Source organism: Nicotiana tomentosiformis, chromosome 2, assembly GCF_000390325.3.
Source record: "Nicotiana tomentosiformis chromosome 2, ASM39032v3, whole genome shotgun sequence".
Taxonomy (NCBI): Eukaryota; Viridiplantae; Streptophyta; class Magnoliopsida; order Solanales; family Solanaceae; genus Nicotiana; species Nicotiana tomentosiformis.
The window spans coordinates 183,404,341-183,476,429 of NC_090813.1; the positions used below are offsets into that span (position 1 = coordinate 183,404,341).

The following is a 72,089-nucleotide window of genomic DNA, read 5'->3' on the forward strand; positions in this document are numbered from 1 at the left end:
TGGATATTTATATCCCTTATGTCGTCTCTTTCTTCATTTTTCCATAGACCACGACCAAATAAGACCCATAAACTTACCCTTAAGATCTCTACAAGGGTTTCAAAGAAGATTAACATCCCGGGTACGAAATCAAGAAGCGATAACATTATAACGATCTCTACGACGTAAGTATCGCTATATCGCCTCTCTTTTTTTTTTTATAGTTTGAGTTTTATAAGGTATTTAATAGTTAAGAAAATTCCTACTTTCTGTATTTTAGATTTTAAATATCAATGAAGGTTGATAAATTCATTTCCTAATAGTTAGAACTCACGGGACGGTGATCGGAAGCCGCGAGTTCTAGTTATTCGACTTGTAGTGCACTGTTTTGTGGGCTGTTTCGTGTTATTTTTGGGCTGTCTATTTTACTAATGTTTAATAGAGTTTTGGAGGAGAATAGGTGTGGAAAAACACCACTTAATGGCGAAATGGTGGATTAGTCGTTCATTGTAATATTTTCAGGGTGTTTGACACTACTATAGTTGTCGTTTTGGGTATGAAGTGATTGGGGTATGTTGGGCTGTTGTAAGCTAAATATAACGTGGATTTAGGCTTGAATCCATTGTAGGAAGTTATTATATTGTGTTCTTGCATGTGATTAATGTTGTCTTGATGTTTATTAAGTTAAATGGATGAGCTAGACATGAACTAGTGAATAAAGTTGCTAATTGAGGATAGTTGGAGTAGTGGATTATTTTCTTTGTTATAAATATATGGTATAAGCCTGGAATAATTGATGAATGACTTCATTATCATGATAATGATACTGCTAAGTTAAATTAAGAAGTCTATAAGGGGTGATATGGGGTATACAGGTTTCAATCGGAGCTTGCCGTTTGCCGCTCGTCGTGAAGTAGTTGTGACTTGTTGTTGTTATATGGTGTCTTGTTATTGATAATTATGTATTGATGGATTACTCAAGTCATTGTTGTTGGTATATGGTATTGGAGGAGGCTCTTGTTACAGGGGATATGCTGCCCAAATTTAGATAAGCAAGCTACTAGTTTAAGTTGCGGACTTAGCCTTTATTCAATACTGATTTTGAATCTCTTTATGCTATGGTAGATTGAGTTGAGTTGTTTGAACAGGTGATTTGAAGGTATTAAGGACTCAATGGAGTTAAGGTATGCTAAGTTTATCCCTTCTTTCCTTTTGGCATGATCCATATGATTATATGATGCAACGAAACGAGCAAGCACGCAACTTTCACAAATGATTCTATTCCTAAAAATACTAGGGTTGCCTATATTCTTGATTCCCCATATGTCCTATTATCATTTCATTTGTTCATGGGTCTTATGACATTCCGAGAGATCTTATTAACTTACTTCCTTATGCATTGCATTCATTTATACATGTACATTGACCCATGACCAGATGGTGTTATATACGCGTATATTATATGTATATGGGGTATGGGAAAAGGTTATGGCGTTATATACATACCACCACCTGATCAGCTGGTCTATGATGATGATTTCGCCCACAGAGGCCGATATGATATGATGGGATGCCCTTAGAGGCTTAATGATGTTATGTACGCACATACCTATGCATAATGTGATATTTATACGCATATGCATGACATTATAAATGTTTCATGATTCACAGAGCTATTCAGACTTACATGTTGAGTTTTTTACTCCATGTTTCTTTCATGTCTTTTATATACTGCTTTCATGCCTTACATACTCGGTACTTTATTTGTACTGACGTCTCTTTTGCCTGAAGACGTTGTGTTTCATGCCCGCAGGTCCTGATGGACAGGTTGAGAGTCCTCCTAGTAGGCTATCAGCTCAGCGGAAGGTGTTGGTGCACTCCACTTGCTCCAGAGTTGCCTATTTGGTCAGTATGATTTAGATATGTATTGATTGGTATGGCGGGGCCTTATCCCGACGTTTATGCACTCTTAGAGGTTTGTAGACATATCTCATATATATGAATACTTGTATGGCCTTGTCGGCCTATGTTTTGAGTGTAAAAATAATTATGTCAGCCTGATAGGCCCTTATGTCACATGTATAAATTTGTATTCCATGTTGGGTCATCCTATGTCGAGTATTCCCTTATGTTTTATTCTGGTTATATCATGGCAGCCCTTCTGGCCCATTTACCCATGATAGTATGATAAGAAAGATGTGTTATGTTGGTGCTCGGTTATATAAGGCATCGGGTGCCCGTCGCAGCCCATCAGTTTGGGTCGTGACAGTTATATTCCTTTCAAGTGATACAGGGTGCCAACCCCTAGTTACATTTCCTTTCAGTTATAAAAGGTACCAATCCCTGGTTACATTCATTCTTAGTAGTACAGGGCGCCAACCCCTGGTTACCTTTCTTTTTAGTGATGCAGGGCGCCAACCCCTGGTTACGTTTCCTTTTCAGTAATATAGGGTGCCAACCCTTGGTTACATTCCCTTTTTAGTAATATAGGGGGCCACCCCTATTTATATTCCCTCCTTGTGATACAGGGTGCCATCCCCTGGTTACGTTTTCTTTTAGTAATATAGAGTACCATCCTCTAATTCCATTTTCTGTTGGTAACCCATGGTACTATCCCCTGATTGCTTATCCTCACATAGCTAGTTTATACTGTTTTCTTTGTTTTCCTTTCAATTAATTAGATAATTTATAGCTTTCTCTAATAACTCACAAAAAATTTCTAGTGCCAAACTGGGGCATAAAAGTTTTGTTCATTTTGTTCGTCTTTGATGGTTTTGCAGAAACCCATCGTAAATCATAGATTATGACAATTAAAGCTTGCAGTTTTAGTTCTCGACAGAAAAAAGAGGTCTTTCGATCATAAGATAGTCGAAGTCATCTTGATAATGTGTCAGCAATCCGACTTTCCAAGAATCAAGTTCCAAACTCTAATCGAAAAAGGAAGGTTGTTCGAGCGCAAAGACGATTGGGGTCGAGTTTTGACGTGATGCACACATCGACCAGCATCTCAAAATCCATCTTCTCTGCTTCTAATTAAGAAGTTAGCATTCAATAGTCAATCCAAGTCTCAATTCAAGCTCGAGCTTCAAGAATCAATCTTCAATCTCAAGGCACATATGTGGGTTTACAAGATTTCAAGTGAAGATGCAAGACTCAAGACAAGAAGAGTAGATATAATCTTGTATTTTCTTTTTATTAAGATGTAATAAACACAGCCGCGGACCGGAGCCTTGACGGAACCTCACTCGACTCTCCAACTCATCATTCCATTACCCTCCTCGAACTACACGCGACCTGATTCCCTTATAACCCGTATATGTAGGTTGTTCAAAATCAGAACTCGGTTGCACTCTTTTCATATTTTATTCCTTCCCTTTTGAATAATGGTATGGTTAAAAATTAGTCACATGGCTCATCTTTTCTTTGCTTGAAAACTCTTCATGTTTCCAAACAAAGAGGGGCATGCTGTGAGCACCTAATTGTTTACTATATTTGAATTTTTATCACTTCTTTGTATTTGATAATTTTTAGGTTTAATCTAGATATTTTAACTTTTATGTTATTTTTATTAGTAGGCTTTATTAGAGAATATGTAATATTTTTAACAAAGTCTATTACATAGAGGAAGGAAGAATTTATTTTAACCACGGACCAAATCTAATAAAATTAATTCTTGCCTTCCATATACTATTTCCTTGTCTCATCACCCACCTAATACACTATTCACGTGTCACATCTCACTTCCTTTTCACTATTCTCTTGTAGCATCGTTCATTTTCAACACTCCTCCTCTCGTCTTTTCTTATTATATGTACACACACAAAAAAGATTAAAAAAAATAGATCTGAAAGGGAGCAAAAACTCAACAACAACAAAAAGAGGCTGCACAACAGCCTTTTCTTCCCCAAAAAATGCAGCAACTTTCACCATTTTATAGCCTTTGGAAAACTCCATGTTCTTCACCCAAAATTGGTGATAAAGAACAATTAAAGCCTCTCAAGATATCACCATTTTTCTCCATTAAAACCAGCAGCTTTCATCCATGAAAATCACACAAAAACAGCTTTAAAACTCAATAAAAACCAGCTAAAAATTCCATGGAAAAGTAGCTCAAAATCCAGCTATAACTCAGCCCAAAAATACTCTCAAACTACCCCAAAATTCCAGCCAAAACCTCCATCAAAATAGCCACAAAAATCAGCCAAAACGCAGCTGAAACCACACCGAAAATACAGTTGCGTCGCACCTAGAAACAGTTCGAGTTTTAGCCAAGAAGTGCGGCCAAAAACGTTGATGTTCCACCTCCATAAAACCAGATATGTTACCACCTTAGCTTCTCCAAAAACCACCATAAATCATCTCCAAAATCTTCAGCAAAATAGTCTCCGATCAACATCATAAATCGCTCATTTTTTGGTTTCTTTACTATCAAGTTTCGAGGTTCCGGCGTTGTCTCCTGTCGCGGGTCTTGTTCGGGTTCTTTATCCGGGTGTAGCTTCGGGGTTTCATATATTTTTTATGATGTTGGAACTTCATGTTTGGATCTATTGAAGAGGCTTATTTGCTGAATGTAAATGTTCATTCTAACCATTTTTATTGAAGTTCTTTAGTCGTTCTATTAATTTGTTTATCGTTCATGAATCCTTGTCCATGTGTTTTGCTTGTCTTTTGTTGATACCATGACTATAGGATCTCATTGAATGTTCTCATTGTGAATTAATTCTGTTTAGAACATTGGGGAAGGCAGTAGTTGCGTGGATATTGGGCTATATGATTTTGGGGTGTATCAAATAATAAATAATGGGCCATGTGTTTGCTTGGAAGAAATTAATAGATTGTGGGTTTAAGCTAGTTGTAACATTAATGGGCCATAGGAATTTTAAATTATTTTTATCCTTAGTTTGTTCTATTCCATATTATTAACTAGTATTTAATATTATGCATATAATTGATTATTTGCTTGTCTTTTAGACTATCCCTCATGTTAGTGCTAAAACGGGCTGCGAGAAACATGCTTGGCCAAATGAATTTATTTTGATGGCCAATTTTCCATAATAAATCAATATAAAATGTAGTAAATTTTCTGAGAGTAATAACGTGCTAATAATCCTTTGTCATGATTGCGGATTCGCTTGCGTAGCGCTGTTGTGATAAAATTAATAAATTTTGTCTCGATCAATTAGCTTGCGTAGTGTGGTTAAGACATCTTATTTTATTCAAAACTTCTTTTAAGAATTCTAATAATCAGGCAATAAAAGTGGATATAGACAAAATATGGAAATCAAATAGAAACATAGTTTGTCCAAAATTAATTCAAGCCAAACTGTAGTCAACAAAGCAACCGTGCTAAAACTACGAGATTCGGGGAGTGTCTCACACCTTTTTACCGGTCAACAGAGTTCCTTACCCAGTCTCATATTTTCGCAAACCAGTAATAAAGAGAGTCAAATTTTTTTTGACTAGGGATTCAAATAAAATGTGACTTAGAACACCCAAAATAATTCCAAATGGCGACTCTGACAGTAAAATAATCTCTATTTCAAATTGTCACTTTAATTGAAAAAACTCTTTTAGCCCTTTATTCATAACATACATATCTTTTTGGGGTAAAAAGGGGGTGTGACACTTGTATGATTTACCTAAAAACTTCACTAACTTCAAAGATCAGTATTAGGTTACAAGTCAATAACTATGGGAACTAACTATAGCACCCTAACCCCTGTAATTAACCTTATTATAGTTACACATTCCCAAATTAACTCTAGTCTAGGAAGCTAACAAAAACTCAAAGTTTCTGCACTAACCGAGGATTACACTTTAGAACAATTGACTCAACCTAGACAACTAAAGAACTTAAGCAGCTTCATTTTCAGAAACAAGTTCTTTAGTTGAACAATTTGGGTCTCCAAGAATACCTTTCTGTCGAGATTTACAGTTTTTCGAATAAGTTGCTTGATTTGTGTAAATAGTGTTAACCTTGAATATCAGTAAAAGGTCTCTTTATATAGGTGTGAGTTTGGTCGAAAATATTTTCCAATTAAAGCTCCAAAACCTAGAATATTTCGGTTAAAAAAAACCTTTTAGATTTTGATTTGGTTTCCTTATTTGTTTTCAATGCCTCGACCTTTTCTTTCCATACAAGTTTTTCTTATTTAGAGAATCCACTTTGAACATAAATTCCTCCAACTAATGTTTTCTTTGTAGCGCATGAACAGATCTTCTTGAGGAATCCAACTTGCCCACGTATTCTAATTTTTCACGTCAGATTAGCATTCTGCATTTGTCTGCTACAAAATTGGTTCTTGCATTATCGGCATAATATATCTTTCCACTAGTCTAGTAGCATAGAAACTTTTTCATCAAACCTAGTTCTTTCAACATAATCAACCCTAATTTATTAATCATCAAAATATAATACTTGCTCAACTCAAAAAAATTCTCCCTTTTTGATGATGACAAACCATGTGCAAACTGCTCAATAGCTTGCCCAAATTTTTGTCAATTTCAGCATAGGAACCAGTTTCAATGGCAATATTCTTCTTCAATTTGTCCATATTTGCACTAGTGTAAGGGACTCGCCTTCGATTTATCGCAATACTAAAGATGTCTAGGCATAAGTCAATATTAGAAACTGCAAATAGACAAGCTCATTGATACACCAATTTCATTAGTCCAAGCGCTTAGGAACCATGTTTACTGATCAGCATATATGTGCACATTATTAACCTTTCCCTTTTGGCATCATCGAAAAAGTAAAAAGATTGTAGAGTCAAAAGGCAGAATTTAGCAATGTAAAATTCATGGCCATTAGAGCTACACTAACATGTACATAAAAGAGAAGATAGAAATTGAGAATAGACCCAATAAAGAAGTAATTGTCAACCAATTGAAATAATTAATTACCCAATAAATTATAATACTTAATAGACCAAACTATTAGAATTTGATCATTAGGTGATTCCCAAATGAAATATGAAGTTTGAAGGCATTTCGACGCGATTTGGATCAATTTAGAAATTCAAAATCAAGCCAAATAGTGAAGAAAATTTTCAGAAAAATTACAGATCTGAATCCCTGCGTAGGCTCCGTTTGTACGCTACGCAGCCTTGCGTAAGCAATTATTGATGGTACCAGATTGAGGTCATTTTGTACGTAGGCTACGCAGCCTGCTTAGGCTCCGTGCTTAGGCTATGCAACCTTGCGTAGTCTAGGCTACGCAACACTAAAAAAAGGTTTTACACAATATGATCCAATCCTTTTTCTCTTTTATTTCTTCTAATCTTTTGATTACTCTGATTAGATTATATAAATATTAGTCAATATTAATTGTCTAATTTTTGGGTACTATTTCTCTTTCGTGCTACCTCCTTTTGTCTTTTTCTCTTATATTACGTTGTTTAATTGCTTGTTTCTTATCCGTTAGCTTGAACCGTTCTTTCGTGTCGCATAAACTCCACTCTAACCCCAAAATGGAAGGTTCTTGTTAAAAATATTCTTGATTGGAGTTGAAGATCAACTTGTGGGAAAGCAAGAGTGGTAAAAGGCAAGAGTGAGTGAGAACATTTGAGTGAGATCAAAAGCCAAGGATCTTGAATGAAACACGAGAGAATTGAGTGATATTGAGCAAGAGTAAAACACTAATGGAGTGAGCATAAGGTCCTTATTTTCATTAACTTGTTTGCTCATTTTGTAGGTATGACGGGGACTAGTGAAGAGTCTTCCAACTAAATGGAGTCCTTCATGGAGCAAGTGATGAAACAAATAGGAGAGTTGACCCATGAACTCAAAGAAATTAAGCTTTCAGTGAAGCTCTATGAACAAAAGATTGTTATAATTTGGGAGAAACGTCCTTTGCAAATTGGAGAGGGGGCAAGTAACACTACAAACACTTCCCCTACTCCACCACCTCATTCTATTAGACGTCAATACCAAATCGTCACTTTGCATCATCAAGCCCAACATGGGGTTCCACAAGAAGATAATGAATATCCCCACGATGAAGAAGGCGGACTATGGAGGGTTTGGTTATAGCAACCAAAGGTGTGAAACAAGAGATAATAGAATGTTCCAACATATACGCATGAACTATGGCCAACCAAGGATTCAATAGAGTTGGCAAAATCGAGGCAACAATGGGGGATACTTTGGGGGAGCAAAGTAGATTCGGATAGAGGGGTGAACGCTATCAAAATTAATCTTCCTCTATTCAAAGGAAATAATGATCCGGAGGAATACTTGAGTTGGGTAATTGAAAGTAAGAGAATCTTTCGGACGAACCAAGTTTCTAGTATCCAAAGAGTTAGGTATGGTATCACTCAATTTGAAGACTTTGCATCTACTTGGTGGGATTCGGAAGAAAGGAATAGGATAAGATATTGTGTGCCATTGATTGAGGAATGAGAAGAGTTGATTAGTGTTATGGAAACAAGATTCATGCACGAATATTACAAACAAGGGCTTCTCCAGAGAGTTTACACTTTAAAGAAAGACAATAAGACTGTTGGGGAATACCACAATGAATTTGAACTTGTTCACATAAGGGCCAACTTTGAGGAAGAGGATAATGCTATGGTGATTCGATTTATTGTCGGACTTAATATGAAAATCTCTTCAGCTATGAGGCTTCATAAGTATGAGGTTTGAATGACGTCTTCCAAGTGGTATGTCAAGTTGAAAAAGACTTAGAGCAAGATAAGACCAGGGCCTTCAACCATTGTCTTTCAATGCTTCCAAGATATCCCACTGCTTGGTAAAGAGGTGAAAATCCCTTAGTTCCTTAGCTTGAGGTCTTGTGAATGACCTAGATGATATTGGTGTTCTTTAGGGCATATCATAATGTCAAGAGCACAAACATTTAATCCAATAAAATTACTCAGTTTTAATTTCAACATATATAGCCCAAAATGAGAAAAATTGATTGATTAAAAGTTTTACCACATTAATCCCAAAAGGGTCCAAACCAAAAGACAATTGGACATAAATTGTCAGAATACCGACAGAAAAAGCGGTAAAAAAATCTAGAATCTGGTCATAGACGGGATAGGGCTAGGGACATACTAGAACTAACTAGGACACGTAAGAGGATTGAGGACCAAGTTGCTGGAAGAGATTTCTCCAGGAGTAAGCTCTAGAAGCTTGTCTAAGCGAGCAACGCAACAGCCTGCTTTTCCTTCATCTCTTCTTTCAGCCTTCGATTCTCCTCTTTCAAAAAAGGCATTTTCTTCTTCCATCTTCTTTACCATAGGCAGCAGTTAACTCCTCCAACAAGTTTATGACCATACTTTTACTCTTTATACCCGGTGGTCTAGATGTACAGTCACACTCCCTCAAGGTCTCCTAATAAAATATGTCCTTTTTTGTCCCCTTTTAGGTCCTCTTAAAGGAACCTTGAAATATTCAAATGCCTTAGGCAGAAGAAACCCATATGGCCATGCATGCAAACCCTTTTCTTGAGCAGTTGCCCTTGTCATGTGCTTTAGCATAAGTGATGGCAAGTTGATCAGTTTATTCTGATCTAGTAGCTCCATCACAACTAGTCTTAGGATATGCGCGTGTACTCCGTCTTAAAAAATACATATCTTTAAAAAATTACATAAATACTACATTCCAGTCGCTCTAACGTCTCTCTCTCTCTCTAACGTCTTTCTCCGATCGTTCCATCATCCCTATCACCGGACCTCCGGTGACCACTGGACCAGGTAAGACCCCCACCCCATGTATTCTTTTCCTCTCTTTCTCTCTCCTGCTTTCTTCTTCTTCCTCGTTACTTCCTTTTCTTTCTTATCTTCCTCTCCCTCCCCCTCCCTCCCCCCCCCCCCCCCCTTTTTGCTTTCCAAATCTGCCCCTCCTTTTATATTTCCCTTTTTTCTTATCCCTTCTTTCTCTCCATTATACCTCGTCTCTTCCATCCCCGTCCCCCTATTTTCTGGCGTACTGACCTAGCCTAGCGGTGGCGGCTGAGACAATTTCCAAGCGAGCCTCGGGCGAAGCGGGCGGGAACTTCCAAAACATAGCTGTGTGGACAACACCTTTCTCGGCACTCGTTGTCACTTCAGGTTCTATTGTTCTTATTTAGAAATTGCTATTTGTTAATATTGGACTCGCGTGAGTTGGTACCTCCCGTTTTTCAGTTTACATTTGTTGTGTTAGTTAAATTGTTGTCATCTTAGTTCGTATTAGTTTATTCATCGTATTAGTGTGCATGTAGTTGCAACTTGTCTTCTTCTGGTTTGGTCCGTTGCCTTGTGTGTGATAGTGATTCCCCTTACTATGTCGTAGGTATAGTGGCTATGGTCTGGGATGGTCGAGTGAGGTCATGTCCTCGGGGGGAACGGGGGGTGGGGCGGGATATAAGGCATAGGTTAGGGGGTGGGGCGGAAGGCAAGGGAGGTAAAGGGAACAAGGGTGTATGTAGGTTGAGAATTGGGTCATCGAACGTAGATACATTGACGGGTAAGTCTATAGAGTTGGCGAAGATCCTCCAGAAGAGGAGGGTCAATATAGCATGTGTCCAGGAGACTAGGTGGGTAGGGTCGAGGGCGAAAGACATAGACGGGTATAAACTTTGGTACTTAGGAGTCCAGAAAGGTAAGAATGGAGTGAGCATCTTGGTGGATAGGGAACTTAAAGAGTTTATGGTCGAGGTTAGACGAGTGAATGATATATTGATGATTATTAAGTTGGTGGTTGGAGAGTGCACCCTCCTATGCGCCGCATGTGGGCCTAGATGAGGAAGCTAAACGGCGCTTCTGGGAGGGGTTAGATGGAATTGTGTGCCAGGTTCCGCCTACTGAGAAGCTATTCATATGAGGGGATTTCAATAAGCATATTGGGTCGACTGCAGGTGGTTATGGTGAGGTGCATGAAGGCTTCGGTTTTGGGGAGAGGAACGGAGGAGGTACATCGCTGTTGGACTTCGCTAAGGCTTTTGGGTTGGTGATTGCGAACTCTAGCTTTCCGAAGAGGGAGGGGCATTTGGTTACTTTTCAAAATGCGGTGGCGAAGACTCAGATTGACTATCTCCTCCTCAGGAGGGGTGACAAAGGACTGTGCAAGGATTGCAAGGTGATTCTGGGTGAGATACTCGTGACGCAGCATAGGGTCTTGGTGATGGACGTTGGTATTATGTTAAAGAGGAGGAAAAGGTCTACTCGAGGAAGACCGAGAATCAGGTAGGGAGACTTAACTAAGGATAAAGCCCAAGAGTTGGAGGGGCGGTTGTCGGCTATGGGAGCTTGGAGGAGCAGTGGTGATGCGAGCACTATGTGATCAGCGACAACAAATTGTATTAGGGAGGCTGCGAGAGAGGTGTTAGGAGTCTCGATGGGCATCTCTGGTGGGCACAAAGGAGACTGGTGGTGGAATGAAGTGGTCCAAGGTAAAGTAGAAGCGAAGAAGGCGGCGTACCTGAAGTTAGTGGGGAGCATAGATAAGGAGGAGAGGCGAGAGTACATGGAGAGGTATAAGACAACTAGAAAGGAGGCTAAGTTGGCGGTCACGGAGGCTAAGACTGCGGCTTATGGTCGTATGTACGAGGAACTGGGTAAAAAAGGCGGGGAGAAGAAGTTATTCCGGCTAGCCAAGTTGAGAGAGAGGAAGGCTCGAGATTTGGACCAAGTGAGATGCATCAAGGACGAAGATGGTAGAGTATTGATAGAAGATGCCCAGATTAAGAGGAGATGACAGACTTACTTTCATAAACTTCTGAATGAAGAAGGGGATCGGGATATTGTGCTAGGCGAATTGGAGCATTCCGAGAGTCACCGTGACTTTGGGTACTGCAGGCGTATCGAGGTTGAGGAGGTCATGGGAGCTATGCGTAAGATGAGTAGGGGCAGAGCGACCGGTCCAGACGAGATTCCGGTGGAATTTTGGAAGTGTGTAGGGAGAGCAGGTTTGGAGTGGTTGACTAGGTTATTTAATGTTGATTTTAAGGCGAAGAGGATGCCAGATGAGTGGAGGTGGAGTATGGTGGTCCCATTGTATAAGAACAAAGGTGATATCCAGAGTTGTAACAATTATAGGGGTATCAAATTACTGAGTCATACCATGAAAGTGTGGAAGAGGGTGGTTGAAGTGAGGGTGAGGATGACACTGTCTGTATCCGACAACCAGTTCGGGTTCATGCCGGGTCGTTCGACTACAAAAGCTATACACCTTGTTAGGAGGTTGGTGGAACTGTACAGAGAGAGGAAGAAGGATCTGCACATGGTCTTTATTGACCTAGAGAAAGCGTATAACAAGGTTCCTAGAGAAGTTCTCTGGAGATGCCTGGAGGCAAAAGGTGTGTCGGTTCCCTATATTATGGCGATTAAAGACATGTATGATGGGGATAAGACTCGGGTTAGGACAGTAGGAGGCGACTCTGAGCATTTTTCGGTTGTAATGGGGTTACACCAAGGTTCTGCGCTCAGTCCGTTCTTGTTCACCCTGGTGATCGACGCGTTAACACATCATATTCAAGGGGAGGTGCCATGGTGCATGCTATTCACCGATGACATAGTTCTGATTGATGAGTCGCGAGCCGGTGTTAACGAGAGACTGGAGGTTTGGAGACAGGCTCTTGAGTCTAAGGGTTTCAAGCTGTGGAGGTCGAGTATTAGAGTTGTAAGTTAGGATGTAGTTGAGTCTTGCCTTACTTCGTACCATTGTGGGACTAGCCAGGTAGGGTTTTTGTCTAAGATAGCTAGTGACAATGTTGTATTTTACTACTTCGCATTTCAGTGCATGTCCTATTTACTAGCTATCGCTTTTGGTTTGCATCTTTCTTCTGCATTTCATGGTGTTCCTATTTTTCCTATGATTGTTGTGGTGATACTAATATTGTCTCCTTTTGTCCTTTTGTCTTTTTGTTTTCTTGAGCCGATGGTCTTTCGGAAACAGCCTCTCTGCTCCTTCGGGTTAGGGGTAAGGTCTGCGTACACACTACCCTCTCCAGACCCTATTAGTGAGATTTTACTGGGTTGTTGTTATTTATAAATACTACATTAACAAATTACGTTTGAGTTATAAAATAAAAGTTAAAGAAAAAAGTGTGAGTTCCTAAAAATAATGATTGTTGATCATATTTAGCCAACTCAACAAATAAAAAAATAGTGATAATAAAAGTCGTCAATCATCTTAGTTAATATTTTCAACTTAAGATTAATTCCAAGTCCATAATGGCACTACTACAATTTCACAAGTTGTCGTGCTTCCTTTTTACTTTCACTAAGAACACATAAACTCTTGAAAATTTAAGAGTTTTTCTGAAATATTTATGAATAATATATTGTTAAGTTCATTCTAGAAAATACAAATAGGTGAGCTAACTAACAAAATATATTTTTTCTCGCAAGTAAAATATAAATTATCTATTGCGTTAATCAATAAGAAATATTATAAAAATTGTAAAATAACTCAAGAAAAAGAAATAAATATTGAGAACTTGGCCAAATAATAGGCTCTTACGCCGGAGAGATAAGGGGTCTTGAATATTTTCAAGGAGATTTGTCTTGTATTCAGTTGGAAAAATCATTGTATATCATTAAGGTGCATATCTAGACGACATGTTTTAGATCCATAACAATTATACAAAATTTATGTTTCAAGATTATAAATTTTTAGTGATATCCATATTCCTAGCATCTTGGATAATGAGTCCAATTTCATCTTCTGTGTAGTTTTTAGCTACGCACACTATCAATTGTACCTTCTTATATCTTTCTATGTGATTGCTTTTTCGTAAATATTTAAGCCTTCTGTAATTTTTTCTTCGTTATAATATTTTTTCAAACAACATGTTCACAGGAAATAAATATACTAAACACTTCTCTTGTAATATACAGAATAATATTTATAATATAAATATAATACTTATAAAAAATTACAAGAGCATCATTTAACTTGGCTTGTAATTACAAAGTTGAATTGATGGTTGCAAGAAAATCACAAGAAGTTTTATCACTACAAAAATCTTGAAGTTACAAAACTACAAGAGCAATCTAAGAGTTAAAAAAGTTTACCTCAATTTTTTTTCTTTTTTAACTAGAGACCTCTTTAATAGGATATTAATTAATAATATTAAATAATCATTTCCTACTTATTATCTTATTCTTTTTTTTAACCTACAAATTTTGCGACTTTACACTATTTGTTAGATTATTGGGATACTAATTAAAAGGAGTTTTCTACTTCTTCTCTTGTTAATTATTCTTTTTTATCCTAAAGCTTTATTTTTCTTAAAAGAGTAATTCATTAGTCAAACCTCTCTATAACAACACTTATATAAAACAATCATTCACTATAAAAGTCAATTTTTTCTCAGAATCATTTTTGTAACGACCCAGCTGATCGTTTTGAGAATTACAGCCCCGTCCCCCCATTTACTATTCAATTTATGTCTTACAGTTGATTTATGACTTATCGGGTTAGTTAGTTCGGGTCCGAAAGGATTTCGGAGTGAAATGAGACACTTAGTCTTATAATTAAAATCTTAAGTTGAAAAAGTTGCCTGGATATTCACTTATGCGTAAACGACCTCGAAATTGAATTTTGATGATTCAAATAGCTCCGTATGGTAATTTTGGACTTAGGAGCGTGTTCGAAAAATTATTTGGAGGTCTGTAGTGGAATTAGGCTTGAAATGACGAAGAGCAATTTTGGGGCTGGAAAATTTTGTACTTCGCGATAGCGAAGAGTAAAAGCCTGGGCAGTGAGTTTAAGTTCTGAAAATGGGACTTCGTCCCATTTTTTATTTTTGACGGATTGGAGCTCGGGAAGAGGCGATTCTCGGGAGTTTTTTAAGGAAAACAACCGGGTAAGTGTTCTTAACTCAATGTTGGTTAAATTACCCGAATCCATGGTTATTTTTAATATTTAATTGGTAAATTAAGTTGGAAAATTGTGAAAACCCTCTTGGTTTAATTTGAAGATTTGAGGGTCGAGTTGATGTCAGATTTGAGTAAAATTTATATGGTTGGACTCGTGGTTGAATGAGCGTTCATATTTTGTAACTTTTGTCAGGTTCCGAGACGTGGTCCACACGGACGATTTTCGGAGTGTAATTTCGGATTTTGTGGGAAAATATTAGTATTTTGTTATGAAATTAATTTCTATAATTGTGTGGACTGGATCAAATTAACTGTGACTAAATTCGATATGTTCAGGAGTTGATACGCACATAATAAAATTTCTGGAGCATTTTGATCTTGCTCGGAATTAAATTCGTCTTGTTCGAGGTAAGTAACTCTTCTAATCTTGGAGCTGAGGGTATGAACTCTGAATATATATATATATATATATATATATATATATATATATATATATATATATATATGTGAATTGTTGGGAGGTGACGCACATGCTAGGTGACGGGTGTGTGGACGTGCACCATGAAAATTGTGACATAATTGTTTCCGTAGAATTGAGCTAAGAATCATATTAAAAATCATGTTGAGGCTATGTGCCAGTATTATTGGGACCCACAGAGGTCATATTGCTGTGAATTATTTATTTTAAATTGAAAATTCACACTCAGTCATATTCATGTCATTACATATCATATCTCAGTCTCTGTTGTTATTTATTGATACATCATATCATCATTTTCGGGCTATTTTCATGACATTGTGAGCCCATGAGAGATAGACTTGAGAGATTGATGACTGAGTGAGGCCGAAGGCCTGATTGTGAGGATAATTATGGGATCGGGATGCACGCCGCAGCAGGCCATATTGGCTTTATATACTTTATTATTATGGGATCGGGCTGCACTCCACAGCAGGCCAGATTGGCTTATTATAGCACGTGAGTTGTCTGTACATCACGTGAGTTGTCTGTACAATACGTGAGTTGTCTATGTAGATTATAGCGCTTGGGCTGAAGGAGCCCCTTCGGAGTTTGTACACACCCCTAGTGAGCGCATGTACCTACTGAGTGCGAGTGCCGAGCGATTGGGAGGATTGGGTGATTGTGATGACTGAGTGATGGGGAGGACTGAGTGAATTAATACTCCGAGAGTATGCATATGAGTTCATCTCTGAGATACATTATATTGGCATGCACATATGACATGCAGGCATAGAGATGTATTTTTCCTCATGCTGTACGATATTACATCATTCCTGATTTCTCACACATGTTGGCAGATGGGCATAGTGATGCATTTGTTTTACACTGGTTATCTAGAAAGAAAAATGAAATATCTTATTTATTTTTGAAAGGATTTTGAAAAAATTATTGTTTTCAAACTTATTCTTATTTTTGGCAGCTCCGGTAAACGATTTGGCTTTTCATTGATGTACTTGAAAGGCAGAACTATTTTCATAAATCATATTTTTTGCTGAGCATTTGATTGTTGAGTTACTTATGGTATTACTTGTTTAAGTTGTTATGAACTATTGTTGGTTATTGAAGTTGGGACCCGACTTCGGTACAAGCTCGTCACTACTTTCAACCTAAGGTTAGGTTTGTTACTTATTGAGTACATGGAGTCGATTGTACTCATACTATACTTCTGCACCTTGCGTGCAGTTGTTGGCTGCTGATGTTGCTGTATTCGTTGGGAGTTGGATGTGAAGATGTACCTGCGTTCTGGTTGTAGCTGCCTCTTGTTCATGGTAGCCTTAGATTCATAAAACTCTGTTTATGTAATTTTCAAACATATGAGGTATTTACTTTATACCAGCTTTGTAAAATCTATTCTTAGAAGACCATGCTTTGTACTACCAGTCCTTGAGGAATGTATAAGATTTAGATATTTTTTTTTACTTAATTGTCTTGTTAAATTACATTGGAATTGGATAGTGGATAATTGGCTTACCTAACGGGTTGGGTTAGGTGCCATCACAACTAGTTGAATTTTGGGTCGTGACAGTTTTTTATATTATGTTATAATATATGTCCTTTATAACATCACTTCACTATAGCAACCAAAAAATATCGGAACAAACGAAGCTGTTATAGAGAGGTTTGACTGTAATTACTATTTTATCCATTATAGGATGCATTAACGGAAGGTAAAAACGGCAAATAATATTTTGTGAGACTAGCATGCGTGTCTGCTCGCGAGACTCTTTTCGAGCCAAAAGCCACCTAGGAAATGTATTTGAGTGTAATTGGGCATAATTACATAGTTTGACATGTTTGTCTGGCCAGGTAATTATTTGGTCAGCATGTAATTGGGTGTAATTGGAGATGTGTAATTACACTCTCCAATTCTCAAGGGGGGAGTGGGAATTTGTGGTAATTACAAGGTTGCTTTTTAGCTTCTTTCTTTTTTGTTTTTATTTTAATTATTTTCTTTATAACTTTTTATTTCCATTATTTTAACTTTTTATTTTTTTTAGTTTTAAATTTCTTTTTTAATTTTTAAAAAATATATTTTTTGTACATTATTTATCTTTTATTTCTCTACCTTTACTTTTTGTGATTTCATATAAGTGCTCATATATTTTATTTCTTATTTATTTTATTTTTTTATTTAGCGTAACTACGTTATTATTCTAATTTTTGAAACTACACCTCCTAATATTAGAAATAATGAGTCATTAACAAATTTGACATATAATGAGTGATGTCATTAAAGTAGAATTTCGTTGCTCAATGAGGTTATAAGCTTATTATGTTTTTTAATCTTAAGTTGTATTGGCATTTATTTTTATTATGTTGGAATTTGGCATATGTTTAAGTTTTTTTTTTTGGATTTTGAAATTGTGTTATATTTATGGTTCCACTTTACTTGTTTTAATAGTAATGTATTGGCTTGTTATTTCACATTGCATGTTGTTCATTTTCAAGTTAGAATTGATTGATTAATTTTGTCAAACATTTTCATAATGTTATGACATTATATTTATAAACATTAATTTATTTTATCAAACATAAATTCCATATTATTCTTATAGAACATATGTTTTTAGTTTTTATAATTAATTAAACTAAATATTATTAATTTGAAATATATATATAAATTATTTTTACAATATTAGTTATAAATTTATGATTACTAATTAGTGTATATTCAAGAAAAAATATGCATCTTAAATACCAAATCTAATATCATTTATACTTATATAAAATTATCTATAGGCATATATTTATTATTTTTAACTTTTAAGTTTTGATAATTCATTTAAAATTTAATCTAACTATGTAATTACACTTGTGCAACCAAACACTACGCTTGTAATTACACTATAATTACATTGTGATAAACAAACATGTCGTCGTAATTACTAGACTGTGTAATTACTAGGTTGCATAATTACTACCCTAATAATTACACTAATTTTAATTATCGGGTGACTTTCCAAACAGACCCTCATAAAATTCAAATAATTTATTTTGCTCCAAAGCCCATAGGAATAGAGTGGATGCTCCAAGATTTATAGCTACTAGGGATTGAGGATAGTATTGGAAGCTTTCTTTGATGAAATAAATGTGGCGACAAGAGTGCAATGTGGGAGCCGTGCTCCAAAAATCATATTCACTCTATAATAAGTTTTAGCTAGTTCTGATCTTTTAATAATCCTAAATTTTTCTCCTCCTTTTTTCTAATAAGCTTGAGTCGATATTCGTCTACGAGAGGCATATATATTTTTTTTATATTTTGAGGTTTCTCAATATTTCTACTGTTAATAAGAGGCAGTTGAGGAGTTTGGGGTCGTACTGTAAACTTGAAGGAATATTGTCTGCCCATGGATTAGCTCATTATTACTACAATTGCTATCATACATAATAAGTAAATAAAGGGTATGGTTGAGCTATTTTGCAAAGACCAAATAATCAGCTCTACTTTGACTGCATGTACGGCTGCTTAGTCATTTATTCTCCACTAAAGCCACAATTAAGATGGTACAATTTATAAGTATTTTCACTTTTTTGTATAAAGCGATAAGGTTAAAATTTTTATTACATCCCATCATATACTGTGAGCAAGGTAAATTATAGCTCATTTTCTATTGTATATATTGTTTAATATCTGCTCAATAATTTTAATCGTTTGTGAAAAAAAAATTAATATGCTTGAAATGTAGTCTAGAGCATTTTAAGTCTTTTAAAACTCAGTTGAGAGCTTTGGAGTTTCTCCATTTTTTTAAATATTCTAAAACTATCGTTTGTATTGGAAAAATTTAATTTGAACAACAGGTGGTAAAATTTGATTTTTCAGGAAGACTTTAATGTTGAACCCATTTTAATAATTAACATAAATTCAAAGCAAAAAAGCAAGAACATAAAAACATTATCAAAATAATAGTGACTTTTACATGGTTATCTAGACAGAGTACCCATCTCTATTTATAAAACTTATCCTTTAAAATATTACATAAAATAATTTTGTGCGTCATATACTGCATAATTCACTTACTACTAAAGTATACAACAATATAAATAATCGAATCAGTTGTTAAAATAACATAGCAAAAGCATAAAAGGAGACGTACCAGTAAAACTCTTATGACGACTATTTTGGTAATTCAAATATTTAGGATTTAAATCTTACTTGATACTATCTAAAATTACGTTAAAGCACGAAAAGATATTAGCTTTTTATTAAGATATACATAATAAGAAAAGCCAAACACTTGCCAGGATTATTCTAGATGTTAAGATGTATTACAAAAACCTACGGCCATTATAATTTTTACAAACAAAAATTGATGTCACTGACGCATAGGTGACAACAAGAAAATGATAAAATCTAATTATCAAAAATCACACAATTACAATAAGCATGATCGAGTTTCCACATTCAAGAAGTATGCACCTTCATTGTAAACTTAGTTTGATTACAACTTTTATCATAATACTTATTTTTAATGACACCTAATTTTTTGGGCATTGGAGGTGATTTCCAATGCACTTATGATAGTCTTGAAAAATAAAATATCGTATTTGGGATTTTAGATTGGATAAGAAGAGAATTATATGTGTTGGTAAAAAAAATTACTATTAGATTAATTGGATGTTACAGGGACATGCGACAAAAATATATAGGTGCAATTGTCTTACTTCAAAAATATTGACATCAAGTATATACTTTTCCCATCCAAATATAAAATAAATCATGCATAAAAATTTTAAAAATAAAAATTAATTTATCAAAACGAAGAGTTGTCGAGATGTCATAAGTTTAAGGTACATTTTAGAATTTCAAATATTAGACCGATACATGTTCATCTTACAATTGCTAAAAGAGATAACACTTACTCAACAAGTATATGATAATGTCATTTTCTCTAAAAGTATTGGTTTGATGTATATGAAGATTTGCATCACTATTATATGTCTACTACTTTAGTTGTCCTTTAATTTGCTAGTTGCATTTCTTAGTCCATTGTCTATATGTGTTTTTTTCCCAAAATAATATTATTAGTAACACTACTAGATAGCTGTTGGGCCTGGGCATAGCCCGGGCACACCCTCACTAGTAATTGAAAGATATTCAAGTATACGTACATACAGATCACAATATTTAAATGAAACAACATAAATATATCATTATTTAGTTATAAATTGAGGAAAAAATGGATATGAATTAACCATAGTTATAATAAAAGTATGTATAAAATATACATATCATGTATTCAAGTGATTGATGTAAACAAAGTTTTTTTTCTTTTAATAACTGGTCACTTAAAACGTCTTTTTATGGGAATAGTCAATTGATTTGAGGCCCAAATTATTAACCCAATAAAAATCCAGCCCAACCTTGCTCCAGCCCAGTAGATAGAGGGCTTGCAAAGTTAAGTACTTAAACAAAATAACTAGGGTTTAATTAGCTCTCTCGTCTTCTTCACTGAAGCAGGAAAAACACAGAAAATCCTTACACCAACAAAATGGTTCGTTTTTCCGTCCTCCATTTCTTCACTTAATAAGATTTTAGTATATATTGTATTGTAAATGCATCTATTTGTTCATCTTTTAGGCTTGCTGAGTTTTTGTTACACTTTTTTTTCTTGTGTTACAGAATAGTTACATGGGATGGTATATATAGGCCTAAAACGTCTCTATTACAGTTTTTTAATTAATGGGTTTTAGAGATCTGAATTTAGCAACAAAAAAAAATTCAGGCGTTTTTTCCCTGTATTTATTTAATTTTGTGTTAGTACATTTTTTTCATGTTTTATAGGATAGAGTTACACGGGAATTTTCTCTTCGACCTAAATGTGTGTATTACAGTTTTTTAATTAATGGGTTTGCAGAAAAAAATGGAACTTTTTGTGAAGGGCTTATTTGGTTTGTTTTGATTTTGCTCTGGTTATCCATGTTATCAAGAAATAAATTATGTGAATTGTTTTTTGATTTAAGGATCTGTACAAGGTTTCATTTGTGTTATTTCTCTATAGGCCTAATCTTCATTTTTTTTTTCATGTATGGGTTTTAGGCAAAAAAAATTCTTGTTTAATATTTTGTAGAAGACAATGTAGAGAACTGATGGTTCTAGAAAAAAAATAATTTTTATAGTATTGGACGGAGATGGGTTTAAACTTTAAATGGAGCAACATGGATAATGAGGATTCATATAGCCAACTAATTGAGGCGTTGTAGTAGTAGTTGTAATATTTTGCTTGTGAAACTTTATGTGATATTAAAATGTACCTTCATGTAGTCTCCTTGCTGCACAGAGACTAAAAGTAACCCCAACTGACTACACATCAGTTGGTTTTTGTCCAAAGTGAAAAGATCATCTTTAAGAAGTGGTTTGTTTTGGAACAAGTCAACAATTCAACGGTGCAGGTCATCGTGAACGGAATCAGTATTTCTACGTGTAATTGTGGACAGTGTACTGGTTGTATGTAACTAACGCAATTCCTAGTTCCATCATTTTCTCGGGTCTATTCTATTGTCTTTGTATTGTACTCGTTCCATTTCCCCTTTCCTGAGATTTTTCGGGAAGATCAAAGAGACGAGTGTTTATATGGGATTGAGCTCTGTACATGATTTACATAACTTAATTTATAGTTTTAAAATGGGTTCAGCCATTCAATGGTTCTGACACTATAACTCTGTCCCTTCGGTATGGCTCGTGAATCCTGCAAACCTTGTGCATATGAAAAAGTGTATTCTTTCTTGAGATAATTTTGCTGTTGTTCGTTTCTAGTTATCTTCTTAGACCATAAAATGGTTGCCTGGCTCTGTTATATGCATCACACTATAGCATACCTGCGATGCTTTACGTTGTTGAAACGTATTGGTTGATTTATTTACTAAACTTGGGTTTACATTTATGTATAGGCTAGAGGGTTGAAGAAACATCTGAAGAGGCTCAATGCCCCGAAACATTGGATGCTTGATAAGCTTGGTGGAGCATTTGTAAGTTAACCCTCTTGGTCATAGTCTTTTCTATGTAGTATTAGATGATTTGGGGCTGTATTAGCTGAACATTTTTCTGTTTTTCTTCTATAGGCTCCCAAGCCATCCTCTGGTCCACACAAATCAAGGGAATGCTTGCCGTTGATCATTATCTTGCGAAACAGGCTGAAGTATGCTCTCACATACAGAGAGGTGATCTCAATTTTGATGCAACGTCAAGTTATGGTCGACTCCAAAGTTAGGACCGATAAGACTTATCCAGCTGGTTTCATGGGTAAATACACTTATCTACATCTTTTGTTGGTTTGGTATCTTTTCTTATACACCTTTCATTCCATCTTATACGAAAGTCTTACTTTTTACAGTGTTTGAACATCTGATTTATGTATTATATTGAGACACTGAAAAAAATATTGATACAATGGTTGAAAAGTTAGTTTTATAGTGAAAACATCACATTTCTGTATATATCTAAATGAATTTAAATTCTTAAAGTTGTTTAGAAAAGAGAATTGTTTCTCAAAAAGGAAAGAGTGTGGTATAAATTAGAGTTGAGGGGATCCGATGGATGTGTGAATCTTCAAATTAAGGGTGGTCAATTTGTCTAAAGAAGTATATGATTCAAGAACCAAGTGACGTTTGTTGTATTTCTTTCCATTGTAGTATGCCTGGTTGAGCTCATTGACAGTGAATAATGCTATTTTCTGTACACAGATGTGGTTTCAATTCCAAAGACTAATGAAAACTTCCGCCTCCTTTATGACACCAAGGGCCGATTTCGTCTTCACTCAGTCAGGGACGAGGAAGCCAAGGTAGCTTAATATTCTAACTTTTTGCATTTGTGACGAATTTATGTGTTAGATTCTTTTCTGTCCTCTAAATGTTTATTATTGTTAAACTGCTCTTATTTGATTTTTTTTCTCTTTTGGCAGTTTAAGCTTTGCAAGGTCCGATCTGTTCAGTTTGGCCAGAAGGGAATTCCATACCTAAACACTTACGACGGAAGAACAATCCGCTATCCCGATCCTCTTATCAAAGCCAATGATACCATAAAGCTGGACCTGGAATCCAATAAGATTGTCGATTTCATCAAGTTTGATGTTGGGAATGTTGTGATGGTTACTGGAGGTAGAAACAGGGGACGTGTTGGCGTTATTAAGAACAGGGAGAAGCATAAGGGTAGCTTCGAGACTGTCCACATTCAGGATGCGCTGGGACATGAATTTGCTACCCGTTTGGGTAATGTGTTCACTCTTGGAAAGGGTACTAAGCCATGGGTTTCACTTCCTAAAGGTAAAGGTATTAAGTTGTCCATCATCGAGGAGGCACGGAAAAGGCTGGCCGCTCAATCAGCAACTACTGCTTAAATTTTCTTAGTGGTTTCATCCACCGTTCAAGTCAATTTCACGCTGTTGGAGCGTAGATGGAGAGTTAAGTTTTGCAGTTTTGAGTTTGAATGTTTCGGTTTGTTTAGCAATACCTATTTTATTTTGCGAACTGCCCTTTGAATATTTGTTTACTTTGAATATGAGAGAAAGTGATTAAGACTCCTTTATGGATCAAATCTTGTTCTTTTGGTTCTAAATGTGCTTTACTGTGACCAGGTTTTAAGAGATATTTTGATAGCCCCGGTACTGCTTTATTAGCCCCCCCCCCCCCCCCCCCCCCCCCCAAAATAATGATTCGCGCCAGTTTGTTTTCATCTAATACTCATTTATGAGTACTTGCTACCTTATCATCACAAAGTTATTGGATAGGCAGGTGACTTTGTCCATCAAGGTTTAGGCCACTAGGCTATTTCGAGTGTGCCAAATTACTCTCTTTTGTCTTCTGATTTCTGCTATGAGCTGTGTTAAAAATGGTTGTATCGACTTGGTTTACAATTTTTTAAGTTCTTGTTTAGTTGTTTCTTTTCACATCGTTTTGGTGTATAATATGCATGACTAAAGAGTATAGGCTAAATGGATTTTGGTAGATTTTTAAATAAATTTAGTAAATACCTGTTATAGGTTTGGTTTTAGGCCACCAATCTCACTGAGGTAAAGCCTTTAAAAGTGCAGTTGGATCTCACGAGATTGTATGCATTTTGAAAGCCCTCAAAGATGTGGAACAGTACCTTTAGTAACTAGTTTCTAACATATGTTTTGCTTTAGTTTCATTGACAAACTCGTTCACTTGATAAATATAATGTGTGGTTGCTCAAGCTTTATCAGTTTTTACTTAGATACTTGAGATGGTAGATAATTTGCTCGTTTGAAATGTTTTTGGGAAGGGAGATAACTTTAAACATGAAATTACCTCACTTCGCATTAAGGTTGTAATTATGTTCTCATTTTGTCTATGATCTCGATGATGTATTCTGGTATTCTTTTCACCTTACAGCGGGTGATTAGATTTTACTGATCCCTTTGTTTCCATAGTTTGTCATACATTGAACACACAATCATGTTTGCTTAAATTTCAAGGCATGTCTTTCAGAAATTAGCACGGCGTGACCTCCAAAGGGGATGTTTTGGCGGAATGTCCCTATTTCTTAAAGCTTGAAATTCTTGTTTGATGGTAGAAAATAAAAGTTAATGATCAATTTACTGTTAGAATCGTTTGAATGTTGATAATTTGTGCTTAAACTTTTAGTCCAAACATAAATTTTAGTGATTTATTGTAAAAATCGCAAAATTTCATTCTTGGACCTAGAAAGTGTTAAAGAAGACAAAGTGAATCTTTTTGATTTGGTCTTATTCGACTAGATTGGTGATTGTGATTTTTTTTGTGTTGGTATTTGGAAGCTGTTTCAAATATGAGATAATTTGGAGTAGATTTGGGGTGGTTTGATCGAAATTGAAGTTGAAAATTTGAAGAATGCTTTATTAAAATAAACCAGAAAAAACATGCCAATCCAATAGGTTTCGATGAATAATTTAACAGATAAGTAGACAAAATATAACATCAACTCTACCGATCAGGTAGAGAAATCCCTGAAGAGCTGAAGTATAACAATCTGGTAGACTTCAATGAATAGATTAATAGATAAGTAGAATAATAATAGCATCAACTCTATCGAATTAGTAAAAAAAATCCTAAAGAGCAAAAATATGTCAAATTGGCAGACTTCAATGAACAATTCAATCCAGTAAAGAAATCCTTGAAGAGCTTGTGTGGGTCCACAGTCATTTTTTAAATACTGCAAATTTTGAAGACATTCCGCTAGACCATCCAGAAAAGTCCCTTTTGTGTAAATCTCAACATCTAAGATGATGTCTTTGGGTTAATGTTCCGTTAGGGATAAAGGACAACTGAAACTTCTTGTTAACGACGAAGTGGTGAAAAAATAGTTTATCCACTTATATTTTTTTTTTCACCGCTAAAATTCCCTTTCCCTCCACCACCATTGCTACCGTTTCCGCTACCATGAACAATATTGAGGAAAATTTCAACCAAGTATTCATGGAGCGGGAAATCAGAAACTCTGAGAGTTCAATACATTAATTCAAAAGAAATGAGGTTTGGCTTTAAATTCAGTTCAATTTGTTTTGCTTTTATGATACTAAGATCCAGTTACAAGAATTTCTTTCGTTGGAGATTCACATATGCCCTGATTTTCCTCAGAGTTACTATAGGAACTTGGAATGTTGCTCGTAGACTTCCAGATGAAGATCTTGAGATTGATGAGTGGCTTCCAGATGAGGATTTTGAGATTGATGAGTGGCTTTGTATAAATTCAAAATTGTTCATGATAACGGTTATGGTGGCAAAGGTGGTGGAGAGAAAGAATTTTGGTGGTGGAAAAATACATAGAAGGGAGGGGTAAAATGAGTTAGGGTCGCTGAGGTGGTATGCTACGTGGCATCCATCTCATAAGATGTCATTGCCACATAGGATTGGATGTCCACCTTGCCCAAACTTAATAGAAGAGGGGTATATTTAAATCAGAAGTATTACGACATAGGTGTATTTGAACCCAAAGTATAACGAATGATATATTTAAACCTTTTCTCATAGTACAAGGTTATATTTGGACCTTTTCAGTAGAACAAAAGGACGGATTCGAATTTGAAACGCAAGAGAGCAGCCATTATTAGTATTTAGTAGTACAAGTTTGTCAAAATCACCATTACTACAAGAAAAAAATGCAATAGCAGAAAGTAATCACAACTTTCAGACATTTCGAGCATCTTTTCAAAAGAATATCCCATCACTGCAGCACTGGGCTTGGTTTTGCCAAGGAAAGGAAAAAGAATGATCCTCCTCCTACTTCGTCGAGCAATCTCCACTTACGTGAATATAGGACCCATTTTATTCTTGAAGCAAAGAACCAAACCAAGAACACCATTGAGAACAGATCGACCACTATGACACTAGTAATACTGCCCACTCCGGATAGACTCCTATAGCTCAGCAGAAGGGGACTTAGCACCTCCACTGAAATGGCATTCGTTCAAAACGTTATGTAGGTGCCACCCTTAGGAACATCAAATTAGCTCCTGGCCACTTGATCAAGCTATGTCGTCCACATCAAATACACAAGCTATAGCATTCTACTTCTCCGTTCTCACTATAAGTTTCCAAGTCAATACCATTGAGACTACGGGAAGCTCGGTCAACAAACAACAGTCTACCATTGAGACTACGGGAAGCTCGGTCAACAAACAACAGTCTACCAACACCTCAATTTTATGAAATGTAAAACCATAAAAGAGAAGTGGATAGAGAGGAAGAGACAATCCTGAATCTCAAACTCCTTCACTCCATTCTGAACTTGTAAAAAATGCAAGACTAACCAAAGTCTGATTCTTTTCTCTACCAAGTATGCCACAGTATTGAGGACCCAGCTCAGCAATCTCAAAAGATATAAGAAGATTCTTTGTACTGGCTAAAATAGGCTGATTCTAAACTAGATGGTCATTTCTGACCTGGACATTAGCTATAACCATAGAAATGATAATTATAGCTCGAAAAAATTTATGTTCTAGATGCACCTAAAACATCACATTCGGCACCATGTGAAGATGCCAGCATGTGCAAGCGCACACATGCAAAAACATTATCAATCAGCTGAATTAATGGAGCATTTTAGATTTTTCAAAGAAGCAACACTCACCTGAACATTTCAACCTACCTTAGCAGCATTTTGCAGAACATCCACTCGCCTCTATAAAAACATTCACATAATAGCTCACATTAATCAAAGTTTCAAACTGGGGAACCCCTTAATGTTGCAGACAGCAAGGAGGAAAAGGGTATTGCTCAGAGTGAGTGAACAACCTACCTCTTTGTCTCCAGCTAAGGGAGTACTATATCATGGAACTAATTAAAAAACCCTCCCACCACATATTTTTAGTACATAGATTGTCTGGTTGAATTTCAGTAGGGACGTGATCGGTTTCCACCATGAAAATTTCGGTCTGGACCACAACCATAGTTATCTCTGCGCCGGTCACCACCATATCCACCTCGACCACGGCCCCTATCAATCAATATAAAAAGTCAGCATAAAGGATTCACATAACCATCTTCTTAGAGATATTTTACTCTCTAGGCGGACACAAATATACACCCTCAGAGTTCACAATAAATAATTAATTCCCTCACATTATCTAACCCATAAACAGAATGATACCACCAGACCAATAGATTAGACATTTTGCCCACTTTAAGCTAAAATTTAAGAAATTAATAACAAAAGAGCACAAAGTGATATTTAGTTGGATGGTTACAAGAGGCTAGAGAAGGAACCAGCGAGCAATCAAAGCTGATAGAAACACGTTAGGATGCTGTCAAAAGCTTTGGGGTCACCAATAAGGAGTGTTTGTAGGTGCAGACAGACCGAGGGTTAAATGGATAAAGCGTTTGAAAACACTCAGTATAGGGAAGTATAATAGATAATATGACACACTCTCAACTTGATACTTTCAGTTTAATCCATGGTGATACACATTCTGCGAGACTAAGGGGGTTAAAACCAGTTCGGCGTAACCTGCACCTAAGCATAATGTTACAAACATCATTTTTACAGCAGCTACAACAACAATATACCCAGTATTATCCCACCGTGGGGTCCGGGGAGGATAGTGTGTACCAGTGTTTTAAAAGGCGTGGGCGTAAGGCGGGGCATTTTACATATGCCTCAGCGGGGCGTATAGGTATTTAATTTTTAATATTTTATAAAATAATATAATGACAGTTAATATTTAAAAATTGAAGAAAACTATATATATGTGCGCTCCATCCCCACAAAAAACTAATCAAAACAATCTATTATACGTTACTTACAAGCACAAGTAATTTGAGTCTAAAAGAATAAAGTTTTCTATATGCAGGAACAAAAAGAATGATTAACCTGCAATTTGAAATTTGAATTTGCTGCTATGAAGAAAAATGTAGTTCTCTTTGTATTTGTAAAAAAAATTAAACATTCGTTGCTTTTGGGAGATATTAGCAGACTAGCGGACAAGATAAAAATTTGGGAAAATCATGAATTAGGGCTTAAATCAATAAAAAAGGTCTTTACTTTAAATTTAATACTTTTGAGTTCCTTTTTAAACCTTTTGAGTAATTACCAAACTGACTTTTGAGAATTTGGGTATTATATGAAGGATTAATTCAACAAATTTTGTTTTAATTTGAAAAAGTCTCTGGGGCTTACTTCTTACTAAAAAAAACGCGCCCCGAACGCCCGGGTGTACGCCCCAAATTGCGGGGCGTACGCCTCTTGTGATTTTCGCCCCACACCATCGCCCCGAGGCGTTTTTTGTACGCCTCGCCCTGGGGTTCGCCCCAGAAACGCCTTTTAAAACAGAGGTATGTACGCAAACCTTACCCCTACCTTGTGAGGAGAGAGGCTGTTTCCAATAGACCCTCGGCTCAAGAAAGCATAAGCACCACATTAATGAAAATATATACAAGCAGCTAGTGCTTGAAATTAAACTTGACGGTTTGAAAAATAAATTGAACTCCACTATAGAATCTTTAAAAAAAAAAAAAAGGGAGGGTGGGGGGGTTGGGGATGTAGGTTGGCGCATTCATCCAGGACCGGTCACCAGCCATTATAAGATCACTAGTAACTAAAGTGAAAATTTGCAAATAATACTTGCAACATTAATTAGAAAAAAGTGAAAATTTGCAAATAATACTTGCAACATTAATTAGAAAAAAGTACCTAGATGTAAACTTTCACTGCAAGTAATACAAAAGACAATCATTGACATCCATGATTGCTCAATCTTGCAAATTCTTCAAAAAATATAAAAAAATGATTGTCTAAAAAGTTAAACCTCTTTGGCTTTGTCAAGGCTAATATGAAAGCATTATGGTTTACAAGGCATACTAGTTCAACCAGCTGGAAATAATTATGGTCCTCACCACACATAAGTATACTACAGCAATGGTCCAAAACCCCCAACCACTAGCAGAGTACTTAGATAAGAGCAAAAAAGATGGTACAAAAACCAAACCACTGGTGGTTTCCACCAAGTAGAGACAATTACAGAACGATCAAACTGTACCAACTAGCAAGTAGACAATTCCATAATCTCATTAAAGACGTGTTAACTCTGCATACATGCCAAGGCATAACTTCAAAGATATATGTGCACTCTTAACATAAGTGAGGAACAACAGCAAAAGCTGGAAGTCATGTGAAATGAAAGTAATTAATTCAAAAGAAGATTGATCAAAGGATAACACCATATGACTTACCCAGAACCATATGCTGAAGGATCCTTTGGTGCAGACTTCTCAGCCATTGCAACACTGATCTTATAACCTCTGAAGTCGTAATCTGGTAAACATATTCATGGTTAGCGGGTAAGGCATTTACTGCATAAGGTAAAAAAAATCAATAATCGTTCTAGTTTTTTACTATTAAAAAAGCCTCCAGCTGAGTGCGCTGCAGAAGGATCTTCATATGACAATACTGCATCTCCTTTGTTATTTCCTTTTTCATCTGTATATATCTTTATGCTCCAAGGCCACTGGTCTTTGTAGCCTCGTTTTTGCTTGATTCTTGCCACCTACAGATTAATGAGGAAGGAATTAAGCATCATTCCAAGGCATAGACTACCAGCTAGTCACAAAAATCTATCACTTCTTCTGATGATAAAGCCAAGGCAATATTTCTACGATCAGTAAAAGACAAAACATCAGAATACTAAGTATCCAGATATGTTATCTTCATGCTCCAAGAACCAATACCACAATGAACGACATGGAGTTGTGAAATAAAGAAAAATAATGTACTGCTAACAGAAAAAAATAAATCTGAAACGGAAATAATAACCAAAAGAAATTTCATATTACTTGTCCAATGCTTCCAAAAAGCTCTTGGAGTTCTTCAATGGTGACACGAGGGGGCAAATTTGAGATGTATATTCTTGAGTTGTCACAAGAATCTCCACAATGCTCATCACACTGCTTGACCTTCGCTGGAGCCTCAGCACTGCTATGACTACCTACTTCTTTTCGAGGACCACCACCATATCCTCCTTCTGGGCCACCCCGACCATCACCACGTGTGTCAGATTGTATATTCCGACCATAGCCAGCAGCACTAGCATGTGAAGGGGGATATGATGGAGGTGCACCACTGTAACTTGCTGGCGGAGGAACTGCATCAGGGGCGTAGTCTGAGTTGTCACCGTAAGTATTGGACGGTGGTGGATAGCTGCTATCAGGGCCTCCATAAGATGGACGAGCAGCTGGAGGACCCTGACCATAACCACCATCAGCTCTTCCCTGATTACCAGCATACGAGCCATTTCTATTGCTTCCGCCACTCCCTCTATCATAATTATCACCCCTCCCCCCTCGATTATTTCCATATCCCCCACCACTTCCACCTCTACTGTAACCGCTACCACGATCATCATTACCCCCAGGCGAAGGTGCACCACATTTATTACACTCAACTCTTCTAGCAAAGTTCAAGTTCCCACAACTACATTCAAATATGCCATAATTAGTAATTTCAGACAGGAAATTAAAACAGCTATTATTTCATAGTTCAAATGAGATATTTAATAGCTAATTAAACCCAAGAGAATATAACTTTCATACTAATACTTCACAAAACTCCATAGAAATTGAGAACACATCAAGCTGGTTTCAATTTCGATCATCAATTCACAAAATGCTGTTTTTCATAGAATGATATGGACATAATTAGAGCTTGTAATGAAGACAAAGACAATCAAAATAAAATTGCACTGAACTTTGAAAAGCATAGCCACTTGTTGTCTTTAGGCAGATACAATGTGGATATAAAACCAATCACACCCTATGTTCAAGAATCCCTTTGTTAATCATTTTTTCATGACCTAGAAATCCATCTGGGGTTAACCCTAGAGGACCAACCGCAGCCCTCAAAAATCGGCAAATTTGTTCCATTTCGCATAGTTCATGGGCAAATTTGACCCCTCGTTATACCCCTCTACTTTCGAAAATGGTCTAAGAATACCCCTCGTTATACTATTGGGTTATCTACACCCCTGCAGTCATACTTTGGGTTCAAATATACCCCTCATTTAAACGGAGGGACACGTGTCATCGTCCTGTTGGTCAATTCTAAATATCTCCTAATTAATTAAAAAGACTCAATACCCATACCCGAAATTTTTTTTTTTTTTTTGTAAAAACAGGAAAAAACTAAAATGTTTTTTACTAAAAACTGAAAAAAACGAAAATATTTTTTTTTCCAGTTTTTAAAAAAAAACTGCTTTAAAAAAACTGAAAAATATTTTCTAAAACAATATTTTTGTAAAAACTGAAAAAAAAAAACTGAAAAGCAATTTTCTAAAGCAATTAAAAACTGGAAAAAACTGAAATACTTTTAACTAAAAACTGAAAAAAAAGAAAATATTTGTTTTTTCAGTTTTTACAAAAACATTGCTTTAGAAAATTGCTTTTTAGTTTTTTTTTCTTCAGTTTTTACAAAAATATTGTTTTAGAAAATATTTTTCAGCTTTTTTTAAAGCATTGTTTTTGTAAAAACTGGAAAAAAAAATATTTTCGTTTTTTTAAGTTTTTAGTAAAAATAAATTCCAAGTTTTTACAAAAAAAATTGCTTTAGAAAATTGATTTTCAGCTTTTTGTTTTCAGTTTTTACAAAAACATTGTTTTAGAAAATATTTTTCAGTTTTTTCTAATGCAGTTTTTTTATAAAAACTGAAAAAAAAAAATATTTTCGTTTTTTTCAGTTTTTTTCAGTTTTTACAAAAACAAATTGCTTTAAAATATTGCTTTTCGGGTATGGGTAATAATTCTTTTTAATTAATTAGAAGATATTTAGAATTGACCAATAGGACGATGACACATGTCCCTCCGTTTAAATGAGGGGTATATTTGAACCCAAATTATGACTGCAGGGGTATACTATTTTCGAAAGTAGAGGGCTATATTTGGCCCTTTGCCGATTCACAAAATGCTGTTTTTCATAGAATGATATGGACATAATTAGAGCTTGCAATGAAGACAAAGACAATCAAAATAAAATTGCACTGAACTTTGAAAAGCATAGCCACTTGTTGTCTTTAGGCAGATACAATGTGGATATAAAACCAATCACACCCTATGTTCAAGAATACCTTTGTTAATCATTTTTTCATGACCTAGAAATCCATCTGGGGTTAACCCTAGAGGACCAACCACAGCCCTCAAAAATCGGCAAATTTGTTCCATTTCGCATAGTTCATGGGCAAATTTGACCCTTTACCCTTGTTTCCAACTAAAAAGAATTGTTCGTAACAAACTGATATGATTTTAGAATTTGAATTAAAATGAAATTTTAAGTTGGAATGAAGTACCAACTTCTTAACCTCTTATATACACTCCTATATTGACACATAAAATCAATGTTCCACAACTTCCACTCATTATGTAGCAATAAAAATTGCAATTTTCTTGCCAATTTCTATCTTAAATTTCTTTTGTGTATTTCAAGCATACAATGTTGAGATTTACATGAATGTGCATGGCACTATTTTGAACATATTAGCGATGGCGAGAGGAAGACCATGAAAACAAATGTCTCAAGACATGTATTGAATTCAAACCTTCTAAAACTAAATTCTCTTTTAGCTTCTTAAGATTTATTGTTCATAATTGATTAACTTGCTCTAAATGATTCTCTTAATTAATCTTCATTATACTTCTATTATTTTCAGTTTTAATTTTTTTAAATTTAATTTGAAACTATTGTCCAGTATGCTTTAGCTCCATGATACTTATTTTTGGCAGCAGGAAAAACAAACTCACCACCATCAGATATCCTTGGTAGCTTTTAATTTGTAGATTGTTTCTTTAAGATTATTGGATGAGCTATGTAATTTATTTATGTAGGAATAACTTTAATAATAGAAGTCTTTTAGTTAAATCCTGTTTTCATCTTGCAACTATTTATAATATACATGTATAAAGGAATCTCCATGTAGTAGCATGTTTTGAAATACTTCTATGACCAATCAAGTTAATTACCGCAAAGATCTATAACTTCTTTTCTTTGCTTTGCTCTGGTTGTATTTGATGATTCACAATACAACAATTGAAGAAAGTACAAGGAAACATGCAGATATTTAATGTGATTTTCTAGGCTGTTTAGGTGTATCAGTGTTGCGCAGAATAGATTTTCAATTTCAAGGTCATCATTCATGTCAAGTATTGGGCATTGTCAGCATTAACCGTAAAATGCTTCTTTGAGGGTTCTTTGAATTGATTAAGCTGAAGATTCATGCAGCAAGAATAAAAGTCAAAGTTGCACAATCTTTGAAGTCAATGATTTTACAACTAACTTTTCTCAGAAATTAATTTTACCCTTTTTCAGAGTTTTTTTTTTCCTTCTAAAAATAAGATCAGTTAGGAGTTGAGACTAAAGATTGCTCAACCATCCAATCCAATTTTTTGTTGAATAGCTAAACCTAAAAATATGTAGAGTCTCCTTTCCTTTCTATTTTTTGGGTTCAAGTTTTATGATGGGGTTCATGTTCCTTCCTTCTGCTTTGAAAGTAACTGAGCAAATGAAATCTGCTTTAAGCTTAACTCGTGGAATCCCCTAACCTAAGTCACTCGCCTTCAATTCAATATACACTAAGAAAAAGGCAAAAATAAACTTGAGCATACAGAAGCAATGGGTTAAAAGTGGTTTTCATTTCGTTTTTTAAAAGATGGGAAACAATTATAAACGCAAGGTTTGAAAATGAATTTGGGGTTAATTGAATGCAAACTCACTTTCTCTAAATGTGAGGTACATTCTGCTATTGGGTAATGCTTGCAGGTTACATTGCGGGAATCGAGGCTGAGATGGTTCGGGCATGTGAAGAGAAAAGACACAGATGCTCCGGTCAGGAGGTGTGAGAGGTTGTCCATGGCGAGTCTGAGGAAGGGAAGGGGTAGGCCTAAGAAGTATTGGGGAGAGGTAGTTAGGCAAGACGTGTCATTGCTCTAGCTTACCGAGGATATGACATACGATAGAAAGGTGTGGAGGTCGAGGATTAGGAATGTAGGTTGACAGATAGTAGTATGTTCCCCCTAGGCGTACCAGTAGAACTAGGACTATTTTTGTATTATTTTATTCATGGTTCTTTACTATTATTTGATGTGTCATTTACATCGTTACCATAATACATTGTTGTTACTATTGCTTGCTACTTGTTGCTTTATCTCCACTGTTCTTTGAGCCGAGGGTCTATCGGAAACAACCTGTCTATCTCTGTAAGGTATGGGTAAGGTCTGCGTATACACTTCCCTCCCCAGACCCCATTTTTTTTTTTTTTTTTTTTGTTGTTGTTCTTAAGGAAGCCAAATAACATATTTGACATCATTAATATTCTTTAGTATTGTCCGCGCGCGATGCGTGAGTTCTAATACTAGTTGATGATAATAAGCAGAAACTCCAAAAGAATCAAGAAGGATACTGAAAACCTTACTTTGGATTAGGGCAACGCCAATCACCTTCCCTCCCACTTCCTCCACCGCGACCACCACCTCTTCCACCGCCACCACCACGATCTCCTCCTTGATATCCACTACCACCACCTTTCAATTTAGACATATATGGATAAGAAACCATTCTCAATATAGACCAGTTTATGAGTTTTGAGTTCTATGGGTATTCTAGTATTACAGGTAAATCTCTTGATAAATATTAATTAGTAATCTCATAAATGAACAAAATAACATGTATAATCGGGGTGGATGTAGCCTTTCGGCGCCGGGATCCGACACGGAGCATAAATTTGAGTTCAATTCTAGAAATCATGAAGGTTGAAACCATCGATCTTAAATCTTGAATCCGCCTCTGCATGTATATAACTTATTAAACTCACAATTTATATCTTATGATAATTTATTCTACAAAATTTGGAACAAGGATAGTCTAGTACCTTGATTATGGGAACTACCACCACCATATCCTCCACTTCCTCTTCCACCGCCTCTGTCACTGTTACCATATCCTCCGGTGCTGCCTCCATAACTACCACCTCCCGCACCATATCTTCCACCACCCGATCCACCATATCCCCCTCTGCTGCCCGATCCACCATATCCTCCTCTGTTGCCCGATGCATATCCTCCTCCTCCAGAGCCACCGTATCCACTGCCTCCAGAACCACCGTATCCACTGCCTTCAGAACCACCGTGTCCACCGACACCGGAGCCACTGTATTCACTGCCAGCGGAACCACCATATCCTCCGCCGCCGGAACTATCATATCTACCAGTGCCTCCCGAGCCACCGTATCCATTTCCGCCCGATCCACTGTATCCATCACCGCCGGAGCCGCCGTATCCTCCGTCAGTAGGCGGCGGGGAAGATACGCCGCCGTCGTACCGGTAATTACCAGCCATCGTCCGCGGCTTTTCTTACGACGAGTATCTGAACGATAGAAACGAGAGATCCCGTGAAGGCCGGGTCGAGCTCGAATTATATATTGCTGAGTTTGGTATAGTGAAAGAGGAGATTTTTTCCCTTGGGTAGTAGAGCCACGTGGAGGCGTGGTCTTTTAGTTTCTCTTCTTTTTGACTCAGAACAACTTGATATCTCTAGTTACAGTCTCTCTATTTCTGACCCTTTCATTTCACGGGCTCTCAATTAGACACATTAATTTGTACAAAACCATACTTCTAATGCGGATGCGAATTCAAAATTTAAAGTATAACGACATCAAGGAAGATCTCAAATTAATATATAACGTAATAACATAGTCAAATATTATTAGGTAATTAGTGTATTTATTAAAATAGATATAAAATCTGAGTAAAAATTATTGATTTTATGTGAATTCATACTTTATATGATAGATCTGTCTCTGTTCATAACAATTGATCATACTTAATATTCCCCTCGCTCCAAAAAAAATGATATTTTTTATATTTTGAGAGCCATACAAATTGTTCTTTGATCACGACTTTTTTCATGTACTTTTTAAATATTTTGAATTGTTAATTATTTTAATTTATAGTACTTTTTATACCGTTATTAAATAAAAAATCTGTGTCCATATTCATTGTCAAATTGAAAAAGTTTGACTCTCCACACGATCCAACATCCATTTTCTTCCTTCATCTTCATGGACCACCACCCGTGATATAGATAAAACTATCAATCATAATTAACATTTCACTAACTGAAACAGTAACAAAAATGACTTTTTATTTTTTTAACGTCAAATATTTTGAAATCAAGATAATTTGCTATTGCGACTCGTATTTGAAACCAGAAATAGTATTGTGTAGTGATACAAAAGATTTACTGATTTAAATGTCAATTCATGATTTAAATGTAAATGTTAACCCTACTTAATTTTTACTCCACTTATGTCATAGGCTACGGTTTGACTGTATATAACCGCATTATTTAGGCGGTATTTGTCGCTCTTTTTCTATGGTTTTCTTTCTTTTTTTCTTCCTTTTCCTTTTCGAGTTATGTTCTTTTAGTTTTTTTTTTCCTTTCCATTTTCCAGTTAAAATTCACTTCCCCTCTAGCTCTCTTAATTTCGGTCTTTCCTCATTAGCAATTTTTTTATTTATAAAAAAAACATTTAAGCCCTCTACCTTGGCCTTAGAGAGTGATAGACCTATAGATAGCACTAGATTGGGTTCAACTGAACTCATTTTAAATTTTTATGTTCAAATCATAAATTATATGTGAAAACCATTGAAAAATAAATTCTTACATTTCTCCATGTGACTTATAGGTCATGAGTTCGAGTCGTGGAAGCAGCTACTAATGCTTGCATTAGGGTGTGCTGTCTATATCACACCTCTAGGGGTGCGGTCTTTCCGCGGACCCTGCATAAATACGAGATACTTTTTGCACCGGACTGCCCTTTTTAGTTAATTTAGTGATAGACGCTATATATTTAACTCGTAAAATTTAAATTCTAAATGTGATTATTCTCCGAGATTTATGAAAAGCAAATGGTGGAGCTGCCTTGACCACCACCACCCAAATCGGAACTTGTAAAAAAGACGGACAAATTATAAAATTCCTCAGCTAAGTACTCAAAGTGCTACAACATTTCATTAGTTAGGCGTCTAAAACCTCGAGCTTGTTAAAAACAAGATGAACAAGTAAGCGAAGTGGTAAATCCAACAATGGATTAATTTGCAGGTTGGACAAAACTCAGTACTTGAGGGGCTGAACCATATATATACGTGCCAAAACAAAAGAAACAGTCATAAACATTTCAGAACCCAATTCTCTCAACTCAGAATCCACAACGTCTAAATTCTTCTCCCGCCACTAAGTAAGGGCTGCCAAAGCTCAGTGCTTGAGGAGTTGAACCATCATATTGTTCCATTTGAATTGCAGGCAAATTAGGAGCAGACTCTTGCTGCATTTGGATGCATAATATCTCTGTTTGGGCCATAGCCAGTTGCATTTCTAACTGTGAGACTTGATTTTGTAAATAAGAGATTGCACCAACACAACCATAAACAGGATCTCTCATTCTTGCATTTGCTTCATACACTAAACTGTTTACTGCATCTGCTCTCTGCTGTATTGGAAGTTCCTGAATATAAACAAACAAAACATTGAAGAATTAACTTAAGTAGCTCTCCACCCAACTACTTAAACTAAAAATAGCCGGCGGATGTATAGGTTAATTATGTATGTACGATATATGTATAATCGTGTATAATTAGTGTATAATCTATGTATACTAGCTAAAAAAAGTAAACAGTAAATCCGATCAACTATTTGTGTTAAATCCAAATAACATTAACCTAGACAAAATAAATAAATCATACAGATGTTGCATAACATGAACATAAACAACCCTGTGAGCCTAAAAAAGTATAGACGCGTTCCAATTCAAAAACTGCTTCAACGACAATTATGTCCTTCCAAGTTCCAACAAAAAATTAGTTCAGACTTTATTAATAGGTCACGTTAAAGCAATTACAGATATTGTTAATTGCTATAACTATAAGCATTATTTGGTAACATGATAAAAGTGATAACTACTCCTAATTTGTTATGAGTAATTAGTTAAAGTACACCGATTATCTTATGTGTAAAAGTAAATCTCTCATGTGTAAAAAAAAAAAAAAGATAGGATCATAAAACTAAAAATAAGTTTGTAAATACCCATAAAACTATTTGACCTAGTTAAAGAGGAAATGGGGCTTTTAGTTTATAGTTTAAATTATATTCATTTGCGCTGCAAAAAATATTTATTTAATCATGTCACTTATGCGGATCCAACCTGTAATTTTATCACCGATTCCATCTGAAGTCTATAAATTTTTGCGTAAATTTTACTAACACTGCAACAAATCAGTAGGTCCGAATCCATAATTTTAATAGTTTTTATGCTAAGAATCCTAAATATTGAACCAAAGAATTAAAATTCTAGATCTCCTTCTGCTTATAAAGCAATCATAGGTAATCTCTACGATAATTATTAACTAATATACTCTGGTAAAAATGGTAAAGCTATTGATATCTTACAAAATATTTAGAAACAAAATATGAATCAGATTAATTAAAAAATAATTGAAACCTGTATCATCTTGCTAATATTGCTAGCACCAAAAACCTTGTGAACAATGGCAAACTTGTGAGGGTCATCTGGAGGGAAGTAAGGAGCAAATATGCAGTCTTTGGCACAACGACGCCTTAATAATTTGCAGGAAGCACAAGGAGAAGTTCCTCCTCCCATTTTAATTTGTGCCAAAAAAGACAATTACTCTTGAACAAAGAGAAACTTCTCTTTAATGAGAAGGAAGAGAGAGGAGATAAAGTAATTATACAATTATGGCTAAGCTAGGACAAAGTGTGTAGTTTGGAATAGAATGATCTGGGAACACCTATTTATAATGTTTTTGCAAAGTGTGTACAATTGATAATGTACATTTTTTACGGTAGCTAACACCTTGTTTGGATGGTTGTTACCTATTGTATTGTATCGTATTATTACTTTACATACAATGTTTATTTTGATTGTTATTTTAATTTTATTGTATTGTATTGTTAAATCCGTCGTTACGTAACAACGAAAAATGTCACTTTATATAATGACGGATTTGGTGTGGTTACATCGTTACCTTGCTTTTTTCTCTCATCTTGCCATTTCTTATTATTAAATAATTATATTTTATCATTTACCCTATATTTTTTATATAATAATTCTACTATATATCCTAGTTTTTCTTACTAATGTTGCAAGTTTATTCTTCATGTTATTGGTGCGTGATATCATCAAATGACGGAAAACGATACAATCTATCCAAATGTTTCATCATCAAACAATACAATACAATATGATACATTATGAAAAGACATGTATCAACCATCCAAACAAGCTGTAAATGTTTATGATAACAATTTTCATACCAGAAAACACATTTATCTATTTTTTGCTTTTTAATTTTTGCACTATCAGGATACATTTACCTAGTTTAGCAAGTAGCTCGTTTTATTTTCAAGATTACAAAGTTTTTTTTTATGGAGGGTTACATCATACATGTAGAGACCTTTTAGATGACCTGACAGTGTAAAAGTTTTTTATATTGTCTATATTAAACTTGATGATTTATGACTTTAACTGATATATAGGCACGATTATGTAACATAATTACTATCAAGTCAACTAAAAAATTGCAGATAACCGTTCATGATATAAAAAAAAAATGGTAATATGAAAAATAGAAGTTCAACATGCTAAATTTACATTACCAATGTAATTTTTTTTTTTGCACTAATAGTATCTATAATTTAATCCATTATTTACAGGCCAAAAGAAGATCTATTTAAAGACTATAAATAAGACAAAAGAGCAATAAATGTATGGGAGAACAACTAGGGTTAGGGTTGAGCAAAATGGTGACTAACACGATGCAAAAACCCTAGCCCCAAGTGAGAGAAAGATAGACTCGACGTGAATGTTTGTTTGCGGACATTCACATGGAATTAAACATAAACACTTGGTTAATGACTATGTTTTTCTCATCATTAATTTGATCAACGGTCATAACACTTGGATGAAAAATCTAAGCAACAAAAAAAAAAAAAAATTACTACCATTCAACAAACATAGTGAACGAGAGCATTTGACGCAACAATAAAAGTTGTTGTTGTATGATCTGAAGGTCACACATCCAAACCTCGCGCGTAAGAAGAGTTTAATGCACTAAGCTGTTTTTTTTTTTTTTTCTTTTCCTCCCTCTTCCACCCATACAATCCACTCAATTAAAGAATGCGAAATAAATAAAGAAAAAAAGCTAAAGGGTTCGAGAGGATACACTTGTAATCACTTAGTTCTTTTTTTTGCGTGCCCTTGATGTATAAACTTGATCACTTTAATGGACCAAATAAGTAAAAATTCTTTTTGATAAATGATGGTGAAAAAATCTGAGCGTGAACCTTAATTGCCAGTTCTTATTTTATATTAAACAATGTGACTACCTTCTCAAAGTTTAAGTCATTACAAATATGGATCATAACATTTATTTATTTAATCATATCTTTAATATATGGGGTATTATCACTTTTAGTCCGTGCCAGAAATTATTTATACTCGATAGTTAAAAAAATGTATAAAATTTGTATAATTTTTATACATAACATATAGAATATTGAGAGAGGGGCTATACAATGCCATTTTTCCTTAATATATAACGTTAAGCTAGCATGAAAATTAAAAGATTCCTGCAGTATATGGATTCAAGAGAAAAATTTAAAATTAACCTTCACCTTATTGCAAATGTATATGTATCACGAGGTTTCTGAAATGATACTCCTAAATTAAAAAAGATTTGAAGAACCCTATAAGTTTGATTCTCACTCTTGTGCATTAAATGATTTCCACATGATTCCAAACTTCTAATCTTCTATTAATTCCGAGGAAAGAAGCTCTCTTTCCCTTGTAGACTCTAACTATATTATATATGCAATTTCTGTGTTCGCTGTTCCCTCTTAGTAAATAAGAATAGGGTCCTTCTCTAACCTATTCAAAAAGGATATTGCTGTATATATTACTTTGTGCTCGAATTCGATATACATGCAGTTGATTTGCTTTTTAACGTACCTGTATTTTCACGAGAATTTAATTCATATACATTAAAACTTTTTTATATTATCAGGGAAGATCTATTGAAGAGGCTATGGATCTAGTCAAACCCAGTAACTTTGAATTAAACTCTATTTATGTTAAAAGTTATTTTAAAAAAAAGTGTTAAAAGTCCTACTAAATAAGTAGATATAGTAGATTTTTGAACTCATAAATTAGATGAAATGTGGTAGAATTTAAAAATCAATGCTATAAAGTTCAAATATTTTCGAACTCGAATTCTTATTAGTGTATTCTAACCAGTTATAAATAATTACACGTCGTTATATTCCATCTTAATCTGTTTATGTAAAAAAAACTATATGTATGTCATATGTTTGCCCTAATTTTCTTAACATTTTGGATTTTTTTTTTTGTTTTTGAGGGAAGGGCAAAACATTTACTATAATTGGATTTTATTTGTTCTAAAATGAAAAAAAAATAATACAAATTTGCTTTATTTGGCTAATGTTTAACGTGGTGGAAAAATTTCTGGACTTCTATAATTAAGAGGATTCTTCCTTCGCACTTCACCACATACACAATATAGTCCTTAAGAGATATAGTCCTTGTGAGATTATTTTTTAGATATTTTTTTTACTCTCTTTTTGTATTAGTGAATTGCTCATATATATATATAAGTGAATTGACTAAACTGTATTAAATTATTATATTTGTTTTGGTATATTTCTCTTTATTATTTTATTTAACCGTCTAAAGTTTGCTTTAGTAATTATTACATCACATCTGATTATTTCGATCCCCACAGTAACATTTTATACACCTTAATTAATCGTGAATAAGCTTCCACAAAAAGTTTTAAACAATGAAGTTACATTTTACCTCATAAAACGGTACTTTTCTGTTTCAGTTTCCAGTTAACAATTTTTTCAAACCCTACACTCCTTGGAAGAAGAGAAGGTGGTAGTCGACAGGATCAGAACCTTGAAAACATTGTTTATTCCATCATTAATGTGTTTTTGTTTAATAACTGATGATTAAATTAAATTAAAGTATGCGTAAAAAACAGACATCTTCAGCGTCATAGAGAAAATAAAAAACATGCAAAACTCCAATGCAAACATTAAATGAGCCTTGTGATATGGAAGATTCGATTATTGGGAAATTGGATGTTTTGTCTTGTTTTACTCTTTCTTTTTGGATTTAAATTAAATTCCAAAAAGGTGGAGATTCAAAGCATTCTAATCTTTGACAACATAGCTTCTATTCTTGGAGTTTTATATGGAAGATTTGATTATTGGGAAAATGGATGTTTTGTCTTTCTTTGATTTAAATTCCAAAGTGGTAGAGATTCAAAGCAGTCTAATCTTTGACAAGAAAGTTTCTATTCTTGGAGTTTGAAGAGGCTTAGTGTTTTTTTTTTTTTTCTTGGGTTCCCAAGGCTTCGTGTTTTTTTAGACTACTCTCTGCGTAAATTTTTAATTATTCATTTTTGACCTTGCACTTAAATGAAAAAATAAATGAAGCATATATTTTAAAATTTTATCAATAATAATAATAGCATTTTCAAAAGTAGCGAAAAATAATTTGGGAAATGAGTAGTTAATAATAAGGGTAAAACATGCAAAAAAGATTATCTTTCTCTTGATTTAATATAGTGGGCAAGTAAAAGTGAAAATATATTTTTAGTATAGTGGACAAGTAAAAATATCCGCAGGGAGTAATAGTTTTAGAATTTATCGAATATTTATTGATATGATAATACATAATCAGTTCCAATTTAATTCAATAAAAGGTTTCAGTTATTTTTAAATCACTAATTTCAGTGATTATATATGGATAATTATCCTTAATACCTTTGAGGTGTTATAACTAGAGGGTAAGAGAGTAATACTATACTGGATTTGTAAATAACCCAAAAAATAAAGAGAGTAATATGATAGAAACAATCAAATTGTTGCATTGAATTGAACATGTAGAAGTAATACTATACTGAATTTGCTAAAGAATGACTACTGTGGGGTATGCTGCATGGGATGGTTGAAATGATTTCATAGAGCAAAAGCGTTCTCATAACTTTTGATATGAAACATAAATTTTTGTGTAAAAATCTACTAAAATTACAATAGATTATTGATATGAACCTATAAGTTTAAAAATATAATGAATTCAATGATAAATAAGGTTGAATTCATAGAGTTTAAACCCCAAATCTGCCATATCGGAGGTCTCAGTGGTTTTAATAGATGACCTTTTGATAAAGAGCGTTTTATTTCCTTTACTGAATCCGTCCAACGTGGATCTAAAGTAATTGTGTCAGTAAATTTCGAAACTGATACTACTTAAATACAAAAAAGAAATAAACATTTAATTTGCTGAAGAATAAGAACTGGCGAAAGGCTCAATTGCATAGTCACGTGATTGCATGGGTAGGCGCCGAAGCTAGTTTGTTGCTGCAAATGTACTCTTCTTTTGTTGTTTAGAATTATTACAGATTCCCTGGAAAATATATTTTATTATTGAAGACTTATCGTCAGTGATTCAATATGCTAGGTCATAGTGCAAAGATCAAAGGTTGAGTAACAAGGAGGGTGGTATGAACTTGTCTTATTTAACAGTAATTCTAAATTCCATTGCTCAGGATGTTGCAGATGCATTAAAACCCCTACTAAGTGCCAGCCATTCGATTCAACTGCCTTGCCAAAATTACTATGCCTTCTACAAAATTTTGAGACTAAATAAGCCTTTCTGCCCTTAGGGTAGAAGCACCTACAAAAAATACTTGGCATGTCTCTAGAGGTGCTTTGGTTCAATTTAAAATGTTGGTTACCGACGGCGGAGTCAGATATTTAACTAAAGAGTGTCAAAATATAAGGAAGTAAACACACAAAGAAGTTAAAGAGATTTAACATGTAATATATATACAAGGGCGCAACTAGCATGTCGGTTACGGACTCAGCCGAACCCAATAACTTTGGTCCAAACTCTGTATTGTTTAAAGAAACCCATTAAAAATGTTTAAATCATTAACTTAGAATCCAGTTGTTCACCTGTAAAACGGTACAATTAAATTTATACGTGGTTTATAGACAAGCGAGTCGATTTGATCCCAAAATTATAAATAACTTAAATAAGAATGCAAGACTTAGCGTTGAAATCGAGATAAGACAACATATAGCTTGGTTCCGGGAGCACAACTTTCGAAGATAGTAATAACAATATTAATAAGCAAGAAACAAAATGTTGTTGAGCTTTTGAACATTATATAATATAAGTTTGTCAGAAAATTCGTGTCTCATAGAATGATTGTTAAAGTCACTATTTATAGCTGTATCTAGGGAACAAGGTCCTAGGATCAAGCTCCTCTTAAATAATAATTATGGGGGCTATTGATGAATGTGTAACGGCAGGCTATGAATGCCATGTTCTCTATAACGGACTATGTAGTCAATACTGCAGAATATTTCTCCATTGAATGCTATCGAGTGGCAGGCATTTGCTTGTCTTTATGAGCAACATTCCCTTTCGGGACAACCGAGATTGTTGCCTCGGACTTTATTTCCACTTGCCCCGCTCTTCATCTGTCTCCGGCTCCACATGTCGCTCTATTATGCGAGCATTTAATATGAACATATTTTACCCTATATAGATAGTCTCCCTATTTTCTGGTGGCACATTCTTGTGTCATCGGAAAGTTGGTGAAGATACCTTTCTTGGCGGAAAATTTACTGACCCCCTCTGAAAAATTTATGACGCTTGATTAGACGTACATCTCTCCGCATTTAATGCCCCGAACACGCGTCATCCCATGATTTATCTATACTTTTGCCGGTTCTCGAGGTAATAATAGCCACGATTTTAGCAGCCTATACCTTTACTTATACACTTCAATCTTCTTCTTTTACACTTCACATTTTTTCCAAACTCTCTCAAACTCTCTTTACTCAACTCACTCTTGCCTTCAACTTCCTTTAACCTCCTTCTTCAGAGAAACCCTTAATTTCTTCTGTTAACTATGGCCTCCTCTTCCAAAAACTCTAGTTCTTCAAAGAACAAAGAAAACACTGATGATGTTTGTAACACCCCGAAAAATTTTGAAGAACATAAGTGTAAAGTCCGGTAAAATTTGCAAAGAAAATAATATTTTATGGTGCCGGACTAGGCTTATGTGTTTGAGGATTGTAGAAGGCTCGGACTTTTTGGGTTGAACAATGCACGAGAATGAAAAGAAAAATTTTTGGCAGAAAAATATAATTCTGCGGTCCATTATGCGACCGCAGAATCACTCTGCGGGCCACATAATGGCCGCAGAAGTGAGCAGGAGAAGGGCCAGTCCGAGGAAATTATGCGGTCGATTATGCGACCGCTTAACTATTTTGCGGTGCATTATGCGATCACATAACAGTTATGCGGACCGCATAGTGACCGCATACACAGACAGATTTTGGCCAACTTTGGACACCAATGTGCGACCGATATGCGGTTCGCATAACCATTATGCGGTCGCATATGCGACCGCAGAACCTGTTCCGGAGCTTCATTTTTAGGTTTTTAAAACCCGACCCTACTTCGTTAAATACACATTTTGGGCCATTTTTGAGAGATAATCTGATATTTTAGAGTGAGAGGGGGTGCCCTAGAGTGAGAAGGTGTTCTCCAATAATTGTTCTTCAATTCTTGCCTAAGTTTTGGAAGATTGAGAAGGGAAACTCACTAGGTCTTTATCCTAGAGGTAAGATTCTACACCCTAACCCTCAATTTCAAATTTTGTGTAGAAATGGATAATAAGCAAGATAATTTTTGGGCAAGAGGGTTGGTTATTGTACATGCATGTGTTATCAAGGTGTGTAGAAAGATTGTTGAGCTAAAAATGGTAAAGGTTGGGTTGTGGGATGATGGAATCCTCCATAAAAGGATATTGAAACCTTAATGCACATCTAGTGTTTGATAAAATGCTCAAATGAGCTAGAACAATGATCATCTTCCTAATTTTGATTTAATTTGTTATATTTCTAAAATAGAATGAAGTTGCTAAGAATTTTGGAACATTTAGAGTGTAAGGAAGCTCAAGTGAGGTATGTTGGCTAAACTCTTTTCTTAGAATTGAATCCCACGATATTCATGTAAATTATGTAAGTCCCGAGTGATTCATTATGAAACTGGCTATTCCGAGTAAAATTGAGTTGAAAGATATATGTTCAACAAGCATCCCAAATGCTTTATTCATATTATGTTACCAATTGAGGATGTGTTAAAATATGGGCGGTGCATTAATAATGTTTCGACTTTAAGTCAAGTTCAAATGAAGGCTATTATGCCAAATTTTGTAAAATATCTCTATGTGCTTTAGACTCTAAATTGCTCACATGTGTACTACACACCTTGATTTGAATTGTATTTGTTGTTGTTGATGATGATGATAATTGAAATTGATAAGGTAAGCATGAAATACTGAATATGGCCAACGTGCCAAGAATGATTTTATAATTATGGCCATTAGTGCCAATGAGATGAAAAGATGTGAAAGTAATACGAAATGCGATGACTGATATAAAAAGGTTGATGTCTCAAATAAGACAGCCTAGCCGGTCGGGTCGTGATCGGACACCATGCCGCACACATGGTGGTGATTGTGTTGGAAATTTATAATTTGAAATTGTGATTGTGGTCGATGTCCCTAATGGATAGCCTAACTGATCGGGTCGTGATCGGACTCCGTGTTAAAGACGGTGGTATTGATATTGAGAGAAATTATGGTTGATGTCTCTAATGAGATGGCCTAGCCGATCGGGTCGTGATTGGACTCTGTGCTAAGAGTACGGTGGTACTGGTTTTGTGAATAATGGTATTGTGGATAATGGTATATCGATACTAAAAATCTCCCAATGTGAGATATGAGAATTAATTTGAAGACTATTTTGATCCTAAATTAAGGCTTTCATTGATATTATGATAATCTTGTTTGTATTATTTGTCATTCTATTGAGAGACTATATAGTTATACATACTAGTGCTATTCGACGGTACTAATATCCCTTTTGCCGAGGGCGTTGCATCTTTAAATGGATGAAGGTGGTTCCACAACAGAAGATATTGATCAGTGATAGCAGTACACCTTCTTCCCAGCTGACTCGGTGAGCCCCACTTCATTCCGGGGTCATGTATCTTTTGTACTTTATGTATTCAGTTTGAGGTATAGCCGGGGCCTTGTTGCCGGTATTATCATTGTACTCTTCTTTATCTATAGAGGCTCCGTAGACATAGTGTGGGTTGTGTATTGGTGCTGGGAAGGACAAACTACGTTATGTTATGGTTGTATTACTTGTTCTAGTTAAGACGACTAAAAACGATGGAACTATTGGTAATGAATTGGTATTGTGAACATGAACACCTTTTTGTCTAATTAATGAAAGTATGTATTATCTTCATTCGTGGATGAGTTTGGGTAGAAGGAAATCTAACAGGCTTGCTCGGTCGGGTTCACTCGGTTGAGCGCCGGTCGCGCTCCTCGGTTTTGGGGCGTGACAATGTTGCTCCTCCTACGGTGAGCACCATTATCCCCAGAAATGTTACACCCCATATTTTCGTACGTGAGAGTACATCATAAGTCAATTGATATAAGCTCAAAAATGAGATCGTCTTTGAAAGTATATAAAGTAATTTAATCATATTACCTTGGAGGTTACAAGTCTTTATGATCATGGATAACAACTACCAAGAGGGTTGAAAGGATTAGGAGCTAAACGAATTGAAGAAAATAAATTTCGTCGAATGTCGACAAGGTGGGAATGTTATAACATGTACTTTTGGGGTGATACTAGGGTTCTTAACATGATAAGAATGTTATGTTATGATCTACGAGTTTAGTTTCTAACGCATTAAACTGTTTGTCTATACGACATCAGAGCAGAGAGATATTTGCAGTTTTGCGAGACTGCACATACTGCATAGGTGACAAGTAGGTGGGTCACTAAAGCTTTTTGAGAAATACCTTTAGTGTGTTATACGAGGTCTTTTTAGGACATATTATATACAAAATTGAAAGTTTTGGAATGTAGTTTCGAACGCTTTTAACCGTTCAATTATACGACATACGAATAAAAAGATATAACCATTGGAGGAAGGGCCAATGCTAGGGTACCAATTAGCACCTTTTTGACTTTTCAACAAATTGGATATTTATATCCCTTATGTCGTCTCTTTATTCATTTTCCAGATACCATGACCAAATAAGACCCATAAACTTACCCTTAAGCTCTCTCTAAGGAATTCGAAGAAGATTAATATCCCGGGTACGAAATCAAGAAGTAATAACATTAGAATGATAGGTATCGCTATATCACCCCTCTTTTTCTTTGTAGTTTGAGTTTTGGAAGGTATTTAATAGTTAAGAAAATGCCTAATTTATGTATTTAAGATTTTAAATATCAAGGAAGGTTGATAAATTCGTTTCCTAATAGTTAGAACTCAGGGGACGGTGATTGGAAGCCGTGAGTTCGAGTTATTCGACTTGTAGTGGACTGTTCTGTGAGTTGTTTCGTGTTGTTTTTGGGTTATCTATTTTGCTAGTGTTTAATAGAGTTTTGGAGGAGAAACTCCACATAATGGTGAAATGGTAGATTAGTCGTTCTTTGTAACATTTTCGGGGTGTTTGACACTACTAGAGTTGTCGTTTTGGGTATGAAGTGATTGAGGTGTGTTGGTGACAAGAATAGGTAAGGCCTCGGGATTAAGCCCATCAAAATAAGAGAGCTGATGGTTTCCGTAAGTTATAGAAAGCTCAGTATAGCTTGAATTGACTCGGAGCAGTCTAAGACTAGGAGCAATTAAAAGAGATGAAATGCTGCCCTGGTAGTAGAATAAGGGTGTAATTATGATAGATAAGAGGATGACGTTTAGGCCTTTGATTGAGTAATGATTTTGAAAAAAAGGATTTCATGAATTGCACTGGATTAGAACCCATATGATGAATCACGTTGGGATGCTATGAAATACGATTATTGAAGTATGGTATTGTCCCTAGGTGGATCAGGCAAATCACTTCAAATGTTCCCCGATACGACGTGAGCCCTAGTGACAAGGTATTACATAAGAGGTTTCAAGTTATCAGTGGTAGATTATAGATTAATATTAAGGTGAATCGACAATAGAGGGGTAGAGGTTCCAAAATATGGGATGAGATTAGGCCGTCATTATTAAGATGAACAGTAATTAGGAAGGATTAAAGGACTTAGATTTATACACATACGATAAGCATCGAGAAATTAACCTTGAGTTGGGTAGCAAACATCGGTAACAATAAACCGAAGTAAGAGTTATGGTATAGTATGAAGGAAAAAGGAGAGAAGAGTCGCATAGTCACTTACAAAGTCAGTGTCGTACATGCTACATGATAGAAGGTAGCAACAATTAGAAGATTGAAAGGATTCCGACCACAAGTCGTGGAATGAGGAAGAGGCCTAAAGGGGTAATGCCCTGGCTTTTGAATTTATTCACAGAACAGTTGCCTAGATAGCAAGGACGGTATTGAAGAATTCATAAAAGCAATAGGTTATGAGACTGATAGGCGCATCAGTCAACATTCGAGGACGAATGTTCCAAATGGGGGAATGATGTTACATCCCATATTTTTGTACGTGAGAGTAGATCATAAGTTAATTGATGTAAGCTTAGAAATGAGATCGTCTTTGAAAGTATATAAATTAAGATAATCATATTACCTTGGAGGTTACAAGTCTTTATAAATTTCGTCGAATGTCGACAAGGTGGGAATGTTATAACATGTACTTTTGGGGTGATACTAGGGTTATTAACATGATAAGAAGGTTATGTTATGATGTATTTTAGTCGTATGATAGTCGTGTGTTACATTTTTAAGTCAAGCGATTTTTGGAACAAAAGTTGGCAAAGATCATCACAAGTTAAATTCGTAATGTGCTATTAGGTCAAATATAGCAGAACTTTTATCCTAATATACTTGGAATTACAAGATGATCAGCATATAAAATTTAATATCTACTAGTCTAATTTCTAACTCATTAAACTGTTTATTGATACGACATCATAGCATAGAGATATTTGTAGTTTCGCGAGACTACGCAGTCATAGGTGACTAGTAGGTATGTTACTAAAGCTTTTTGAGAAATACCTTTCATGTGTTACATGAGGCCTTTTGGTGACATATTATATACCAAATTGAAGGTCTTGGAATTTAGTTTTCAATGCTTTTAACCATTCATTTATATGAAATATGGATAAAAATATATAAGCGTTGGAAGAAGGGCCAATGTTAGGGTGCCAAGTAACACTTTTTTGACTTTTCAACAAATTAGATATTTATATCCCTTATGTCGTCTCTTTCTTCATTTTTCCAGATACCACGATAAAATAAGAGCCATAAATTTACCCTTAAGCTCTCTTCAAGGGTTTCAAATAAGATTAACATCCCAGGTACGAAATCAAGAAGCGATAATATTAGAACGATTTCTATGACATAAGTATTGCTATATCGTCTCTCTTTTTCTTTGTAGTTTGAGTTTTGGAAGGTATTTAATAGTTAATAAAATACCTACTTTCTGTATTTAAGATTTTAAATATCAAGGAAGGTTGATAAATTAGTTTCCTAATAGTTAGAACTCACGGGACAGTGATCGGAAGCCGTGAGTTCGAGTTATTCGACTTGTAGTGGACTGTTTTGTGTGCTGTTTTGTGTTGTTTTTGGGATGTCTATTTTCTACTGTTTAATGGAGTTTTGGAGGAGAAATTTTGTGGAGAAACACCACATAATGGCGAAATGGTGGATTAGTCGTTCTTTATAACATTTTCGAGATGTTTGACACTACTATAGTTGTCGTTTTGGGTATGAAGTGATTTCGTGTGTTGGGTTGTTGTAAGCTAAATATAACATGGATTTCGACTTTAATCCATTGTAGAAGGTAATTATATTGTGTTCTTGCATGTGCTTAAGGTTATATTGATGTTGATTAAGTTAAATGGATGGGCTAGATATGAACTAGTGAGTAAAGTTGCTAATTGAGGGTAGTTGGAGTTGTGGATTATTTACTTTGTTATAAATATATGGTATAAGGCTGAAATCATTGATTAATGAATTCATTACCATTTTAATGATACTGTTAATTTAAATTAAGAAGTCTATAAGGGGCTATATGGGGTATACAGGTTTCAATCAGAGCTTGCCGTTTGTCGTGAAGTAGTTGTGACTTGTTGTTGTTATATGATATCTTGTTTTTGATAATTATGTATTGATGGATTACTCTGGTCATTGTTATTGGTATATGGTATTAGAGTAGGCTCTTATTATAGGGGATATGCTGCCCAAATTTACATAAGCGATCTACTAGTTTAAGTTGCGGACTTAGCCTTTACTCAACACTGATTTTGAATCTCTTTATGCTATGGTAGATTGAGTTGAGTTATTTGAAGAATTGATTAGAAGGTATTAAGGACTGAATGGAGTTAAGGTATGTTAAGGCTATCCCTTCTTTCCTTTTGGCATGATCCATATGATGCAACAAAATGAGCAAGCACATAACTTTCACAAATGATTCTATTTCTAGAAGTACTAGGGTTGCCTATGTTCTTGATTCCCCATTTGTCCTACTATCATATCGTCTGTTCATTAGTCTTATGACATTCCGAGATATCTTATTAACTTACTTCATTATGCATTGCATTCATTTATACATGTATATTGATCCATGACCAGATGGCGTTATATACACGTATAGTAGATGTATATGGGGTATGGAGAAAGCTTATGGCATTATATAGGCACCACCACCTGATCAGCTGGTCTACGATGATGATTTCGCCCACATAGGCCAAGATGATATGATGGGATGCCCTCAGAGGCTTAATGATGTTATGTACGCACATACCTATACATGATGTGATATTTATATGCATGTGCATGATATTATAAATATTTCATGATTCACAGAGCTATTCAGACTTACAGGTTGAGTTCTTTACTCCATATTTCTTCTATGTCGTTTATATATTGCTTTCATGCCTTACATACTTGATACTTTATTTGTACTGATGTCCCTTTTACCCGTGGACGTTGTGTTTCATGCCCGTAGGTCCCGATAGACAGGTTAAGAGTCCTCCTAGTAGGCTATCAGCTCAACGGAAGGTGTTGGTGCACTCCGCTTGCTCCGCAGTTGCCTATTTGGTCAGTATGATTTGGATATGTATTGATTAGTATGGCGGGGCCCTGTCCCGACCTTTATGACATTTATACACTCTTAGAGGCTTATAGACATATCTCATGTATATGGATACTTGTATGGCCTTGTTGGCCTATGTTTTGAGTGTACAAATGATCATGTCGGCCTTATAGGCCCGTATGTCACATATATAAGTTTGTATTCGATGTTGGGTCATCCTATATCGAGTATTACCTTATATTTTATTCTGGTTATATCATGTCGATCCTTCTGGACTATTTACCCATGATGGTATGATAAGAAATATACGTTACGTTGGTGCTCGGTTAGATAAGGTACCAGGTGCCCGTCGCGGCCCATCAGTTTGGGTCGTGACAAGAAATCTCACTACGGCTAAGGACTTCGAAGAGAAGTTCCCTTCTACTAACTCCCGCACATGGGCTGTTGGTGTATATACTTCTTCCATCCCTCCTTCTAGCATCCCTGCCATGAAGGAAGATTGTGGTTGCCATGATTTGAACATCATCGCTCCTGATCTAGCGGAGCAGGTAACCTTTCCCAAGAAGGGTTTTACGTATGTTTACACATTCCCCTTTAGTTTGGGATCATTTTCATTGAGCGGGGGGCATGACTCCATAATCTTGGAGTGTTACTTTTGTTACCAGGTCTGCTTGGCACAAGTGAACCCTTATGTGCGGCGGACGGTAGCCTGTCTTCGGCGTTTATGCCAGGAGATGGGGGAAGAGCTCTCCCTGGCTCGACTAATGAACCCTTATTCCCCCAAGATTTTCTGTGGGGGGATGATAAACTTCAACTTACATGGTCACCATGATTTGCTCACCAACATGGATGATAACAACAACTGTGGATGGATGGAATGGTTCGTTATAGTTGCCACTAGGGACATCATGCCGGCCACAACTCCATCCTCTCCTGAATCATGGAATCATACTTGTAAGTTCAACGTTTGTCCTTTCTTCTGGTTAAAGGTTGTCCCATGCTATCACTAACCTTCTTTTTTCATTATTTCGGCAACTCGGTGGACACCACCAAGGGTTGAAGGCTTGGACTAGTAGGTCCAGAAGATTTTGGATATCACTACACTTGAGACCCGCCGGTGGAAAGAACTGGCCCTTAAATACGGGTGGAAGGACAAAAATCATGGTAAGTTAAACTTATCTTGTTTTACCTCGCGTACAGGAAAACTGGCTAACTTTCCTTCTTGTTGAATTCAGGTCTTTCGTAGGCTCTGTTACCGTCCCCGAGGAGGACGTGTTGGCTGATCCCGTTGATGTGACGAGGTTGCTGCAGGAGGCCTTCACCCGAACGAGTATCATTGGACCTGCTTTCAGTGCAAGTGCTTCCTCTCGGAGTCCCCGGCCGGAGAACAAGCAACACAAAGGCAACTTTCCTTTTTGGCCGAGGGTAAAAATCAAAAGGCGAAGAGCGCCGCGCTCAAGCCAGCTGCATATACTGTGATGATCGATGACCTCCCTATATAGAAGACGACGACCTTTATCAGCTCAACAGAATGCTCAATCTGTTGAGCTAGTTACACCAACTAGGGACGACATCCAGGCTCTTTGGGGAGAGTGTGATATAGTGGAAGATGCCAACTTTCCTAGTCCCTGCTCCCGGTACCGTGGGGCTAGGTACTGGGTCTCTTCTATCTTCGGTTGATGAGAAACCAATAACTAGCACTGCTTTTGCCATAACTGCTTCTCAACCTACAAATGCCATCAACTTCATCTCTTTCTTCCCCAACCTTGCCTTCGCCACCAGCAACTGCTATATTACTCCATCGGCCGCAGATACTCGAGGGAGGATGTCCCTCCTCCCATATCCCCAGTTCATGGAAATTTGGGGCATAACTATTCGCCCCCTCCAAAGATCCTCAGAGGAGGAGGAGAAATATTTCCTTCTCGGTCTCTACCGGGTGCTATTTGCTGTCCCGACCAGTGGCCAATTACCTGAAGCCTCTAGATTCAGAGAAAGATAGGAATAAAATACAATATCTCTTGGGAGAGTGTATGGTAAACAATGCCATGCACAACGCTACAACGATACGATCTTTATTCCTTCTACTATTTCTTCTAACATTGCTACGACAAGATTTTTGATTTAAGCTTTTGATTTGCAGGTTAATTTCCTTGCTTCTGAGGGCTTTCAGGGGTTGATCCTTGATAAAGAAAAACTTACATCAGAGTGGGATCAACTGTTGGCCGAGCGAGATCAAATTGCTGCTCGCCTTGCCGCACTGGAAGCACAAGCTGCCGAGGCAGTTGAGTTGGAGGCTCGGTTGCAGCAAAGCGAGTAAGAGGTGGTAACCCTCAGCCAAGAGGCCTCCCTGTTAAGGGTACAATTTGAAGAGGCCAAGGCAAAGTGGGTCGAGGTCCAAAATGCTATTCTTGCTGTTGTTGATCGCGAGGCTGCCTCCACTGAAAGTATATATAATTTGGAGGCGGCCTTGAACTCCAAAACTAAAGAAACTGCTGTCGCGGAGGAGAATCATGCCTGGATGGAAGAGAGGTATAAGAAGGTCATGGAGCATAATAAATTTTATAACTCCATTATCCATGACCTTGATGTTAGCCTTCAAGCCGCTAGATCGGAGTGGAATGACCTTTCAACCGAGGTTGACCAGCTTAAGAAAGAGTTTCAGTGCCGAGCGACTTCCCTCATTGTTGAAAAAACATATTCTACGTACATCACGAGGAGAAAACTTTTGGAAGAGTCCAAAGAGGTGTCATTGACTTTGATGCCGAGATCGCCAAGGCGCGTGAGCTGGAGTCAACTTCCCGAAAGGGTCTCCCGGTCTAACCTGATGCGACTGACTCTTCTGATTTCGGTTCTGAGTTCTTGGGAACCGAAGAAGAACCTGAAGGGGATGATGATGAAGGTCAGGATATCGATACGGCGGGAGATCCACCTACTTCTCCTGGGGGCGCAAATGCTTCTCTTCCCCCGGATTCTGGGGATGCAGTAGTTTAGCTTCTTGTTTTCTTTCCTCTTTGTTTTTTACTTCACACTTTTGTACTTATGCTACTTGGTACGTTGTTATAGAAGTACTTTTTCATTTAAGTATTGCACAAGTTTTTCTCTTTGCGTCAAGTTATTCAAGGCTTCGAGTGCATTTTTCCCGATAACATTTAGATTTCGGGCATAAATTCTTCCGGAATCAACCCTTTACTATGAGGGTTTCATAAGAAAGGGCCCTTTTATGTTTACGGTACTCTTGAAGAGGACATCTCTTGTTTATTCTGGCACTAGCATTTGAAGTACTTGTTTAACTTTCAAATGATAAAATTAATTCATCGTTTGGACAAGAAACGAGATAAAAATAAAAGGACTTTACTTTATTTCTTCCATTTTCAAAAGTACCTAAGCATTCGTTGTGCTAAAAAGAAATTGCCATTAGTTGTGACTAGTTTGTACAACTTGTTTCTACGGGGCTGGCCGCACAGTCCCCGGTCCCGATGATATAACTTTGTTCCCGGATTTTGTGGTCCCGATTTATGTGGCAGTCATGTTGCCATATTTTTATATCATTCCCCCCAATGTTCTAATGCGAAAAATGCGAATTTGAACACTGAAAATCTTGCTCCTTTGAAGATCCCACTAGTGAGTGGTTGGATAATCTTTGGTTCGATAGCAAGCTTCTCTTCCCCGTTAGGAACTTTGCTTAAAATCCAAAGATTACCTAACCACCCCTAGTGACTTGCACTTATGAATGGTTGGGTAATCTTTGGCCCGATAGCAAGCTTTGTTTCCCTGTAGGAACTTTTCTATCGAGCCAAAGACTATCTATGGGAAAAGCTGAAAACCCTATATCTGAAAAGGACAGTAGAAAATAGGCTTTACCTAAAGCAAAAACTCTACACTTTTCGTATGGCTCAAGATACCTCTATACTTACACATCTTGATACTTTTGATTCCCTTTTATGGATTTAAGTAACATAGATGCTGAAATCAAAGATGAGGATCAAGTAGTGTTATTGCGTGTTTCCTTACCCTAGTCGTTTAAGCATATAAAATATACTATGCTTTATGGAAAGGATAATATCTCTTATAAATATATCAAATCTATTTTGAAATCAAAAGATCAAATAGATAGATATATTATTAGGGAAACTAGTGGGAATCAAGGAGAAGGCTTATTTATAAGAGATAGATCCAATAAGAAGGATTCAAGTAGTGAGATACCTAAATCAAGGTCAAAATCCAGACACAGAAATATCATGTTCAAATACTGTCATAAGAAATACCATGTTATTTCTGAATTCTTTAAGTTGAAAAATAAAGAAAAGCATACAGAAAAGAAAAATGAGCACAAAAATATTGACACTGCTGAAGCAAATGTAGCTGCTGATGAGACTGAGGTAACTATTTTTTTAGCAACTAATAATAGTTTCAAATCTAACAATGAGTAGATTTTAGTTTCGGGTTGTTCTTATCATATGTGTCCCAATCTGGATTTATTTACCACATATGAATCTATTGGATATGGAGTTATCTTGATGGGCAAAAATGTTGCATGCAAAGTTATTGGAAAATGTACTGTCTGAATCAAAATGCATGATGGTGTGGATAAAACTCTCACCGATGTTAGACATGTTTCTGACTTGAAGAAAAATCTCATCTCTTTGGGTACTCTAGAATCTCTTGGATGCAAGTACACAGGTGAAGGTGGAGTTCTAAAAGTTTCTCATAGTGGTCTTGTAATCATAAAATAACGCAGATCTAGTATATTGTATACTCTATTGGGATCTACTGTTGCACGTGCTGCTGTAGTTTCAACATCAGATAAATCAGATTCTGACATCACCCAATTTTGGCATATGAATGAAAAAGGTCTTTCCTTCCTCAGCAAAAGAGGTCTTTTGTGTGGACAAAGTAATAGAAATATGGAGTTCTGTGAACATTGTGTGTTCGAGAAGCAGAAAAGATCCAGCTTCAAATCTCCATCAATTCATAGAATAAAAGTTACTTTAGATTACATTCATTCAAATCTTTGGGGTCCTTCATGTACCCCGTCAAAAGGTGGTGCCATGTATATGTTAACTTTCATTGATGATTATTCAAAGAAAGTTTGGGTTTATTTCCTGAAAAATAAAAGTGATGTTTTCTTAACTTTCAAACAATGAAAAGTTTTGATTGAGAAGCAAACGGAAAACAAGTTAAGTGACTTAGAACATATAATGGCTTAGAATTTTGTAATGATGAATTCAATAAATTTTGCAAGAATGAAGGAATTGCTTGACACCGTAATGTGAGAATGACATCTCAACAAAATGGTGTGGAAAAAAGGATGAATAAAACTCTTTTGGAAAGGGCTCGTTGCACGATTTCAAATGCTGGATTGACAAACGCATTTTGGGCAGAAGCTATCTCTACAACTTGTTATATTGTCATCCGTGCTCCTTCTGCACCCTTAAACTTTAAGACTCCAGAGGAAATATGGTTAGGTACTCCTGCTAATTATTCTGATTTAAGGATATTCGGGTTCCCAGCATACATGCATATAAATGATGGAGAATTAGAGCCAAGGGATAAAAAGTGCATTTTCCTTATGTTTGCATCTGGGGTGAAAGGATACCGACTATGGTATCCTGATCCCGTGGCACCAAAATTTATAATTATCAGAGATATAATCTTTGATGAATCCTCTATGTTACATTCTAGAAAAGAGTCTTCTAGTGTTACACTCCATATTTCCGTACGTGAAAGTACTCCATAAATAAATTGATGAAAGCTCGAAAATGATATGTTACATCCCGCATTTTTGTACGTTAAAAGTTTCGTCGTAAGTTAATCGACGTAAGCTGGGGAATGAGATTATTTCGAGATTATAAGTATTACGCTATTTCAAAAAAAGAGATAAATAAATTCGTGAAGGTAAGGGGGTAAGAGAATCGAAGGAAATAAATTTCGTCGAAGTTTGACATTTAGGGATAAAATACGGTCCGAGCTAAAAATACCCGGTATTTATGGACTAGTACCATACAAGGTACCACATGGCCATGATAGTAATGTGTATAAGGTATGTTAAAAGTTAGTAGTATTTTAAGTAATTTGAGGTAATTCTTAATTATGTGGGTAATTGGTTAATTATTGGATAGTGGGAGATTATCAAATTAATCATAAGATTAGTGAATAATTAATCCAAATATTTGGATAACAATTACATCTCAAAATGTGGCAGCACATCAATACAAATTAGTGACTCTTAAAGCATAATGCAAGGCGGCCAAATTGTATGAATTTTGGTGGCAAAGTCTTCAAAGTGAGGCCCACCTAAAAATTCAATATACCATTCCTAGTACAAGATTCACTTCTAATTCTATTCTCTTGGAAACGTTACTATCCAACTCATAAGAGAAGTTTCAGCCAAGCACTTTGAGAAGTTACCATCTAAATCACTTTCTAATCTAAAAAGAAAATATAGCAATGTTAATTCCATTTCCAAATAGCAACATTAATTCCATTTCCAAATAGCAACGTTGTTGCAAAACTCTTAAGGAAAGGTTTCAGCTAAGATTTTCTTTGCATAAGCAACATGATTTATTTAACCAAAATACAACGCAGTTTCTTAGCACAATTAGCAACGCAAAGATTTTGGGGTTCTAAAGGAGTACGGTGCAATCTTTTCCAAGAACATCATACCAATTTTTTCCTACTCCAAGTATGTTAAGTCTATCCCTTCTTTCCTTTTTGGCATGATCTATATGACACAAACGAAATAAGCAAATGCACAATTTCCATAAATGACTCTATTCATAGAAATATTAGGGGTGTCTATATTCTTGATTCCCCATGAGAATTATTATTATATTTTCTATTCATGGGTCTCAGAAAAATACGTATTTGATAAAATTTATCTTACATGCATATTATTTTTATGACCTTCCGAGAAAATCTTATTAACGTATTTCTTAAGGCATATTATTTTTATGACATTCCGAAAAAATATTAGTAACGTATTTATTATGCATTTCATGCATTTATACATATTCATTGACCCATGACCAGATGGTGTTATATACGCGTATATATGTATATTTTATATATATGGAATATGTAAAAAGGTTATGGCGTTATATACGCACCACCACCTGATCAGCTGGTATACGTTGATGATTTGCCCACAGTGGCTGAAATGATATGATGGGATGCCCTCAGAGACTTGATGATGCTATGAACGAATATACCTATGCATTGTATGATATTTATACGCATATGCATAACATTATAAAAATAAAATGACTCATAGAGCTATTCACACGTACATGTCGAGTCTTTTACTCCATGTTTCTCTCATGTCTATTATTTACTGATTTTCATTCCTTACATACTCGGTACATTATTTGTAATAACGTACCTTTTGCCTGGGGACACTGCGTTTCATGCCCGCAGGTCTCGATAGACAGGTCGAGAGTCCTCCAAGTAGGCGATCAGCTCATCAGAAGATATTGGTGCACTCCATTTGCTCTGGATTTGCTTGTTTGGTCAGTATGATTTAGATGTGTATGGTTTGGTATGGCGGGGCTCTGTCCCGACCTTTATGACAAATATGTACTCTTAGAGGCTTGTAGATATATGTCGTGTACGTGAAAGATTGTATGGCCTTGTCAGCCTATGTTTTGAGTTTATAAATGATTATGTTGGCCTATTAGGCACGTATGTCACGTGCATATGATGATGTAATAAGAAAGATACGTTACGTTGGTACTCAGTTGAGTAAGGTACCGGGTGCCCGTCGCGGCCCATCGGTTTGGGTCGTGACAAAAGTGGTATCAGAGCAGTTCTGTCTTAGGGAGTCTACAAGCCGTGTTTAGTAGAGTCTTGTTTGTGGGTGTGTCGTGCACCACACTTATAAGCATGAGGCTACAGGGAATTTAGGACTGTCACTCTTTCTTCTTATTCTAGATCGTGTGGTAGAGATCAGTTGTAAGAACTCAATTACCTAAACTCTATCTTATTCGTAATACAACGATGCCACATCGAGAAAGACAGTTGGTAAAAGATATAGCTATGGAAGAGTTGAGTCAGAGGAACTCAATTTTTGCATCATACTTATGATGGATAACTATGAGGTATTCAGCAGATCATGTGTATACTAAGACGTGTAAGCCTCTTGATAAGGAACCTTAAGGCAAGAATATTTATCCACATTTATGGTGAAAGACAATGAGAAATTCAGAAGATAAATACAAGTTTCAAGAAGTAAAAGAAGCAAGATGAAGAAGGGTACGAGGTACCCAGTTAACAAAAATTATCATTATTTACCATTCAGGGAGGGAGATTTAAGCATTTTGAGTTACCTTCAACAATGACAGATGTATGTACAATCGGCCACACCGATCTCAGTTATGCCCTATGGGAGCTAACAGACATAGTTTAAGAGAAGGACGAGTTATCAGGATCCGGCTGGGGATAGAGTAACCCAAAATAGTTGATGGATTGGTAGAGTTGGTTGACATTTCCGAAGGATAGTGCAAACGTGGTAATGGATCTTCTGGTGAGACGCCTCGATGGTGCACCCTAAAATAGTATAGCTAGATATGAGTGCTACAAAGATAGGCACTGGAAGACTGAAAAGGATAAATATTATCTTAGTATGGCTCCCGTCCCTAGTAGAGAGATAATGCTAGGCAACCCGAAGAGCCAGTGGATAGAGCAAAGGGGAGCTAAAAGCAAAAGACTATCTTGTTGAAGTTTTCAGAATAAAGTGATAAACAGAAATGTTAGCAGGAAATAAGAAGAGAGCTAATGAAGCATTAAGAGTAAGATATGATACATAGATGACAACAGTAGATCAAAAAGATAACAATATCACAGAGTCTATAGTCAAGTGAAGGAAAAGACGAGAGGTGACAGGCCTTGAGATAACAAAAGAGTATAGGCCATAAAGTCATACCCTCATTTCGAGAAATAAGTTCGTGACTCTAACGTGATTACCAGAAGGAAAGGTTAGACCCAGGAAAAATAGAAATCAGTATGGACTGGTGAACAAGATAAACTAAACATGAATTAGGGACTGAGTGACTTGATAATAGTCGGCATCATGAGAATTTCAGAGATGGCGTTCTGGCAATAATAGAATGAACGACAAAAGAATAATCTTTAAAGGTCATTCAGGAAGACGCTTCCCTAATGCAAGCAAGAAGGATTACCGCGAGGCGAGTAAGGATCATTGATGATGTGAAAAGATGCCAAAGATGAGAAGGTAAAACATCTATACGTAGATCGTCGTACCTCCAATTCTTAGTACTCCCCTAAAGGGGGGAATATGGAGTGATGTGACATTAAGTCATAATTAAATAATTCTAGTAATTATGGAATGGTAAAGGAAGAATGCGACAAAAATAAAAAAGGAATGAGATTGCACTTATTCAAAGCCTACAGATAGGCTACGATTCTAGAACAATATGCAAACACGACGTCAAGGAAATGAAGTAAGGGTTCCTACCCGAGATATTATTAATAAATAAGGAGCCAGTGCAAGATGTAAGTTATGATAAAGGGAATAACCCAAGAGGGATTGCACGGAATACAGATATGAAAATGGACCAACGAGAAGTTAGTAGTGGATTCAGGAAGAGTCTAGTTATGGCTAGATAAGAGGTTACAGACAAATCAACAGATCGTGCAAGATAAACATAGTGAACCCCAACATGGGAATTCAGTCTCGTAGATATGACAGCATGAATCCTTGAGAAATATTCAGATAGGAGTTGGGGTTGTTAAAGGTACCGTATGAGTATTACGAAAATAAAAGAGAATGCCACCGGGAAGACTTTCAAAATATCAGTTCAGAAGCAGCCCTACAAGTATAAGGGCATAAAGGTAAATAACTACAGATAATTATAGGCAAGGAAGGACATCAAAAGGTCCATCGAGTATACAATGTAATAAGCTCGTAGATTTACAAGAGTCAGATGGTCCTCCCTAAGTACTATAATGAAAGACTAGCTGAGGAAGTAAGGAAGAAGGCTTCGACCTAAGCTCAATGACCTAAAGAGAAAGTGATCTTATAACAACAGTTTCACAACAACGCTGTATGCACTCCATAAGAAAGGGGCACCTACCGTGGCTAATGAACGGGAAGAAAAATCAGAAGTGATATTCAAGATCACATGAGTTATATGGAATTCAATATGTGTTGGCACTAAGGTAAGCTAAGTATGCACGCAACAAGGGGACAGGAAGACCAGGAAAAGTAATTGCTTACATTTAAAGAAAGCTGAGAAGGAACAGAAAGAATCATTCGATTGATAATCCGGAGTTAGTTACGTTATGAACGCACGAGTTTAGAGTTTTTATACATGCAACATATATGTTGACAATCATACAGACATAGAAGACTTTGGTATATGTTAAAGGAAGGAATTGAGCACGGGGCACACACAAAGGATTGAATTGTTAAAGGATTGTATCATGGATATTCCATAGCATCCATGAAAGGCTAAAGTAATAACTCATACCATGAGCCGCAAATCGGAAGATAGCTTAAGCCTACATAAAGGTTGATCAGAAGGAAGAGGAAACTAAAGAGTTACAACAACGAAGTAAATTAGGAGTCCGATTATTGGACCTAGAAAATTATAGAAATTGCGCTTGAGAACATGACATAATCACTCTTAATATCAGAGGTACAAGAGAGATAATGCAAAAACCATATTCTATAATGGCTCTCTAAGGAAGCCAGTTAGAAAAGTACCAGCCTTATAACAAAACAATATGAAGCTCTCACTGGATTATGTATACACCAGAGGTGCAAGTACTATAATAGAGCTTCAAGTTGTGAATATGAATTATACCTATGTGGAGAGGAGGCCATGAATGAGATAGAAGATGTAATGCAAGATTTTAAGGTAAGTAAGGTAAAGGTGAACAACGTACGAGATATTCACATGTGGAAGGTTGTGCATAGTCCATACTTCAGATCGAAGGTGAGAAGCGTTGGGATTCAGTATCCAAGAATAATAGCGGTGTCATTAGTGGAATACCTTCCAGCCTATGGTTGCTAGGTATTGAGAGGTCTGGTTAAGAGAGTAAAGAAGAATTAGAGACGATGTGATGTCTCACTTGATGTTCCAGAATAACACAAGGAAATCTATGGGGCAAGCAAGTTGAAGGAATGTTGCGAGTAGTATAAATGGATATGTGTAAATCGCAAGCTAAAGTATGGTAAAGCGACAAGGTTTTATGACAGAAGTAAGGATAAGAAAGGGCAAGTGAGAAGGTGAGGAGAAATGGATAAGTCCTCAGGATTAAGCCAATAAAAACAAGAAGAGCTGATGGTTTCTCTAAGTTATGGAAAGCTCAGTATAGCCTGAATGAACTCAAAGGAGTCTAAGACTAATGGCATTTAGAAAAGATGGACTGCTGCCCTGATAGTACAATGAGGGTGTAATTGTGATAGATAAAGGATGACGATTGGGCCTTCGATTGAGTAACTTCATGAAGAGGATTTCATGAATTGTGCGGAATTAAAATACGATTATTGAAGTACAGTATCGCCCCTAAGTGGATCAGGAAAATCAATTCAAATATTCCTTGATGCAATATAAGCCCTAGTGGCAATGTATTACGTAAGAAGTTTCAAGTTATCAATGGAAGATTGTAGATCAACATTGAGGTGAATCGACAATGGATGGATAAAAGTTACAAAGTACGAGATGAGATTAGGCCATCAGTCTTAAGATGAACAATAATGAAGAAGCATTAAAAGACTTAGCTTTATGCATATGGGATAAGCAACGAGAGTAACATGAAGTTTGGTCGCAGACCTCAGTAACGCTAAATCGAAGTAAGAATTATGGTATAGTATGGCCTACTCAGATGTAGTAAAGCTAATGACGCCCAGAGGGACTGATTGGCATGATTTTGTATATGTTCACAAAGTGAGGCCTAGATATTGGCTAAAAGCTGGAGGAAAGAGGAGAGAAGCGTCACATAGGCGTGCATACAAAGTTAGAGTCGTACATGCTGCATGATAGAAGGTAGCAACAATTACGAGATTGGAAGGATTCCGACCATAAGTCATGATGTGAGAAAGAGGCCTAAAGGGGGGAATGCCCTGGCGTTTGGGATTCATTAATAGAACAGTTGCCTAGATGGCAAGAGGAGTACTAAAAAGAGCTATGGGTTATAAGAATGGTAAGTGCATCAGTCAACATTCGAGGACGAATGTTCCAAATGGGGGAGTGATGTTACACCCCATATTTTCGTACGTGAAAGTATGCCATAAATAAATTGATGAAATCTAGGAAATGATATGTTACATCCCGCATTTAGGTACGTTAAAAGTTTCGTCGTAAGTTAATCGATGTAAGCTGGGGAATGAGATTATTTCGAGATTATAAGTATTACGCTATTTCAAACAAGTGATATAAATTCGTGAAGGTAAGAGGGTAAGAGAATCGAAGGAAATGAATTTCGTCAAAGTTTGACATTTTGGGATAAAATACGGTCCGAGCTAAAAATACCCGGTATTTATGGACTAGTACCATACAAGGTACCACATGGCCATGATAGTAAGGTGTACAAGGTATGCTAAAGTGAGTAGTATTTTAAGTAATTTGAGGTAATTCTTAATTATGTGAGTAATTGGTTAATTATTAGATAGTGGAAGATTATCAAATTAATCATAAGATTAGTGAATAATTAATCCAAATATTTGGATAACAATTACATCTCAAAACGTGGCAGCACATCAATACAAATTGGTGACTCTTAAAAGCATAATGCGAGGTAGCCAAATTGAATGAATTTTGGTGGCAAAGTCTTCAAAGTAGGGCCCACCTAAAAATTCAATGTACCATTACTAGTACAAGATTCACTTCTAATTCTATTCTCTTGGAAACGTTACTATCCAACTCACAAGAGAAGTTTCAGCCAAGCACTTTGAGAAGTTACCATCCAAATCACTTTCTAATCCAAAAAGAAAACATAGCAACGTTAATTCCATTTCCAAATAGCAACGTTAATTCCATTTCCAAATAGCAACGTTGTTGCAAAACTCTTAAGGAAAGGTTTCGGCCAAGATTTTCATTGCATAAGCAATGTGATTTATTCAATCAAAATCCAACGAAGTTTCTTAGCACAATTAGCAACGCAAAAATTTTGGGGTTCTGAAGGAGTACGATGCAACCTTTTCCAAGAACATCATACGGATTTTCCCCTACTCCAGATATGTTAAGGCTATCCTTTCTTTCCTTTTTGGCATGATCTATATGACACGAACGAAATGAGCAAATGCACAATTTTCATAAATGTCTATATTCATAGAAATATTAGGGGTGTCTATATTCTTGATTCCCCATATGAATTATTATTATATCTTCTGTTCATGGGTATCAGAAAAATACGTATTTGATAAAATTTATCTGACATGTATATTATTTTTATGACCTTCCGAGAAAATCTTATTAACGTATTTCTTAAGGCATATTATTTTTGTGACATTCCGAGAAAATATTATTAATGTATTTATTATGCATTTCATGCATTTATACATATTCATTGACCCATGACCAGATGGTGTTATATACGCGTATATATGTTTATTATATGTATATGGAATATGTAAAAAGGTTATGGCGTTATATACGCACCACCACCTGATCAACTGGTATACGTTGATGATTTGCCCACAGTGGTTGAAATGATATGATGGGATGCCCTCAGAGGCTTGATGATGCTATGAACGCATATACCTATGCATGGTATGATATTTATATGCATATACATGACATTATAAAAATGAAATGACTCACAGAGCTATGCACACGTACATGTCGAGTCTTTTACTCCATGTTTCTCTCATGTCTATTATTTACTAATTTTCATTCCTTACATACTCGGTACATTATTTGTACTGACGTCCCTTTTGCCTGGGGATGCTGCGTTTCATGCCCGCAGGTCTCGATAGACAGGTCGAGAGTCCTCCAAGTAGGCGATCAACTCAACAGAAGATATTGGTGCACTCCATTTGCTCCAGAGTTGCTTGTTTGGTCAGTATGATTTAGATGTGTATGGTTTGGTATGGCGGGGCTTTGTCCTGACCTTTATGATAATTATATACTCTTAGAGGCTTGTACACATATATCATGTACGTGAAAGATTGTACGGCCTTGTTGGCCTATGTTTTGAGTTTATAAATAATTATGTTGGCCTATTAGGCCCGTATGTCACGTGTATATGATGATGTAATAAGAAAGATACGTTACGTTGGTACTCAGTTGAGTAAGGTACCGGGTACCAACGTAACGTATCAAAGTAAAGTGAAGAATACCAATGCTATAACCGTTAGGCTATAGCGGCCCATCGGTTTGGGTCGTGACATCTAGTTCTTGTAATACATATAAAGTGAAGAATACACAGAAGCAGGTGGGGGTTGAGATTGATATTCCTTCTGAGCCAAACTCATCAACTTTGGAGCAAAATATAGTTGAAACTCCTGAAGTTGAGCTAGAAGCTGAAATTCCTGAAGTTGAGACTCTTGAAGTTGAACCGGAAGAAGAGGAGTACTCTATAGCCAAACATAGACCAAGAAGAGAAAGTAAACATCCATTGACGTTTGGAGATTATGTTGCATTTACTTTTTCAGTTGCATAGGAAACTGAAGAAATTGGAGAACCATCAAAATATTCAGAAGCAGTTTCTGGTGCTGATTTAGCCAAGTGGCTGATTGCAATGAATGAAGAAATTGAGTCTCTCCACAAAAATGGTACTTGGACTCTTGTGAAGCCGCCATCAGGAAAGAGAATTATTGGTTGCAAATGAGTCTTCCAAAAAAAAGATGCCATTCCAGGGGTTGAAGATGCAAGGTATAAGGCACAATTAGTTGCAAAGGGTTATAGTCAGGTACAAGGAGTTGATTTTAATGATATTTTCTCACATGTTGCTAAACATAACTCTATTCGTGTCTTGCTTGCCCTAGTTGCCATGTATAATTTGGAATTAGAACAACTTGATGTTAAGACATCTTTCTTAGAAGGAGAACTCGAGGAACAAATTTACATGCATCAACCCGAATGATTTGAAGTTGAAGGAAAAAAAGATCATGTTTGCTTGTTGAAGAAATCCTTGTACGAATTAAAGCAGTCTCCAAGACAATGGTACAAAATGTTTGATTCCTTTATATTGGGTCATGATTTTTCGATGAGCATGTATGATAGTTATGTTTACTTTCAGAAGTTAAATTATTATATGTTGATGACATGCTCATTGCTGCTAAGGATTTAACAAAAATTCACAATTTGAACAGTCAACTGAAAAATAAATTTGAGATGAAAGATTTGGGAGTAGCTAAGAAAATCCTTAGCATGGAGATCAAAAGAGACCGAGGAGCTAACATGTTATTCCTGACCCAGAAGAAGTTCTTGGAGAAAGTCTTGGAGAGGTTTGGCATGAAAGATACTAAACCAGTAAGTACCCCTCTTGCTGCTCATTTTAAGTAATCAACTTCTAAGTCACCACAGTCAGATGAAGAAAAGAGGTATATGGCATATGTACCTTATTCCGGTGCAGTCGGCAGTATTATGTATGCAATGGTTTGTACATCTCTAGATATTTCACAAGTAGTGAGCGTGGTAAGCTGGTATATGACTTGCCCTGGTAAAGCACATTAGCAAGCAGTGAAATGGATTCTCAGATACTTGCAAGGTACTTCAAACACATGTTTGAAGTTTGGGAGAAATACTAACACTTTGGTTGGTTTTGTAGACTCAGATTATGCAGGTGATCTTGACAAAAGAAGTTCACTGACATGCTACGTATTTTGCATTGGTGGTTGCACTATTAGTTGAAAAGTCACATTACAACATGTAATATCTTTATCTACTACCGAAGCAGAATATATGAAAGTGACAGAGGCGATCAAAGAATCCTTATGGTTGGAGGGTCTATTTGCTGAACTCAGTTTACACCAAGGTGGTATTACTATTTTCTGTGGTAGTCAAAGTGCCAATCACTTGACTAAAGATAAGATGTATTATGAGAGGACGAAGCATATCAATATCAAGTATCACTTCATCCGAGAAACTATTAGCGAAGGAAAAGTCTTTGTTCAGAAAATCAACCCTAGAGACAATCCCACAGACATGTTTATGAAACCTCTTCCAGTTATCAAGTTCAAGCTTTACGTGAACTTGATAGGCATTTATGAAGAATGATTTTGCCCATTAGCGCTTTTGCAGAGAAGGTGGATCAGGTTTACTATATTAGCCAAAATTATGCTAAGGTGGAGATTTGTAATGATGTGTCCTTGTTCTAAGAGGCCTTGGTGGCCAGTTTGAAACCATAAGAATTGAGAGTTGCTGGCCAAGTTATAACCAAGCAACTCCAATTCTTTTGGTTATAAATTGGGCCGATTCTGGCTCGATATGCACCAACAAGATTTGAGTCTTCATTTCTTGTTTCTTCCTCTTCTCCTTTATTTATTGAGAGTATTTTGTAAGAGAGTTGAGTGGTGAGAAATACTTGTGTGATTCCCTTTCTTAGGAGTGATCTTGTGAGGTTATTCTTTCGGGGGTATTTGGGATTAATTAGAGTACTTACTCTAATTTTGTACTCTCTTTTGTACTCTTATTGGTATGGTAAATTTGCTACTCTCCGCTTGTGGACGTAGGTCACTTTGACCGAACCACGTTAAATTTGTGTCTTCTTTATATGCTTTAATTGCCATTATTATTAACTTGCATTGTATTTGTTATTGTCATTATAACATTGTTTGGCTAAATTTTGCACTACCCGGGTTTCCGATCCTAACATATACCAGCAATGCTTAAATTAGTGCATTTTTTTCTCATTTTACCTGCACTTACTATCTCAAGCAGATTCAGGACTATAAGCACTATGTTAAAATAACGCAATCTTTGGAGAAAAGTACCTCCAAAGCAAAAACAGTATAAACTCATCCAAGTCCAGCTAATTTCTTCCCATCCTTGAGTGATTATGAGGGTGAAGTAGCAGGTTCTTGTATTTTCAAATCCTTTCCTAAAGTAATGGTTGAATCTCATTCCATTTTGCTTTTATGTGATGCACAAGAATAGATTCTTTGCCAGGAAAAAAGGCTGATGTTCTTGCGAAATATAAAAGTTATTCACCAATTTACGGGGGTTAATTTCATGGATCATCATTAGTTTACTGCACAAGGTCATTATGTGATGGAAAAGTAATTCAGTTATGCCTATATATTACAGAAAATAAAAAAACATAAGAAATACTAAACTCCATCTAGGAAACACAGGTAGCTGTTACCATATGATGAGTAAGTGACCTTTCAATGGAGACTGTAGGTGTTAAAAAAGTTAGCAAGCTTTTCATGGTTGTACATTTGAATTTTAAGCCGTCTCAAATGTCATACAAATTTTTAGAGCCAAAATATTATCTTACGACTGACACCTTGAAATAACACAACACCATCCAATTGGCACCAAAGATATGACATGCCCACGAGCTTCTCTTTTTTAAATAAATAAATAAATAAATGTCGGTGGTGTCTAGGCCAGCTTGCTCACGAGCTTTTTACCTTTCCAACAATGACTGTAATATCATCGAGCTTTCCTCCTATTCAAGGTTACAGGAAAAAATCTTGTCAAGTACGTCTCAAGAAAATAGCAAGAAGAAAGGGCTTGTAAAACATTCGTGCTAGCTAGTCATGCCTGTTAACTTCATTCCAAAAAATTTCTTCCACCAAGGAACATCAAATCCCTGCTAGTCAAAGGGACGAAATAAATAAATTTCATCTTATTTATACCGTGACTGACATTGCTTTTGAGGACAATCTAAATCCTGAATGAAATAGAAAATTTACCCTTGCTCTAGCCTCGAGTGAATAAGGGGAGTCAAATTTGGTATCCACAGAATGGTTCTTCGCCAGTTCAGCTAATGCCTTCGCTAACGTTGATACCAAACCACTAATTAGAATACCACAGAAACGAATCACTGGTTCAGAGCAGCATTTCGATAAAGCAGAAAATAAGTACCAGCATTAGAGACATTATCATGTGTGGTCATAACTGAAACTATCTCTTGGTCGAAAACATTATCAAAGAGGCCATCTGAGCCCATTATAATTGTGTCTCCCTCTTTCATATCCACACTGCTAATCTGTAAAAAAACATACACTGAGAGACGGAACAGAGAGCATTGCTTATTCTAAGAGTCAAATATAACATCACGAAATTTCTATGGTGTAGCAGCAGAAACCTAGAAAGAAATTGAAGTGTAATATGATTCACCGTATATAATTTTCCATACTATGGCATCAAGGTATGTTTGAGTTACAGCCTCTGAGCTCAACTGGTATGGGCAGTCAAAGTAATGTTCTTGTGGGAAAGTGGAGAAAATCATCTGACCTACATCCGAATAGGTAATATTGACATCACATGAATTTAAAAATTTAGAAAGTTAAAGGCACAAAAGAAAATTATGACCTTGTACCTTTACGAACAATCCGTAGTCCACAATCCCCAACACTGGCTATCTTCAAAATCCCATTCTCGAACATAGCGACAATTCTATGTGCCAGATAAAAAGCCACAGCCAGTGATGATAAATCATGTTCCTCAATCTGAATGCTATCAATGCTCAAGAACAAAAGCTCTGAAGATAAAGAAACTTACACCGTAGCTGAACCAATAGATGATGTAGCAGCATGTGCTCCCTTTAAGAGAATCTGAGGATCATATTTGACCTGCCATTTTAGGTAAACCAGAATTGTCTTAATAACTACGAATTCATAACAACCGACTAAAGCTAAGTTGATTGTTTAAAATGAAACGCAGGTCATTGTAATGTGACACAATGATGAAACTAACTTAAAATTAGGATGGTTTGTCTCTACAACATTGGTACCTCCTCCTCATTCCCCACCAAAGAAGAAACATTAGCCATCAATTCCCTGGAGAACAACGCAGGATCCACATTCTTTTCAGCCCAACTGCCAACTCCGACCATATCAAAATATAGTCAGATGGAGAGAATGCAAATGGAGATGTATAGTAATTTAAGTTCTGCATTAACTGATACGAGGAGTTAAATTTGTTGATTGCCGAGTGTAAGCTACATAACAGTCGGAAGCATAATAATGCCTCATTAGCTGACAAGG

The 72,089-nt window shown here is 36.0% G+C and overlaps 4 protein-coding genes across 7 annotated transcripts in view; 1 reads left to right on the forward strand and 3 right to left on the reverse strand.

Annotated features, from left to right (window-relative positions):
- Positions 1 to 20,711: 20,711 nt before the first annotated feature.
- On the forward strand, positions 20,712 to 23,839 carry LOC104093082 (small ribosomal subunit protein eS4-like). Its single transcript, XM_009598796.4, has 5 exons — positions 20,712 to 20,801; positions 22,198 to 22,275; positions 22,369 to 22,549; positions 22,990 to 23,087; positions 23,208 to 23,839. Exons 1-5 carry the CDS (start codon positions 20,799 to 20,801, stop codon positions 23,640 to 23,642), a joined length of 795 nt encoding a protein of 264 aa, XP_009597091.1. The 5' UTR covers positions 20,712 to 20,798; the 3' UTR covers positions 23,643 to 23,839.
- Positions 23,840 to 27,306: 3,467 nt separating this feature from the next.
- LOC104093081 (transcription initiation factor TFIID subunit 15b-like) lies at positions 27,307 to 36,284 on the reverse strand. Of its 2 annotated transcripts, XR_685564.4 has the most exons (7): positions 35,646 to 36,284; positions 35,190 to 35,298; positions 30,571 to 31,207; positions 30,134 to 30,284; positions 29,971 to 30,052; positions 27,542 to 27,739; positions 27,307 to 27,424 (listed from the first exon to the last, which is right to left on the reverse strand). XR_685564.4 is itself a non-coding variant. In XM_009598795.4 (6 exons), exons 1-6 carry the CDS (start codon positions 36,109 to 36,111, stop codon positions 27,637 to 27,639), a joined length of 1,548 nt encoding a protein of 515 aa, XP_009597090.1. In that variant the 5' UTR covers positions 36,112 to 36,284; the 3' UTR covers positions 27,426 to 27,636. The 2 variants fall into 2 exon arrangements, 1 of the variants encoding a protein (XP_009597090.1); XM_009598795.4 differs by lacking the exon at positions 27,307 to 27,424 and having other exon boundaries at positions 27,426 to 27,739.
- A 1,611-nt stretch (positions 36,285 to 37,895) lies between these two features.
- On the reverse strand, positions 37,896 to 39,540 carry LOC104093080 (LOB domain-containing protein 12-like). The gene is made up of 2 exons (XM_009598794.4): positions 39,273 to 39,540; positions 37,896 to 38,279 (listed from the first exon to the last, which is right to left on the reverse strand). The coding sequence occupies exons 1-2, from the start codon at positions 39,429 to 39,431 to the stop codon at positions 37,974 to 37,976; spliced, it is 465 nt and encodes a 154-aa protein (XP_009597089.1). The 5' UTR covers positions 39,432 to 39,540; the 3' UTR covers positions 37,896 to 37,973.
- Positions 39,541 to 70,212: 30,672 nt separating this feature from the next.
- The window catches only part of LOC104102419 (probable protein phosphatase 2C 1), a 5,148-nt gene continuing 3,271 nt past the window's right edge, over positions 70,213 to 72,089 (reverse strand). Inside the window, exons 4-11 of one of the 3 annotated variants that reach the window (XM_009610117.4) lie at positions 71,837 to 71,921; positions 71,605 to 71,675; positions 71,423 to 71,499; positions 71,240 to 71,337; positions 70,966 to 71,089; positions 70,794 to 70,876; positions 70,642 to 70,690; positions 70,213 to 70,546 (exon numbers count right to left, since the gene is read on the reverse strand). In XM_009610117.4, coding sequence (XP_009608412.1) covers positions 70,494 to 70,546; positions 70,642 to 70,690; positions 70,794 to 70,876; positions 70,966 to 71,089; positions 71,240 to 71,337; positions 71,423 to 71,499; positions 71,605 to 71,675; positions 71,837 to 71,921 — 640 coding nt within the window. In that variant the 3' untranslated portion in view covers positions 70,213 to 70,493. Of the gene's footprint in view, positions 70,547 to 70,641; positions 70,691 to 70,793; positions 70,877 to 70,965; positions 71,090 to 71,239; positions 71,338 to 71,422; positions 71,500 to 71,604; positions 71,676 to 71,799; positions 71,923 to 72,089 lie in introns of those variants that run through there. The other 2 variants (XM_018772902.3, XR_687697.4) reach the window with 2 other exon arrangements.

Excerpts from the sequence above, each read along its gene's own strand:
- LOC104093080 (XM_009598794.4), bottom strand. The coding sequence starts at position 39,431 with ATGGGAGGAGGAACTTCTCCTTGTGCTTCCTGCAAATTATTAAGGCGT. Across the intron at positions 38,280-39,272 it reads ATATTAGCAAGATGATACAG|GAACTTCCAATACAGCAGAG; the intron begins GTTTCAATTATT and ends GTTTATATTCAG.
- LOC104093081 (XM_009598795.4), bottom strand. The coding sequence starts at position 36,111 with ATGGCTGGTAATTACCGGTACGACGGCGGCGTATCTTCCCCGCCGCCT. Across the intron at positions 31,208-35,189 it reads TGGCGTTGCCCTAATCCAAA|TTGTGGGAACTTGAACTTTG; the intron begins GTAAGGTTTTCA and ends ATTTGAATGTAG. Across the intron at positions 30,053-30,133 it reads AGCTGGAGGCTTTTTTAATA|ATTACGACTTCAGAGGTTAT; the intron begins GTAAAAAACTAG and ends TATGTTTACCAG.
- LOC104093082 (XM_009598796.4), top strand. Across the intron at positions 22,550-22,989 it reads TTATCCAGCTGGTTTCATGG|ATGTGGTTTCAATTCCAAAG; the intron begins GTAAATACACTT and ends TTCTGTACACAG. Across the intron at positions 23,088-23,207 it reads TCAGGGACGAGGAAGCCAAG|TTTAAGCTTTGCAAGGTCCG; the intron begins GTAGCTTAATAT and ends CTCTTTTGGCAG.